Source organism: Macaca thibetana, chromosome X (assembly GCF_024542745.1).
Source record: "Macaca thibetana thibetana isolate TM-01 chromosome X, ASM2454274v1, whole genome shotgun sequence".
NCBI lineage: Eukaryota > Metazoa > Chordata > Mammalia > Primates > Cercopithecidae > Macaca > Macaca thibetana.
The window spans coordinates 15,798,654-15,870,742 of NC_065598.1; the positions used below are offsets into that span (position 1 = coordinate 15,798,654).

General features: G+C 38.4%; 1 pseudogene; it reads right to left on the reverse strand.

Moving 5' to 3' along the window:
* Positions 1–1,846: 1,846 nt before the first annotated feature.
* On the reverse strand, positions 1,847–28,742 carry LOC126946821 (60S ribosomal protein L6-like; annotated as a pseudogene).
* Between the last annotated feature and the right edge of the window lie 43,347 nt (positions 28,743–72,089).

The window sequence follows — 72,089 nt, forward strand, 5'->3', positions numbered from 1 at the left end:
CTTACTGTATTGGGTAATGTAAGGTCTAGTGATGAAATATTTATTTGGTAGGAACAATTCTTCCTCCATTTGATAAATATGTTCTTCTTTGACTTCTGAGAGTGAACCTATAGCACTTTTTTCCTGGGGATTCCTGACTGAGGAAGACAGTGCTGATATGACTGGCTGGGGTGCAAATTTAAAATGGCAAATTTTATTCCACAGGAATCACATCCATGTCCCAGGCTTTCCAGATGGGCTAGCCAGCCGTGCACAATAGGTCCCAATTTTGGTTACTCTGCTATGGACATGCTGAGTGAACCCTCACATATCTGGTGTAATGCATAAAAGTGAGGCTGCCGCAACTCAGCAGGAGAGAAAAATTGACTTGGTCAATCACTGATTTTAAACAGGTGGGTTAAATATTTATTTGCAAAAATGTCCAAAAGTGGGGTATTTACAGGGAACAAAAAACCTTGTATCACAGTACCTCAAAAGAAAAAAAATCCGGTATCACAGAACATCCCTCAAAGCTACAAAAAGAATGTGACAACTAATCGAGGGAAGGTTCCTCCCTAGGCAGGCCTTCACCATTTATTGTGAAATGATTAAGTTTGATTTTAGAACATGTTTTGCTTTTAGCAAATTTTTAAATTGCTTTAATTCTTTGCCTTGATTGTTTTGGTGACAGATTCTCAAGACATACTTGAAAGAACATTCATTGAGGACATTGTGGGACATTGGAGTATAGTGACATGTTACATATTGTCCAAAACCAAGTGGTTTTTAAAGTTTTTAATAATATTTTTTATACTATACATTGTTCAGCTTACAAATGGAGAAATTTGTATTAATTATCTGAGATGCCCAAAGGGAACATTTTGTTAGATGAAGCTATGATCTGGATATGGTTTGTTTGTCCCCACTAAATCTCATGTTGAAATTTAGCCTCCAGTTTGATGGTATTGGGAGGTAGTGCCTAGTGGGAGGCGTTTGGATCACGAGGGTATTTTCCTCATGCATAGATTAATGCCCTCCCTTGGGACTGAGTGATTTCTCACTCCATCAGCTCCTGAGAGACCTGGTTGTTAAAAGAGCCTGGCACCTTTCCCCTCTCTCTCTCTCTTGCTTCCTCTCTCACCATGTGGTCTCTGCACATGCTGGCTCCTCTTTGCCTTTTGCCATGAAAGGAAGCTCCCTGAAGCCCTCAACAGATGGAAATGCTCAATCATGAACTTTCCAACCAGCAGAATTGTGAGCTAGTAAACCTTTTTTCTTCCTAAATTTCCTAGCCTCAGGTATTCCTTGATAGTAATACAAAATGAACTAAGGCAGATGGGAATGTTACACTAAAGTACAAAGCAGAAATACACTTCCATCCATCCACAGTTTCATGGGTACACAGACTATCACTTTTATATTTTTTTGTACTTTAACTTAATTTCTGACTCCAAATACCCATTTCAACAGGCTAACGGATTACTAAGCCTCTGTACTTCCTGTGGTGCCCCACCTTCTCGTCAATGTTGTATCAAAATGTTGACTAGAGGCAGGGGTGAGGAGGGCTTAGAATGACCATCTGATTTTCAGTCATGGCCCATGAAGGCTTCTGCTGAGTCATCGCCTATTTCTAACAACATCTCCACTGGGACAAGGACATAGTTTGCTACTTTCAACTGTAAAATGAACCACTGAGCCAATCAGGTGTATGTGGCTTAATTTCCAAACTGACTCTGGTATAGCATTACATGACAGATAGCAGACCTGAGGGAAATAAAAATATTTTACCTATATATATATGTAACTATATATATATATATATGTATATATATATAGTTATCGATTATTTAAGTTCTCCTTAAGAAATTTAGAACACCAACTTGTGAGGATAAATTCCATTCATCAGGGCAAATACAGATTGCAGGTAGCCCTGGAGCTGAGGAATAGCTTTGATTTTTGGTAAACTTTGTGAGTCCACAGCTTTCTGATTGATCTTGCACTGCTCTGTTATCTTGTATTTCTCTTTTTCTGTGTCAAAGATCTCACTTTTCCTGATGTCAGGTGAACCCCACCCCCGATATTCAATGTGGGTTCTTTTCTATTTCCCTAAGTGTTGGCTGGTCTGAGAAATAAAGGGAAAGAGTACAAAAGAGAGAAATTTTAAAGCTGGGTGTCCGGGGGAGACATCACAAGTCAGCAGGTTCCGTGATACTCCCTGAGCCATAAAACCAGCAAGTTTTTATTAGTGATTTTCAAAAGGGGAGGGAGTGTATGAATAGGGTGGGGGCCACAGAGATCACATGCTTCACAAGGTAATAAAATATCACAAAGCAAATGGAGGCAGGGCGAGATCACAGGACCACAGGATGGGGCGAAATTAAAATTGCTAATGAAGTTTCAGGCACGCATTGTCACTGATAACATCTTATCAGGAAACAGGGTTTGAGAGCAGACAACTCATCTGACCAAAATTTATTAGGTGGAAATTTCCTCTTCCTAATAAGCCTGGGAGCGCTACGGGAGACCAGGGCTTATTTCATCCCTTTGTCTTTGACAGTAAAAGACAGCCATCCCCAAAGCAGCCATTTTAGAGGCCTCCCCTCAGGGACGCCTTCTCTTTCTCAGGGATATTCCTTGCTGAGAAAAAGAATTCAGCGATATTTCACCATTTGCTTTTGAAAGAAGAGAAATATGGCTCTGTTCCACCCGGCTCACAGGCAGTCAGAGTTTAAAGTTATCTCCCTTGCTCCCTGAACATTGCTGTCATCCTGTTCTTTTTTCAAGATGCCCGGATTTCATATTGTTCAAGCACACATGCTCTACAAACAATCTGTGCAGTTAATGCAATCATCACAGGGTCCTGAGGTGACATATATCCTCCTCAGCTTACGAAGATGACGGGATTAAGAGATTAAAGACAGGCATAGGAAATCACAAGGGTATTGATTGGGTAAGTGATAAGTGTCCATGAAATCTTCACAATTTATGTTCAGAGATTGCAGTAAAGACAGGCGTAAGAAATTATAAAAGTATTAATTTGGGGAACTAATAAATGTCCATGAAATTGTCACAATTTATGTTCTTCTGCCATGGCTTCAGCTGGTCCCTCCGTTCAGGGTCCCTGACTTCCCACAACAATCAGGGCAAATACAGATCACAGGTAGCCCTGGAGCTGAGGAATAGCTTTGATTTTTGGTAAACTTTGTGAGTCCCCAGCTTTCTGATTGATCTTGCGCTGCTCTGTTATCTAACATTTCTCTTTTTCTGTGTCAAAGATCTCACTTTCCTGCTCTCTGGGCCTCCACAGCTGTAAATGTCAGCAAGATGTTTAGGAATTTTTACATTGCTGATATGAATTTTGGTTGAGGTGGCAATGACAAATTTCTGGTGTGTTCTTCATAGAGGAATTCGATTGAGGACCAGAGGTCTAGTCACAAGTAACAAACCACTACCCAGCTGCTTCAGGAAAACCACTGTCTTGCCTCTATGGCATCCAGTGAAGATGATTAGAACAGTCCAGCGGGGAATGCTGGCTCGTAGTTTTCTCCCATGCTGACTGAAGCCATGGCTCAACAGCTTTTGAGGCACATCTTCAGTAGGATAATATCTAGTCATTTTGAGAAGTTTAAGCACCCGGGTACCACCATTCTTGTCACTACCAACTGATTTTGTAACACTTGCAAGAACCTTCTCCTTTTTCTTTTCAACCTTGGATTTAGCAGCTGAGTACTTCCGCTTGTACATGGCCTTTCTGGAATACATAGCAGATCGGGAATATCTGCCAATTCTTCTGTGAAGGACAGGATTGCAGCTGCAATGGCACTTCCCCTTCTTGGCATTTTAGCCTTGAGGTAACTACCCTTTTTACCTTGCCACCAGCATCAGCCTTCTTGGCTTCGGGTTTCTTGTCTTTAGTATCTGGCTTCTCAACTTTTTCACCTCTATCTTGCAAGATGAGAAATAGCCAAAATATATTTTTGACATATTTTGAAATGACCTTGCAAATCTGTCTTTTATGGGAGAAATTTGCTTCTGTAGAGAATCTCCATTAATACAACCAGGTCTTTCCTGGATCTAGGAGAGATGAACTGAGAGTCTGATGCCTTTAAGGACTGGAAAGAAACATTTACCATCTATTCTCTCTAAGGGCTGCTACCTATGAGGCTTCATTTACTTAAAAAGGGTCTTGCCCCCCAAACTCCCTCATCTTAACTCAAGCATTCCTTTCTACTGACTTCAAGTCTTTAGACAATAGCTTAACTCTCAACCAGCTGTCAACTAAAGAATACATAAAACCTACCTATGACTTATAAGCCCGCACTTAGAGATGTCCTGCCTTTTGGGGCCAAATTGATATATACCTTCCATGTATTGATTTATATATTTGCCTGTAACTTCTGCCTCCCTAAAATGTACAAAACTAAACTGTAACATGACTGCTGTAGGTGCACTTTCTCAGGACCTCTTGAGACTGTGTTCCCTGGGCCATGATCACTCATATTGGCTCAGAATAAACCTGTTTAAAATATTTTGCAGAGTTTGTTTTCTCTGTTAACAATACAAATTTATTAACATACACGTGGACACAGGAGTCCAGCAAATATGAGGCAAAAAGGGCCAGATGGTTGAGGCTTAATTATTCTCTTCATAGGGGAGAGTGAAGTGGGGTGCTGTAGGCAATTTTAGAAAGGTAGTTCATGACTTTTAGGGAAAATAAATGGGCCTGGGATACAGACATTATCTTTTAAATTATTTCCTTAGGAAACTAAATGGGAAGCTATGGGAAGGTGATGGGTGGAACTGTACTGTGAACAAAGACTGTCTTCTTATGTAGATAAAGTCTCCCAGGTAATCTCTCAAAACTGCCCTCAGAAGCACAGATGAAAAGTCTATCCAGGTGTGGTGATGACTTTTAGTCTCTTCTCTTCTCCAATGATTAATCATTCCTGGTTATTTGACAAGATTCCCAAGGAAGGGTTCCTAAGACATTTGCATTTCTTTTAAAAAATAAATATCCTTAGTCAGATAAGGAAATACCAGAGTTTCTCCCTGCACTTGGGAGAGGGAGGAGAGCCTTCCAATTTCTTTTAATTCTAAGTGCTCAGCATGTCTGTTGCGGGAAGTCAGGGACCTCGAACAGAGGGACCGGCTGAAGCCACAGCAGAAGAACACAAATTATGAAGATTTCATGGACATTTATTAGTTCCCCAAATTAATACTTTTATAATTTCTTATGCCTGTATTTACTGCAATCTCTGAACATAAATTGTGAAGATTTCATGGATGCTTATCACTTTCCCAATCAATACCCTTGTGATTTCCTATGCCTGTCTTTACTTTCATCTCTTAATTCTGTCATCTTCTTCGTAAGCTGAGGAGGATGAATGTCGCCTCAGGACCCTGTGATGATTGTGTCAACTGCACAGATTGTTTGTAGAACATGTGTGTTTGAACAATATGAAATCTGGGCATCTTGAAAAAAGAACAGGATAACAGCAATGTTCAGGGAACACCAGAGATAAGACTTCTGGCCGCCGGTGAGCCGGACGGAACAGAGCCATATTTCTCCTCTTTCAAAAGCAAATAGGAGAAATATCGCTGAATTCTTTTTCTCAGCAAGGAACATCCCTGAGAAAGAGAATGCGCCCTGAGGGTAGGCCTATAAATGGCCCCCTTAGAAGTGTGCGGTCTTTTATGGTTGAAGCCGAAAGGATGAAATAAGCCCCGGTCTCCTGTAGCGCTCCCAGGCTTATTAGGACAAGGAAAATACCCACCTAATAAATTTTGGTCAGATAGGTTGTCTATTCTCAAACCCTGTTTCCTCATAAGATGTTATCAATGACAATGCGTGCCTGAAACTTCATTAGCAATTTTAATTTCACCCCATCTGGTGGTCCTGTGATCCCACCCAGCCTCCACTTGCTTTGTGATATTTTACTACCCTGTGAAGTATGTGATCTCTGTGACCCACATCCTATTCATGCACTCCCTCCCCTTTTGAAAATCGCTAATAAAAACTTGCTGGTTTTATGGCTCGGGGAACATCATGGATCCTGCCGACATGTGATGTCTCCCTGGACGCCCAGCTTTAAATTTCTCTCTCTTGTCCTCTTTCCCTTTATTTCTCAAACCAGCCAAGACACCTGGGAAATAGAAAAGAACCCACTTAACCATCAGGAGAGGGTTCTCCTAGTAATGCCAAACCACCATACTTTTGGGGTATTATTCTTTGTGCCCCAACAGTAGTAAGAGGATATATTTGAATGTGGTTGAAGAATGGTAGTAGAACTTTGGACATTTGATCAATAGATACCCATGACTACCACAGTGGGAGATCTTGCTGTGAAATGTAAATCCCACATATTTGAGGACTACAAGTAGAACTTTTGGCAAGAAATGATTATTTCTAATTTCTCTTGATATATCTTAGCTCCATAACAGGTTCTAACTTACAATAGAGAAGAGAGGGGATACTCAATAATACTTTGTTAGTTGACTAATTAAGGTATAAAGGTCTTTAAATTTTATATTAAAACATGGACTCCAGTCATGGCTCTGCCACTAACTAGCTACATGATGTTGGGCAAGCCACTTAGTTTTACTTGGCCTTAGTTTTCTCAACTGTAAAATAAAGAGACTGGATTTAAAAATACTCAACCCTCTTTGGGCTCCCAAAGCATGTAATTGATTACAGCCCAACTAAGGAATCAAGTTGCAAAAGATTTTCTGGAAGAAATGAATCCTCAGGAGATGTTAAAAAGAAAATAAATATCAACAAGCAAGGATAACAAAAGAATCATTGAATCTTCATTTAATTACAAGGGTAGCACATCAATGAAATTACATTGTAAGCTAGAAATTCTGTTTTCAACAAAAGTAGGGAAATATAAAGCCAGATTGATTCCTAATTGGAGAGAAGACCTGTGTGTGTGTGTGTGTGTGTGTGTGTGTGCGCGCGCACGCGCATGTGTGTGTGTGTATCTAAAGGCACTCTCCATTCTCACTTCGGAACAAAGTAAGTATGTCCTCAATGACCTGGATTTTCTACTGTGACCTCTCCTCTAAACTGGGAAGTCAACAGAGACTTAGCAAAAGTTTTAATTTAGCTGAAATCATTCAGAACATTTGAAATCAATTGAAACCTTCTCCCTGGATGTAATTCAGATAATTCTCTGCCCACCATACTTCAGAGTAAGGTAAAGGTGAGGAGAGGTCAAAAAGTCATAGTTTCCAAATTCATCAATAGAACAAATCACTCAAGACATTTGAATTAATTTTTCTTGTTGTTTAGATTCCTGTCTTTATTATAGAGTCTAGAACACAGATCATAGACTTATACTCAACCCTAGATTTTTATCTTGTTGTACACTATTTTTTTTAATCAATAATAAAGAAGAAAAAGGCTATAAATGGAAATGGAAGAATTTTGAGCTCATCAGAAGTGGTCCTGGGATTTGTTCCTTCATGTGTAAGATATTCAAAACACTAGAGGATGGGTGTACAATAACTTACAGTGAGCCTGTATTCACCTTCCATATCTCCCAAAAAGCCTGACATGAAAAGATGACATAGAACATTAAGATTGTCTTTCTAAGTAATTTACCCTGGGAGATATGGAATACATTAGTTATTGAAAGGATGCATATGGGAAATGTCAGATTATAGGATTCAGGTCATGATGGACCATGGCAAATTAAAATAGCAAGAAAGTAGAAACTGAGTAAGTAAAAGACATGTGTTAAGGAGAAGTCAGACAGAAGGCAGAGGAGAATGGAGTAGATTTCCAGAGCAATGCAAAAATGCCATGAGAAAGGCCTCCTCAGATATAATGAAAGAAGTGAATTCCTAGAATCACCTTTTACCTGCCATTTCAGTTCAAACCACCTGGATCCTAACTATAGATGAGCACTTTCCTTGTGGTAACTTGAGAAAGACCTTATTCTTTGAGGCCAAAATGCTTAGCTAACATAATGAAAAATGTTTAATACCCTATGGCATTTATGTCCAACAATTCAATCCCAGAGATAGGACAAACTTATTAACATCTTGTGAACACCAATGGCAATTCAGTCCAACTCCCCATTTTGCAAATGGGAGAACTGAGGGCAAAACAGTAAAATAATATAACCAGTATCATGCTGGTAATCACTGTCACTTGACTGAAATATAAGTCTTCTTTGGTGGCTGTTTCTAAAATGGCTCCTAGTGATCTCTTCTTCCTACTATTCACGCCTTCATGTAATCCCCTCTCCTTAAGTGTGGGCTGGACCTAGTGACTTGCTCCTAATGAGTAGAACATGGCAAAAGTGATACAATGTCACTTCAGTGACTAGGTTGCCAAAGACTGTGACTTCCATCTTGCTTGCACTCTCTCTTTGGTTCTTCTTGCTTGCTCACTTTGATGAAGCCAGTTGCCATGTTGTGAGCTGCCCTATGGAAAAGCTCATGTGGCAAGAAACTGAGGGCTGCCTCTGGTCAACAGCCAGAGAGAAACTGAAGCCCTCAGTCCAACAGCCCATGAAGAACTGAATCCTGTCAACAACCATGTGAGTGAAATTATAAGCCATCAAGCCTTGAGATGACTACAGTCCCCGTCAGTACCTTGTTTGTGACCCACTGAGAAACCCTTAGTCAGAAGACTCAACTAAGCCTTGCCCGTGTTCCTGATCCATAGACTGTGAGATAATTAATATTTCTGTATAAAGCTGCTAAGATTTTGGGATAATTTGCTAGGCAGCAAAAGACAAATAATACACACCCAATGCCTAGACCAGTGCTTTTTGCTCAACAGCGGATTCCTGCAGATTCAGTAGTATCCATGTTCACCTCTATTTAGATGGAAACTGTGCCTGTGATTAACCTTTGATCCCAATACCAGGTGTTTTCACTGCTGACCTTGGCAAGGAAACAATATTAAAATGACATTGGAGCAAGTAAAGCTTGGGTGTGAGATTAAAACAAATAGAAACAAACAGTTGCTATCTCTAAAGTGAACGCCAGTTTCTGTGATCTGGAAGCACAGACACGAATTATCTACAGCTGCCCCTTAAACATTTCATCAGTAAATGCACAGCAACAATCTTGTTCCTGGTGATGTTCACAGTGAAAACAAACACTCTTGATTGATTTTTTTCCCTCCAATAGAATGAGTTACCCATGTTCTTTGTCAGTGTGGGCAAACATGCGTGCATATGTATATGAGGAAAGTGCATATCTTTCTCATTTGTTCACTATAAAGAGTTATGGAAATCTAAGATTTGCATTCAGTTTTTAAAGACTTTGATAGCTAGTCACAGAGTATAAATTAAGATAATGAAAATTTCTCATGGAGAATAATTTTATCATTTTTATTCATCCATTTACTCATTAATTTATTCACTTACTTATTCAGCAAATACTTACGATGAATCTACTATGTATCAGGTAATGTTCAAAGTCCAGGAGACCAAACAATGAATAAGATAAATTCCCTGACATCAGGGATCTTGTGGTCTAGAGGGGAAAGTAGACAAGAAACAGACTCTTTCTGCTACAAACCTGTAACACATGACCAAAGTAACCATTGAGTCTTTAGATTTCTATAACTTTCCTAAATTTAAACAATCTTACTGAAATTTTACAGACCGTTAGTTTTTATCTTTCTAGATGAAATTCTGGATCATACCACATAAGTCATTTTTGTAACCATGTAGCCATTCTATCAAAACTAACCTGAGGGGCCCATGTTTGTGGCAGCACTGTTCACAATAGCTAAGATTTGGAAGCAACCTTGCGTCCATCAGCAGATGAACACATAAAGAAAATGTGGTACATATACACAATGGAGTACTATTCAGCCATAAAAAAAGAATGAGATCCTGTTAATTGCAACAACATGGATGGAACAGGACATCATCATGTTAAGTGAAATAAGTCAGGCACAGAAAGACAAACATCACATATTATTACTTGTTTGTGAGATCTAAAAATCAAAACAATTGAACCCATGGAGATAGAGAGTAGAAGGCTGGCTACCAGAAGCTGGGCAGGGTAATGCGGGACTGGTGGCGGGAGGTGGGGTCAGTTAATGAGTAAAAAAAATAGAAAGAATGAATAAGACCTAATATTTGATAGCAAAACAGGGTAACTATAGTCAATAGTAACTTAATTGTACATTAAAAATAACTAAAAGAGTGTAACTGGGTTGTTTGTAATACAAAGGATAAATGCTTGAGAAAGATGGATACCCCATTCTTCATGATGTGATTATGTCACATTGTATGCTTGTATCAAAACATCTCATGTGCCCCATAAATATATACACTTACTACATACCCACAAAATTTAAAAATTAAAAAAAAAAAAAAACTGGCCGGGCGCAGTGGCTCACGCCTGTAATCCCAGCTCTCAGGGAGGCAGAGGCGGGAGGATAGCTTGAGCCCAGGAGTTCGAGACCTGCCTGGGTAATATAGCGAGACCCCGTCCTCCACAAAAAGGAAAAAAAAAAAAAAAAAACTAGACTGAAGGGTATGTGGTGCCACCCACTTGAATCTTAATCAGTCTTCTTGCTCCATTTCTGGATATTCTTAACAGAGGGCTGATCTCTAGGCTCCCTACCCTCAGACACTAGATCAAAGAGATCTTTCTTGGGCCCCAAGTGACTGTGCCATCTACTCACATGTTGGCTCTGCTTTAGTAAAGAACAAATTTGTTTCATCTGACTCTGCTTATTCCAAAAGATCTTTTGAAGTCATGAGTTCTGGCACAAGTTCAACCAAGGCCTATTCAGATCAAGATCAACACTTTTCTACATCTGCCATGCTCTTAGCATCTGCTCCAGTGAGGAGGAACAAAGCAGAAAAGTCCATGTGAGAGCAATTATAAGATGTAGGTTTCCACCTTATACTGAAGTACTGGTCCACACATAAGTAATTATAAAGTTCCTTTTAGTTCCAGAGAAACGTCATAAAAAGTAGCATTTAAATAGATGCAGTGAAAAACAAAAGTACTAGTGAGCAAGGCCATTCAAGTCAGCTCCTGGAAAGTTTAAACTTCTCATCAGCAACAGAATTATGTATTTGTGTCATAGAATTGCTCTTGTGTTTCTCTGTGTCTTTCCTTTAACATAATTGGTTTCCACAATGTGTAAACTTGCTATTGAATGTTAATATTCAACACTCCACAGGACACTGCTATTTTATTGTGGACCCTCAGTTTCTCTGGGTAGACTAAGTTCAGGTACCTTCTGGAGAGCCAAATTCTAGGTCATTAAGGACATCTGGGGTCTCATTGTTCTCAGCTTGATAAGGGTCATTGATGGGACTGATATCAATGCACAAAGAAGGTAGAGAAGGGACCAAATCCTCTCTGATTTCTGAGGCCAAACCCTGGTCCCAGCATCAGGTGAGAGCTGGTATGAAATGGTTTCTGAAAACAAAACAATCCATCACAAATACAAAATTCTTTGATCTACTTTGTTCTATCCCAAAATTTCATCAAAATTTTGCATGCTGCTCAATAACACCCATACCAGAAACTGCCCAAATCTTAAGTCTACAACACAATAAACAGTCACAAACTGGAAGAAACCACACGATCAGCTCCCAGAACATTACCAGCAGGCCCAAAAGCCCCGTTGTGTCCTCTTCCAGTCACTGTCTACTACTCCATCTCCACCCCAAGGGTAATCATTATCTTGACTTCTAAGAGCATGGATTTGTTTTGCCTATTTTTGAACCAAATGGAATCATACTCAACAAACTCTTGTATCTGGCTTCTGTCATTCTACATCATGTCTGTGAGTTTCATCCGTGTTATAGTATGTAACAGTAATAATAGTATCCTGTTGGATAAACATGTACCAATTTATTCTTTCCTCTGTTAATGAACATTTGAATTTCATTCAGTTTGTGCTTCTTACTAATATTGCAACTATGAACATTCTTCTGTGCCTTTTGCTGAGCCAATTTCTGTTGGAAATATATCAAGGATTGAAATTTCATAAGACAGGCAAATAATCAGGTTTTTAAATACTGCCAAACCATTTTCCAAAGTGGTTTTGTCAATTTGCATTTCCACCAGCAGCGTATGAGAGTTCCAGTTGCACTAAATCCTTGGCAACATTTGTTATGTTCTGTCTTTTAAAATTTTAGCCAATGTGATGTGCATATAGTAGTCTATGATTATTTTAATATGAAAGTAATGACTCTCCCCCAATCTTTGAATGACATTGAACCCTCCAGCAGCACGCCACTTTTAAACTCTTCATTTCTGTATTTCCTGACATGACACCCTATATGTCTCTTTCTCCCTGTGTGAGACTAAAGCATGTTGAGTGGCGAGCATAAGTTTTGGGGTCCAGCAGAGTTCTCAAACTCTGTCATTCATGCTGTAACACCAAGGTCAACTTACTTCCACTGTTTTAGCCTGAATTCCTGTCATCTAAAAATATAACAAAAATACATTGTTTGCAAGATTGTTAAAAGAGTTCAAGTGAGATAATGTAGATAAAACACCTGGTCTATAATAGTTGCACAATCAATGTCTTTCTTTTTTTCCATTTGAAGAGAATGAGAAACTCGCTGAACTTCAGATAAATCCCCAATTGTTCTCTGGAGCACCTTGATTCTAAGGAAATAGTATAATTTTTTGTTTCCAACATACCTTCTTCAGGAATGAGCTCCTGGCTTCTGCCTCTCCATTTTGGCACTTGTTATCTCAAAACACCTGATACAATTGGCCCTTGAACAACATGGGAGTTAGGGATCTCAACCCTGATGCAGCTGAAGATCCACGAACAACTTTTGACTCCCAAAACTTAACTGCTAACGAACAATGTGCAATTGCAAAATCCTGGAATCAACCCAAATGCCCATCAATCAATGAGTGGATAAAGAAACTGTGGTATATTTATATGATGGAATGCTACTCAGCCATAAAAAGGAATGAAATAATGGTATTTGCAGCAACCCAGATGAGATTGGAGACTATTATTCTAAGTGAAGTAACTCAGGAATGGAAAACCAAACATCGTATGTTCTTACTGATATGTGGGAGCTAAGCTATGGGAATGCAAAGGCATAAGACTGATACAATGAACTTTGGAGACTTGAGGGGAAGAGTGGGAAGGGGGCAAGAGATAAAAGACTAAAAATATGGTACAGTGTATACTGCTCTGGTGGTGGGTGCACTAAAATCTCACAAATCACCACTAAATAACTTACTCATGTAACCAAATACTACCTGTATGCCAACAACTTATGGAAAAAATTTAAAAAGTTAAAAAAAAAAAAAAACCTTAACTGCTAATGGCCTACTACTGCCTGGAAGCCTTACTGATAATATAAACAGTATTAACATGTATTTTATATGTTATACATATTATACACTGTATTCTTACAATAAAGTAAGCTAAAGAAAAGAAAATGTTAAGAAAATTGTAAGAAAGAGAAAATATGCGTTATTTACTATTCATTAAGTAGAAGTGGAGCATCATAAAGGTCTTTGTCCTCATGTTAATATGTCTTCATGTTAAGTAGGCTGAGGAGGAGGAGAAAAAGGAGTGGTTGGTCTTGCTGTCTCAGGAGTGGCAGAGGTGGAAGAGGTGGAGAAGGTGAAAGGGGAGGCAGGAGAGGCAGTGCACACTGGTAATTTTTATTGAAAAAAATCTTCTTATAAGTGGATTCATGAAGTTCAAACCTGTGTTGTTCAAGGATCAATTGTATTTGAACATCGCAGTACCATGATGCTTCACAGTGCATTTGTGCATGGTCCAAAGTGGAGGCAAAACTGGAAAGTGCCAGCAAACTGCGCCTTATAGCCTCTGATGGCCTTATAGCCTCTGTCTGGCTTCTTATCCTCTAAGACTTTGCCCTCCAAACTTTATCTGATTTACTGCTGCTTGACAACAACCAAACTAAAAGGTTAACTCCATAACTGTACTTGGCCTCCTGAGTCATCACAGGTATTTAAAAAAATCATCATAGGTAATTATCCATCCTCTAAATAGAAAATCAAGATAATTCATGTTTATGCCTCTGATCATCTTTCAGCAGACATTCAGATACCAGGTAAAAGTGGTCAATTTTGAGTTGTAAGTGTCAAAGTAACTTGACAATCTACTTAAGGGCTGGCTTTCTTCTCTGATAGATATTGCTATTCTCTGCTACTGAGAATTCGCCCTGGGTAGATTTTGTAATCATTATCGTTTCTTTTCTTCTTTTTTCTTCAGCAATTCTTTTATTCACTGAGTACATTCTATGTAATAGACATTGTGGGAAGAATTTGACAGTTAGAAGATCTGGATTTTTCCAGGCTTTGCCACTAATTAACACTGAATCTAAGATGTCATCAATTATAAGATGTACCATTATTTATGTAACACTAAAAAAGAAAAAGTACTTAAATTATAATACTTCCTAATTACTTATAAATTTTATTGTATAGTTTTTAAAAGAAATTTTTAGACTTATTTAAGCACATATTTTAATCATATTTCACTATTATGCATATATCTAAAAGGGAAATATGAATGGAATAAACTGATTTAATTCCTAAGGATTTTTCAAATTTATTGTCTAACTCTTTTGAATCATTATTCATTACAGAATTTCCATGCCCATGTTTTAGTTTTACATCTGTGTCATACCATAGAGTACATATGATCTTGTCATCTATGTTTTCGAGAGCTCTGGGAATACAGCATTTCTTAAGATGGTGCTCCACTATTGTTCCTGCAATTTCCTTGCAAGCTGCTGACACTCATTCTGCAAGTGCTGATATTGGCACATTCTTGCCTGATGAAGTGTAGGTAAAGCTTTTGGATGAACATGAATGGCAAAATTCAGCAGAGGTTCATCTACCTGTGGATATCTTCCTTTCCTAGATACCATAAAGCACTTGGTTGTTGCATTGAAAGAAAATGTAAAATTGTCATCATTCCTTCAATGACAGATACTTGTTTCACTCATACCAAATTTACACCCTGCTGCTCTGTTTCTCTGCTTCTCTGCATTCACATTATCTTAATGTTTTAATACCAAATCATGGAATAATCCATTAAAGATACTTCAAATGCTAGTTAAATTTAAACTTAAATACCAGTTGTATTTATTACTACATTGCTCTGTGAACAAATAAAAGTACATATACGTCTATTGAAATGGTAATATGAACACTGTGAATGATCAAGCTGGTGCTCATCCATGCGATAACTACGTGACAGTGCCCACCTGGCGGCCAATGATTGTAAGACACCACCAGCCATTAGAAACATCTTGATTTCAGAATGTTAATATAGGGAAGTGGGAATATATCTTGGAATTGAAGAAATATGTAGATTTTAAATAAAGTCAAGAATGTGTTTAGATTTGTTCACTTAAGCATCAGTTCCAATGTTTCCCCTTTTCTCTATGTGGGATCATTAGTAGTTGCAAAGTGAGCTTGAGAAGGAAATCCAGGGATTCTACCCACACTTTTGCATAATTTAAATAAAAATATTCAGTGTGATTGTGTTTCTTTCTGCTGATGTTAAGAACTCAGCCTATGTAAAGCAGCAAGGTTCTAAGTCTAGCTCAGTCCCAGGCATGGTTTAGGGAGCTTGATTTGAAGACAGACATCTCATTTCAGGACTCTTTTTTTCCTTCCTCTACTACAAAAGCACATCAAGGAAGCCTTTCTCTCAGAGAAAATCTGAATATTCACTAATAACATCTGAAACGACTCAAAATGATTCTCTTTCTAGGGTTATGTGCAATTTAATAGGGAACTCTGAAAGATCGAAAGAAGCCTTCAGAACCCAGAAGAGTTAGTTTTCCAAAGAGGATATGTGTGGGGTGATATTTTGGTTGAGAGAGATTTCCTAGTGCACCTCCTTTTTCTGCCTACTCATGAAGATGGCTCAGCTTCCTAACAGACACGTGGGTGTAAGCCACAGATTTCCTCAGTGAGTTGTCTCACCAGGGCCAGTCCCTGGGACTGGAGATTTGCTGAAAAGCTTCTTATTTTGAGATTAAAAAGAATGAAAGATGTTTTTTGGAAGGCCAAGAATATCATGATCATGCCAGATATCCAAATTTCCCTAGCATTACTTTCTTATCTTTCAAATAATATGTTTAGATAGAGTGATCTCTAACATCCCTTCCTGCTCTCCTATTTTATCATTCTGTGTCATGATCCAGTGAAAAGAAAACTGGGAGAGAAGAGAGGATGACTGATTCCTGGTCCCAAATATGCCATCACTTACTTATATAACCTAGTACAGGTCACTTAGCCTCTCTAAACCTCAATGGCAAAAGGAGAAAGTTGAAGAAAACTTTGTCTAAAATTCTACCAAGGTCTACATTCTGTTCATAGCTTCCATTTGTAAGGGATCATATCATTTCTACTCTTTGGAAACCCTCATTCAGAGATACATATCAAAAGTTATTTTAGCTCAGAAAAAGAGAACTTAGAAAGAGAGTAAACAAAATCAAATGGAAACCAATTTTGGATTCTTTAGATGAGTATTACAGTAAAGAAAGGGGAAACTTTAAAAGTATAAAATATAGAAAGGTTGTGGGCCTAAAAGAATACCAACATAATGTACTATTTTATTTTGAAAGCTTTTTTAATGAACATCCTTGGAAGGAAAATAACTATGCCACTAAGAAAGGTAGAGTTCATAGTGTGTTTAATCAGAAAAGCCTGCTACAAAAAGTTAAATCAAAACCCCTGCGTGACAGAGTGTTCATGACTTGCAAGGAGTGGCTACTGTTAGTAGCAGCAGCACCATGAAGTCCGAAGTGACAACAGATAAAGAGTAGCTCATTTGGAGTGTGGGGTGTTGGGGCAGAACATAGAAATGATAAGCTCTATAAACACAGCTCTGGTCAATAAATTAGGGGGAAGCTCTACTATATGCATCATGAAAACCAGTGAAAAGCTCTTGAGTATATTGTTAGCAGTGGCCAACATTTGTGACCAAACCAACAGTCATATTTAGGATACGATGCCAGAATTTCTGCCATGCATCTTTGAAAGGGAATGTGTTTCTAAATAAAATAATTTTAACTGACTGAAGAATGTGTTAATTCCTGCTGATGGTTCTTTGTGGTGTAATGCAAGTAATATCAGCATAATAATTAATGTAAGAAAGGACAGAACTCTTCACTGTTAGTCAATTATACGTGAGGGTGTGATGTGCTGTGATCTCAAACAGGAGAAAAAGATTGGAACATAAAATTAACGTGTGATAGTTGCAACCCTACAAGTAGAGGCCATGTTTGGATTATCTGTTTTCTCTCTTCACCCATAACTTCACCCTTTGAGCAATAAATAGCCAGCTCACATACAAGGCAATCTTCTGATTAGCTTTCACCTTGTTCTCCCAAAGCCACATAAAAAAGGTATCACTTTAGATGATGAAGCCAGACCTAATGGCCTAGCTGCATCATATAAAGGCTCCACACTGAATGAGCTGTGTGGATTCCAAAAGCTTAAAAAGCAATTCCTGGGTCTGAGTTTTCCATTAAAAGAGTTGTTCTTTTTTTTTTTTTCTTTAAAAGAGCCAATTTGAAATCTAATAAGATTGTTCATGATGTTATTCCTGTTCTGCTGTGTACCTGAAATGGTGACTCAATTTGTAGCCCATTAGACAACATGTGGGCTAAACCTTCAGACAAATCAGAAAATGGACCCGGAGTTTGTATAACAATTCAATTAAAACTATATATTAATCTCATCTTATAATCTAGACACTGGCACAAGGGATATGGAGGAAAACTGATGTATTAGTCATTTTTTTCTGTATGACAAATAGCTTCAAATATCTCAAGAATGTGCTACAATGAATATTTGTTTGATACTCATGAGTCATAAATAGGCTGTCATTTCAACGATCTCAGCCAGCCTAGGCCTAATACTACCTATGGTTCATGTCTGCTCCACATTGTAGAACTCAATCTGAAGATGCAGTGGCTCTTTGGGCCATGCTGTTTCATAGATGGTAGCAGCTCAAAAGAACTGGTGGAAACTTGCAATACATGTCAGTCGTGAATTTATTGCTCTCAACTCCAAATTCACCCTTCAGTACCTGCTCTGCAGCAATACCCTAGACTCTTTAATAATTTGTCCTTTATAGTAAACATGTCCTTTACAGTCAACTTTGTCAGTGGAGGGACATTACAGGAGGGAGGGGCCTTCTTTTCCTGGTTCCATTGTGCTGATTTTTGCTTTTTCTTGCTTCTGCTGCATGGTGCATGTGTATAGGGACATCTAGTGGTGCTCTGTCCCAGCTATGTGTTGAGAGTGTACCAAAACTCAGTAATCCCACAGCCTGGCCCAGATCCAGTGACCTCCATGACACGGCCCTCCTAAGGTGGACACTGGTGAACTCCAGGCCTCATGCTGGCAGTGATACCCCAGCTCTCTCTGCACACCCACCCAAGAGCCTTGGCTCACTGGTGCCCCAGTGATTAGTTTCTACAGCCCTCCCACAAAGGCACTGTGTATCAAGGGCTGTGTACCACTCTGCCAGAGAGTGGGCTGCAGATACCCTGACTCCCTCTATGCTCCTGCCTATCAGCCTCTGTGGCTGTGTGACTGTGGCCCAGCTCTGGTCAGGGCAACCCAATAAACTTCATTATCCAGTAGGCTGTGGCTACATCCTCTGCAATGAGGTCTAAACTTACCCTTGGGGAAAAGGCCCTCTTCCAAGTTTTTCCTCCTTGATTCCTCTCTTCCTCCCCACTCCCCTTTGTCTCTCTTAGAGAGAAGTTATCCCTTAGAGTTACTTTTATGTCTTTATATTAAACTTCTGCACCACAAACCTTACCCTGTTTACCATGCTTTTCCTGGCCACCTCCTTGTTACTGGCCTCCCAACACCCTTCTTTCTTGATTTCAGTTAAAGATGATATTTAAGTCTGAAATCAAAGCCATCTCTTAAAGAGTTACTCATTTCCCCTGGGTACCTCTCATGTATACATGAGGTATACATGCTATTCAACTTCTGTTTGATTTTCTTTTGTTAATCTGTCTTTTGTTGAAGACATCCATCTCAATTAAGAACTCAGAAGGACAGAGGAGAAAATTATATTTTTCTCCCCTCTGCCAACATATGGGAAGTGAACCTCCAGCAGTAGATTTTCAAAAATGAATAAGAAATTATCATATGCCTCAAAGAGCTTCAAATCTCATAGAGAAACCCTGCATATAAATGCATAATATATAGACCCAAAATTATAAAGTGAAACACTGGACATGTAAGTATAGAGTTAACAACAACAAAAAAGTATCAAGAAAGTTTTGGAGGAACATCTGATCTGATCAGGAGTCAAGAAGACCCACGGTGAATAGCAAGGTTGTGTGCAGGGTTAGACTGAAGGGGGAAGGAAAGAAAAAGGCAGAAGGAATACAAACCATGGAAAGGCCAGAGTCATACCATGACCTGACATTTGCATAGCATTTCTGACATTTCAAATTATAATCACACCCACTATCCCATTTGATTTTTAATGAACTTATTGAAGTTAAACTATAGTGCCAATGCACAGAAATGTTTCCCATTCTCTTGAAATGAATCCAAGTTTAGATTATTTCTGCTCAATGTAGAGCAAGAGTTGAAAACTGTTTTTATGTGAGAAAAAGACTATATATTAGCCCCAAGTGGGAGTTGAGAAGAAAAATGTTCTGTCCATTCAAATTGTTTCTAAACATAAATCAAATGTGACATTGGCCCCTGAGATATTATAAGCAGCATGGTATCATCCTTGTTTCTAACCAGAGAAATGTTATTGTTTTAAAATTCTGCCAAAATTCCCCAGGGAGCAATACTTCCTTCGTTTTGTGCTTTTATTTCTCCCTCTCTGGAGGAAGCTACAATAACATTGTCTTACAGTCTTGTTTCCACATACACACATGCATATATTCTCCTCGTTCTCCAAAAATGGAACCCATATTTCAAGGGTCAGTTCAAGGCCCATTCCTCTGCTTCATTTCATCCTTTTCCAGAACTCCCACTTCTTATACCCTGCTCCCATAGCTGGCTGTGAACCATACAAAATTTTTTTCTGGGCTCCACTTGAATTTCACAATCTCTGGGGCTGGGTCTGTATGTTAGTTTCCCACATGATTTTTAATGTGGGCCAGCATCCATCAGCTAGGAACCATCAATTAATAAACATCACATGATTAATACTGTACTTAAGTGTCTGATTTACAGATGTTACTCTATGTTCTATATCAGTGCTTCTCAACCTTTAAAGTCCATATAAATCAGGGAAACATCTTGTTAAAACGCATATTCTGGGTCAGCAGATCTGGGATGGGACCTTAGATTTTGCATTTCTTTTTCTTTTTTTTTTTGAGACAGGGTCTCACTCTTTTGCCTAGACTGGAGTGCAGTGGTGCGATCTTGGCTCACTGCAACCCCCACTTTCCAGGCTCAAGCCTTTCTCCAGTCTCAGCCTCCCAAATAGCTGGGATTACAGGCGTGCACCACCATGCCTGGCTAATTTTTGTATTTTTAGTAGAAAAGGAGTTTCACCATGTTGGCCAGGCTGGTCTCGAACTCCTGACCTCAAATGATTCACCTACTTCGGCCTCCTAAAGTGCTGGGATTACAGGCATGAGCCACCACACCTGGCCAGATTTTGCATTTCTAACAGGCTTCCAGGTGATGTTGATTTTGGTGATCATTGCACCACACTTTGAGTAGCCAGCTTATAGGTGTTGAACATCTACAAGCTGTTGACAGCTTGAGTACCTTGGTAACAGGGTATCTACTTTAAGGTTTCTTTCCTATTTCAAAAGATATGACCAATAAATATTATTCAATTCAAAGCCATCATCTAAAATTATGTGTATTTAAACCACTACCATATTCAATTCTTTCCCTTGATAAAACTTTATAATGTGGCCCACCCATTTTTTTTACTAAGGTTTCCTACTCTTTCTCTCAGGATTTCAATAATGAGAATTCTGTTATCATTTGAGGAAGCTGGACGCTTTTGCTATTCCTGCTGGGAATTTAAGGTAGAAGGAAAATACAGAGATGCTCATACTTGAAGACAATTTTTAAATCATCTAACACACTCCTCCTTAAAGCACAATGTGCAAGGACTATCTGAAGTACCTGTTAAGGCAGATATCTGTATCCCATCTAGCCCTCCATAATGAGAATATTTGGGATAGAGGCTTAGGAATGCATATTAAGCAAGCATCCCAAGGTCAAGCACATTAAAGTTTGAGTAACACTGATCTAACTAGTTTCCTTCTTCTGACAAGTGAGGAAACTGAGGTCCAGAGAGGAAGAAAGAAGAAGGAGGATGAGGAAGAGGAGGAGGAGGAGGAGGAGGAGAAAGAGATGAAGGAGGAGGAGAAGGAGAAGAAAGAAGAAGAAGAAGAAGAGGAGAAGGAGAAGAAAGAGAAGAAGAAGAAGAGGAGAAGGAGAAGAAAGAGAAGAAGAAGAGGAGGAGGAGGAGGAGAAGAAGGAGAGAAGGAGAGCAATAGGAGGAGGAAGGAGGAAAGTAAATACCACCAGCAAAAATTGACATTTATTTAGTACATACTGTCAGGGCTAAGAAAACAATACCCCAAAGTATGGAACCTTGGCATATTGAGTGCTGCGAACTGAAGGAGATTGAGAGGCCCTCAGAAGCAAGGTCTCTTTGACCTTCTCCTGCCCTCTTTTCTTTGGTTTCCTGTTCTCATCCAAGGCATGTTATAGAAACCAGAATTTTCTCCCTCCCAAAGCAGGTCATAGAAACTAGAACTCCTCTCCCTGAAAGCAAGCCTTAAAACCTAGGAAAGTCACTCTCTGACATACTTCCCCTAAAAGTAAGACATAAGACCCTCATTCCAGAAGAGTCCTGCTCTAAACCCAGAAGGAAGGAATGCTACACAGAGACCAAGAAGAATCTGGATAGGACTTGCTGGGTACCCCTCTAGTTTATTGCCATTAAATCATACTCTTTTTGTCCAATCATGTTTCTCCACAATTATCCTCTTCTCTCATCAGACTGAGTATAAAAACAGTTTTCCCTAGGTCTTTGGGTGCTCACTTTTGAAGGTTCATGTTATGTAAAACTTTGTTAAATAAATTTGTTATGGTGTTCTCTTGCTAACTTGTCTTTTGTTATAGGAGTGTCAATGACCTTTGTGATGGATAAGGAAAGGTATTACCTTTTCATCCCTACAAGCTGTTAGTCTGATTATTTTACATGAGAGTTTGATTTAATTTAAATTTTTTTTTTTTTTTGAGGTGGAGTCTCCTTCTGTCGCCCAGGCTGGAGTGCAGTGGCATGATATCAGCTCACTGCAAGCTCCACCTCCTGGGTTCACACCATTCTCCTGCCTCAGCCTCCCGAGTAGCTGGGACTACAGGCGCCCGCCACTACGCCCGGCTAATTTTTTATATTTTTAGTAGAGACAGGTTTTCACCATGTTAGCCAGGATGGTCTCCATCTCCTGACCTTGTGATCTGCCCACCTCGGCCTCCCAAAGTGCTGGGATTACAGGTGTGAGCCACCACACCCGGCCTAATTTTAATTCTTATAACAACCTTAGGAGATAGTATTATTATTTGAAGAAACTAAAGAGGTTAAAAAAGTTACACAAGGTCATACAGCTAGTAGTTGGCAGAATTGGGTCTAGAACCCAGATCTAAGAGGAAGAAGGAGAGTAAATACCACTCTCCCAGCACTTTTTCCATTGATTCACCTTCTAGTTCTCTTATCCTACCATAAATCATTTCACCAAAGAATTCTTTCTCCCTTTCTGTATTCCCTGCCCCTATCCCATTCTTGGATATACTTAAAAGAGAACCAAGAGTCACCAACATTGAGAATCACCTTAGCTCATCCCATGCTCCAGCTGCCTTTTTTATCTGTTAGTACAGCCAGCCCCACCCTGCAGTTTAGGCTGCTCTCACAGAGATGGCATAAGGATAATTTTGATTTGATAAGACAGATTAAAGGATAATGTTCAAAAAAGGTAAAATCATCACTCTTATGCAAGTATAAAATGATTACATCACATATTTTTATTTAACCGATCAATTAATAGGGACCTGGAAAAGATGTTACAACCAGTTCACAGAAGAAGGCAAAGAACCATAAATACAAGTACAGTTGAAGTAAGTTTGCAAAAAAATGGTCTAACCATTGGGCAACAATGAATTGCATTTCACTGGATACAGCTAATTTGCATTTCTATGTAACATAATAGGTATTTACATTGCCATCAGTTTTCCGCCAGTTAACATCTGTCTCTTCAGAGTCATATAATAGCCTAGTCAAAGGCAAAGGCACACACCCCTGTGGCATGAGATAATCCCCAGAGGCTCCAGCATTTCACTAAAAAATACTCAGTAGTTTCTTTTGTCCTATAGGAACCAAGAAAGGAAACATCCCCTTTGCCCTCTAAAGGTTCAACTGAATAGCAACTGACAAAAGGCAGATTAATAGCAGAAAAGACATGCAAATTTATTAACCTGTATGGGAGAGAATCACAGAGTGATTACTCCACCCCCCAATGGGATATAGAACCTTATATACCCTTTTTCTGTAGAGGAGGGAGGAGATAGGAAATGTAGACAATTATTTTGAGGGGCAGTAAGAGATTATTAGGAAGAATGAATGAACCAGAGATAAATTAACTTATATATGAATCTCTTTGGAATTTTAATGACCCCAAGAGGCAGGCATTATCTCATGGAAAAGTTCATCCAGGTGTGGTTACATTCTTCCGTCTTCTTTTCTGCAATAGATAATAAGGTAACTGGGAGGGGATAGAAGACAGCTGTGTTTCTTTTGATAATAAATTTTCTTGGTCAGATAAGGAACTTTTGGAGAGAGTTCTTCCCTACACTGGGTGGGAGAAGAACAAGGTTAGAGGGACCTTGATTCTGAGGCTTATTTCTGAGGCCTTTCAATTTTCAAAAGCATTTAGCATGCCCAAGTGCCGTGTCTTAGTCCATTTGTGTTGCTATAAAGGAAAACCTGAGGCTGAGTAATTTATAAAGACAAGAAGTTTATTTGGCTCATGGTTCTCCTGGCTGAAAGACTGGGCACCTGGTGAAAGCCTCAGGCTGCTTTCACCATGGCAGAAGGCAAAGGGGAGTCAGTGTGTGCAGAGATCACACAGTGAGTGAGGAAGCAAAAAGACATGGGGAGGGAGGGGTGCCTCACTCGTTTTAACAACAAGTTCTTGCAGGAACTAATAGAGTGAAAACTCATTCATTACTGTGAGGATGGCACCAAGACATTCATGACAGATATGACCCCATGACCCAGTAATCTCTCATTAGGTTCAACCTCCAACATTGGGAATCAAATTTTAACATGAGATTTTTGTAGGGTCTGTGAAATGAAATAATTCAAACTTAAAATAATTCAAACTTAAAGCTGTTAGTGTCACGCATGTCCATGTGAAGAGACCACCAAACAGGCTTTGTGTGAGCAACAAGGCTGTTTATTTCACCTGGGTGCAGGCGGGCTGAGTCCGAAAAAGGAGTCAGCAAAGGGTGGCAGGATTATCATTAGTTCTTATAGGTTTGGGATAGGTGTACAAAGTACATTCTCAAGGGCGGGCAGAATATTACAAAGTACCTTCTTAAGGGCAGGGGAGAAAATGTGTATCAGTTAGGGTGGGGCAGGAACAAATCACAACAGTGGAATGTCATCAGTTAAGGCTATTTTCAGTGATTTTGTGGATCTTCCATTGCTTCAGGCCATCTGGATGCATACCTGCGGGTCACAGGGGATATGATGGCTTCGCTTGGGCTCAGAGGCCTGACAGAATTTTACATTATTCTTAGCCTTAAGAGGAATGTGGCTATGCAGCCTGAGTCATGCAACATGCAGCTGCAACTTCTGCCTTTTTTTGCCCTGTAAATAATAAAACCAAATGGAGCCAGAGATAAGACCCACTCAGATCACTATCCCTCCTAATGGAGTAATAAAGTCATCTTCCTTGGAATGTAAATATAACGAATCAAATTGCTGTGAGGTATGCACCGGTATCTATGGAAAATGTTGTAATCCTGCTAAAATGTCTCTGTCTCTACCTTTATAAATGAAACTTTCACTTCTCCACTTTTTGGAATGCTGACCCCATTCATTTGGAGTCTGTTTCCAGGTGGCATTCCTCAAGTTTGGTGCTCAAACTCTACACCGAATCATATTTTCTGAATCACATTATTTAAGGTTGACATGTCAAACAGACCAAACTATAGCATTGTACCCCTACCCCCCCAAATCTCATGTCCTTCCCACATGCAAAATACAACCATCCCTTTCCAATAGTCTCCCAAAGTCTTAACTAGTTCCACCACCAACTTAAAAGTTCAAAGTCTCATCTGAGACCAGGGCAAGTTCCTTACAATTGTGAATCTGAAAAATAAAAAACAATGTGTTTGCTTCCAAGATAAAATGGTTGTACAGGTATTGAGTAAACATTCCCATTCCAAAAGCAAGTCCAAAACCTTGCAGGGCAGAAATTAAATCTTAAAACTTCAAAATAATCTCCTTTGACTTCATGACCTACATTCTGGACACACAAGGCCTTGGGCAGCTCCGCCCTCATGGCTTTGCTGGGCACAGCCTTTGTAGATACTTTCATGGGTTGGAGTTGAATGCTTAGTTTTTCCAGGCTGGAATTGCATGCTGCTGATGGCTCTATTAATGCTGGAGTCTCAAGGGTGGTGGTCCTACTCTCACCGCTCTACTAGGCAATACCCCAGTGGGAACTCTGCAGGGGCAACAATTCCACATTTCTTCTCAGCATTGGCCTGGTAAAGCCTTTCTGTGGGAGCTTTGCCCCTGTAGCAGGCTTCTGTCTGGGCACCAAGACTTTCCAATATACCCTCTGAAATCTAAGTGGAAACTGTTAAGCCTCCACCACTCTTGCATTCCGGGAGCTTGCAGAATTGAAACCACATGGAAGATGGCAAAGCTTATGGCTTGCACTCCCTGGAGTGGTGACCTGAGCAGTACTTGGGGCCCCTTGAGCTGTGGCTGGAGCCAGAGCAGCTGGTATGCAGGGAGCAGCATCCCAAGGTGGTGCAGTCTAGCAGTACCCTGGGTCTGTTCCCTAAAACCATTCTATGCTCCTAGGCCTCTGGTCCTGTGATGGGAGGGGATAATCTTTAAGATGGCTGAAATGCTTTGGGGTCTTTTTCCCATCATCTCGACTATTAGCACCTGGCTCCCTTTTATCAGTGCTAATCTCTCTAGCCAATGATTGCTCCATAGCATCCTTGGATTCCTCTCCTGAAAATGCTCTTTTTCTTCTCTACCACATGGCCAGGCTGCGAATTTCCCAAATTTGTATGTACCGCTTCCTTTTCAATTATAAATTCTACCTTTAGGTCATTGTTTGCTGCCATATCTGATGGTGAGCAATTAAAAGTAGCCACATTACTTTTTGAATGCTTTGCTACCAAGAAATTTCTTCCCCCAGTTATCCTAGATCGTTGCTCTTAAGTCCAGCCTTCCATAAAGCCCTAGGGCATGGACATAATGCAGTCAAATTATTTGCTGCAGTGTAACAAAGGTGATCTATGCTCCAGTCCCAAAGTTTCTCATTTTCATCTGATACCATAGCTCATGGCCTTTACTATCTATATTTCTATCAGCATTTTGATCACAATTATTTTACCAATCTCTAAGAAGTTCCAACTTTTCTCTTGTCTTTTTGAATTCTTCTGAGCCCTTCAAACTCTTCTAGCTTCTGCCCATTACCCAGTTCCAAAGCTGCTTCCACATTTTCAAGTTTCTTTATGGCAAACCCCACTCCTCAGTACCAATGTTCTGTCTTAGTCCATTTAGTGTTGCTATAAAGGAATACCTGAGGCTGACTAATTTATAAAGAAAAGATGTTTATTTGGCCCATGATTCTGCTGGCTGAAAGACTGAGCAGCGGCTGAAAGCCTCAGGCTGTTTCTACTCATGAGAGAAAGTGAAGGGGAGATGGCATATACAGAGATCACACAGTGACAGAGGAAGCGAAAATACAGAGGGAAGAGGTATCATGCTCTTTTTAACAACCAGTTCTCACAGGAGCTAATAGAGCAAGAACTCACTCGTTTCTGCAAGGACAGCACCATGCCATTCCTGCGTGATCCACTTCCATGACCAAGCACCTCCCACTAGGCCCCACCTCCAACACTGGGGATCAAATTTTAACATGAGGTTTAGAGGGTCCTACAAATCAAACTATAGCATGCCATATTTTGAGGAATTATCTTCCGTACCCTAATAGCCCATTTTAAGGTTTTATATTTTTCCTTAGACTCTCTCCCTATCTCTTAGAGATCAAAGTAATCTCTACAAATGATTATTTATGATCACAAAATAAAACTAGTCTCATTAGATTCGGCCTGATTATTTACATAGGTATAGGAAGTTTTAGTTTACCACATAGGCCTTCCTGAATTAGCTTTGCTGGAAGTTTACATCAAAAACTCAGATTTAACGACCTCTACTATTTGCAATCCTGAGGCTAGGAAACCAAGCCCAAGAAATGCTCTGCACAAAATTTTGTTTGCACTATTTATACCTTCTCCTCAAGGTCCCGCAAGTGTACTAAGGTTCCTGGCCTGCCAGGAGGCAATGTTTCTGAGCTCATGTAAGGCTGGACTCTCCAGGTATCATGTGAGTTTTCCTGGAAGGATTTTGTGGGCATTCGCTCCAAAAGTGAAGCCAATTTTAGTCCATAAAAATGTCTGGCTATATCTAATTCAATTAGCATAATTCTCAAATATGACACTTCAGGCACGATCTTGCTCATATAACTGTTTCTTCTAATTATATTCTAGTAAAAAGGATGGCAGGTTCTTAATTAAACTATGCAAATAACTATATTTCTAGGAAAAAGAAGGAAACAAAGTTTTGAAATTCAAGGGGCAGTGGTAGAGGGAGAGAAGGTGTCAGAGAGAATCAGATATAATTTTAAATGTTGTGGATTACAAAAATGTTTGTCATCTGATGAAAAAGTAAAATGTGCCAAATCCATACAATGAAATATTCCTTTTTATTCAGCAATCAAAAGGAATGAAGTACTGATATACCTACAATATGCATGTACCTTGAAAACACAATGCTAAGTGAAAGAAGCCAGCCACAAAAGATCACACTGCTGCATGATTCCATTTATACAAAATGCCCAGGATAGGCAAATCTATAGGAACAGAAAGTAGATTAGTTGTTGTCAGGGGCTGGAGGTGATGGGAGGAATGACTGCTAATGACTACAGAATTTCTTTTTAGGATGATGAAAATGTTCTAATTGTGTTGATGGTGTGGTGATGGCAATAATTCACTCTGTGAATATACTAAAAAGCATTGAATTTTATCTTTTGAATGGGTGAAATCTATGGTATATAAATTATATCTCAGTAAAGCTGTTTAAAAATGTTCCAGGTTACAGATAGCTTAAGTAGAAAAAGAAAAGTTTTTCTCATATAATACAGAAAAAAAAAAAAAAACACTAAAACAGCTCTATTCCAAACAAATTCAACTTTATTCCAAACAAGTAATCACAACAAATTTTCTCTTATCAGTTTATTCAGCCCTATGTAAAGTTATTATTCTGATGGAGTGCCAGTAGTGTTATGAAACTATTTACTTGTTGGCTAAAAAGAGTTCTGAAAATCCCAACTCAGTCCACTGATATGATCTCAAATATGTCTAAATGACACCATCAGAAGCCTGTACTCAAGATTTTTTTTTCATAGTGTCAATAATTACCTGTCACAGTCTTTCACAGCACTCTGAGATGGTTCTTCTTCTATTGAAGACAAAAACATGATTTATAGCTTCTAATGATAATTAGAGTCAAATAAAAGCTATCTGTAGAGCAAGGAGACTTTCACTGAAAATTCTCATATGTGAAATGTTTGATAAAAGTTTATAAGAATAATGCAACTGACAAGGAAATGAGATTTTTCCAGCACATGAAAAGCAAAGATAATAAAGTCATTCTAAAAATGTCCACAAAATGTCTTGAGAACAATGATTATGCCTATTTTCAACAAAGTTAGTGAATGTTACATTTGATGTATAAAAATGGAAGAAGACAAAAATGGATGAACATAATTTTTAAAAGGGAAAAATCTTGATATATATAATAATCTGAAACATAATTAATATACCAAGAAATATACCAAGCAAAAATCAAAGTATACCAAGCAAAAATCAAAGAAGTTGTCAGAGGAGTCTTGGACACTTGGTTAAAATACAATTGTGGGTGCCTGAGAAGTAACATTTGTCTCTATATTTCATCAAAGTGTCAATAAAACATTTTAAAATTAAAAAAAGAAGGCAACATGATTGTAAAGAATCTTTGTTCTTTTACAAGTGAGGAATGACAAACCTGTGTTCTTTTTTGTCCCCCACATAGTCAAAGATAAAATAAAATCAACATAAAGCCCAGGAAATTATTCTGGTTAGACAAAGAATTTCTATCTAGAAAGTATAAAACAACTGTCTCTAATGTAGGCAAAGCCAATAAGCACTAAGCCAAGGAAATAAAGCCATCAAAATTGAACACACTTTGCTAAGATTTTAATATATTTCATAACTTCTTTTCAAACTCAGGTATTATAAGCCAGGATCAATAATATTTACTTTCCAAGGTTTGTCCTTCATTAGCTCCTTCATATTCTGGAACAATCTGACACTTTAAGACACATCTTAGGGCACCCAAAAGGTGAGCACTAATTTCACTGTAATAGTAAGATGTTACTAACACGCAATGTATTCATCGTTGCTATTTTTAAACGAACCAATAAGTAAGTATTTTTAAATTGTCTCAGTTTTCATTTCTAATATAGTATGTATTGATAGTGAACCTACATATACAAAAGGTTTTTGGGCTCCTCAGTAAGCTCCAAGAGTATAAAGAGGTTCAGACACCAAAAAGGAAAAAGAAGCTGAATACTACTGCATTAAGGCATACATACTCTTTTTCCTCGAGAGAAAAAGGCACACGCACAGTTGTGTTTTTCTGCCCCTATTTCTTCTAGGGTATCTCAGCCACTCATTAATTATAACCTTTAACAAAAATAACTAACTTCTATTACATGAAGCAAACAGGGAGGGGATAATAATTGAGAACTTTTGGCCCTCCAGAAGTGTTTCAGCAAAGAGGCAAAGCTCTTCAGACAACTTTCTACAGTCACAAAACCCCTTTTTATGCTCTGTCAAAGTGGCAAAAATGACATTCACTGACATGGCCCAAAGATATAACCTCTCTTTGGTATACACAAATTAAGAGCAAAACTTTATAAAGACAAATTATACTTGGTAATTATATGACCTAAGTATCAAATGGTGATTCATTAATTAACTCAATTTACTATCATCCCCATCCCCAATTTTTTTTACATTTTTTTTCTCTTTCTTTTTCTTTCTTTCTTTCTTTTTTTTTTTTTTTTTGAGACGGTCTTGCTATATTACCCAGGTTGACCTCAAACTCCTGGGTTCAAGCAATCCTCCTGCCTCAGTCTCCACACACCACTGTGCCTGCCCCTATTATCCCCAAATTTTAAGCTACTTTAAAATTGTGGATATTATCTTTAAGCTGACATACTACAAAACATAATTGCTGCTGACATTCAAAGTTTTTTACAATATAATTTCTTGGCCTTTTTGGCTAAGATCAAATGTAGAATAATGACACAATTTAATTAACATAAATTTACATTTTCCATAATCCTAAACATTAAGTAGGAGTAATGTTACCTTATTTGATCTGTATACATTTAGGAAAAACATATGTAAAGAGAATAAAAATGTATTTGACGCTGGTAAGTCAGAGAAGACATAGTTGTTTTTATTAAACCAAAATTATTCAATTAGTCTTATTTGCCAAAATCACATGTACTTGGATTTTTAAAATATTTTTTAGTTAGTTTTTCTGAAAACTTTTTAGTACATATGAAATATTAGAAGTGTCCTTATTTTCTGAAATATGGGGAGTATTCAGTTTCTATATGCATTCATTTATATCTATAAACCAATGTAGATTGACAGCTCAAGGAGCTCAGAATAGACTTTCTTTAATTTGAGATGCTTTATAATCTAATTGGTTAACATACTCCAGAGACAGAAAAACTGCACACTCAAACAAAAGGGGGTAAAGATCTTTCTGAATTCCAGACACATAGACACACAGTGAGCTTATAGCTTCAATTCTAAAAACTGTAGCCATGGGTCAAGGGTACACAGAGAAACACAAAAGCTCACTGGTCCAGATATCAAAGAGCTCTTCTCTTTCTGGGCATAAAATTCTTCATTGATTTGATTTCAAAAAAAAAAGCAAATGGACAAACAAACAAAAACCTAACAGCCCAGATTCTCTGATATCACTTTTCAACATAGAACAGATCTGTACCATCCATTAATCTGTTTACAGAGATCACCAAAGGATGAGATCACAAAACAAAATTTCAAACAATTGCAGTATAGCATAGTGTTTAAGGATGTGGGCTCCAAATTCAGGTTGCCTAGGATGCAATCCCAGCTTTACCACTTATTAGCCATGTGACCTTGAGGAAGTCACATTTATTTGTTCCATAAAATAAGGATAATAATGGTACCTTCCTATTGAGTTGTTGTGAGTTTTGCTATGATAATAAGAGCAACTGGCATGTTGTTAGCCCTGTTCTTATGTTAATTCTTCTTATTAGACACTAAACTTCAAATATAAAGCCCTAGCTTATAAATCAATGACTTCAAATGCAGCGGGGCTCTCTGTGATAACTCAGAAAATGCCTTATTAGTCTCCATGTTTCTTCCCATCTCAGTTCCCTGAATGGGTGTTCCAAGGTTTCTCTACAGGCCCAATAACTTACTTTTTCCATCCTCCCTCTTATTAGCTGTCAGTTCCCCCTCCTACTTCATTGACAAAATGAAGAGCATCAAGTAGAAATTCTATCAGCTTTTAGTTTACACAAACTGCCTACCCCAACACTAACTCCCATTCTCTTTCTTACTGTGTCAGAAGAAATGAGTTACCTTTTCCTATAGAAAGACAATTCCATGTATTGGATCCCACAACATTTCCATCTCATCAAAGACTGTTACCCAATATTTACCCCTTTCTCTGTTTCTGTCAACTTATTCCTCCACACAATGTTTTTTAAAAATCAAGCATATGTGTTAAAATGACTCCAGACTATACAAAGCAAAAACTTCTTCAACCCATCCTCCCCAATGTCTTTCCTTTCTTAAAGAGCTATACTTCTTCAAAGAATACTATAGTGTGCTCCTTGTCTCCACTTTCAAATCACTCCTTTACCTTCTCAATCGATTTCTGTTTTATGTCCACATGCACCAGATCAATGGAGTGATCCCATTGTTACTACTGATGGCCTCAATAATGCCATATCCCACAGGCATGTGTCCATCCCCACGTCACTTGTCTTTATAGTGGTGTTTGACACTAATGACCATTGACTAGATAGGACGTTTTATTCAATCATGATATCCTTCAAGGGTGTTTGGCTGTTTTTGATCTTTTATGTTCCATGTAAATTTACAGTCAGTTTGACAAGTTCCCAGAAAAAAAAAAGTTGAGATTGTTTTGAGATTACATTGAATCTCTATATCAATTTAAGAAGAAATCACATTGTTATAATATTGAATTTTCTGCCATTTAAAGAAGACACATCTATCCATTTCTTTAAATATTTTTAACTATTTAAAATAAAGTTTTTTATTTTTATAAAGCAAAAATATAGTTTTTGCTATAAAGTTTTTATATATTTGTTTCTATGGAGTTCTTGAGCGTCTCTCACTTGTGATTTATTCCCAGGTACTTGATGTTTTTATCCTGTCATAAATGGCATCGCTTTGAAAACATTTATTTTCTAAGAGTTTGTTACTAGTATGTAGAAATTCAATGTATTTTATATGCTGATTTTGTATACAGAAATATTGCTAAATTCACTTATAAATTCTAATAATTTATTATAGATTCTTTTGGATTATCTATGCAAACAACTATAACATTTAAAAATGACTACATCATTACAAAATAGTTTCACTTCTCCCTTTAGAATCCTCACACCTTTTATTTCTTTATTTTGCCTCACTGCACTGCACAATGTTGAGTAGAAATCGTGACAGTTGGCACACTGGGTTTTTTGTCCAATCACAATGAAGAAGCTTTAATGTTTCACCATTAAGTATGGCTTGCTGTTGTCCTTCTTTTTTCCCTAGATAATCTCTAATCAACCTTCAAAAACATTTTTAAATGTCACCTCATTTGGGAATATTTCCTTGAGTCATTCAGTCTGAGTTATATTCCCTTTCTCTGCCTATGCATCCCACTAGCACACTACTTATTCACCCTGTATTCTAAGTGATAGTTTATTTGATTCTTCCTGTAGCTAAGGAACTTCTTGTGACTAACAAAGTGCCTAGCCCATAGAAGAAACTTGAAACTACCTTTTCAAAAAGTATAACAGTGAGAGAAACCTGACCTAACTGGCTCCATCTTGCTTCTAACTTCCAAGTTGCTTTTATTCATTCCCGGGCATAGGTCAAGCTAACTATGGGAGGAATTTAGTATATCGTTTAACTTTAAAACAAACATGATAACAGTTCCTTCCCAAAACTAATCCCATCCTTGCTCAGTGACTGAAACTGCCTTTGTAAAACTAACAAATTAACCGTAAGGTTAGAATTGTGGTTTAGGAGTCATATAGCCGGAGATTACAACATTTAAAAACTCCTTAATTGCTCCTATAGATAACATCCCTATTGTAAAACCTAAGATTGGTGTTTGAGGTACTTTCCAGACCCTATGATTTCATCCTTGACCCAACCAATTAACATTCTCCATTCTCTAGTCCCCTGACCACTAAACTATTCTTGAAAAACCCTAGCCTCCAAGCTTTCAGGGAGGCAGATTCGAGAAATGTCTCCCATCCTTCCACTTGGCTGGCCCTGCAATTATTAAACTCTTTCTCTACTGCTATACTTTGGTCTCAATGAATCGGCTTTACCTGTGTGGTGGGCAAGAAGAACCCATCAGGTTCTGCACAAATGTGAACTACAAAATGAATAAATATCCATTGAATGAATGATGAAAATGGTGCATTGTGGTTTTTCTAAATGTGGCTTTTAAATAATTGCTACACTCTATTTTTATTATGGGGAGGATAATCTATGAAACAGAATTGGGCCATGTTAGCCCTATTATAGTGTCATACACCAAGGAGAACAACATCTAACTATGGCCAAATGTATCTATCTGGTTTTCTTCCCTTCCATTGGGAGAGCCCAGTGGGAGGATTTATACATCCTCACTTTAGTAAACTTCAGAGAGGTCATAAGGTTTCTATTTGCCAACAAAATACAGATGGAGATTACATGAGTCACATCCAAACAGAAGCTTTAAAGGTAATCATATGAAGCACCATGGCTTTTCTTTTTGCCATGTCTAATGGCAATGTTTTAATGGCCATATCTAATGGCCAATGGTCATTTTGCTACTGTAAGGGGCAAGGGAAAACTTTCCTTTTGCCCTCTGAAGGTTCATGGAGAAATCAATTGAAAAAAGGCAGATTAATAGGAGAAAAGGCATACAAATTTATTAACATGTATGGGGAGAACCACAGTGATTACTCAACCCTCCCCTCAATGGGATATAGAAGCTTCTATATCTTCTTGAGGTTACAGGAAGAATGGGGGCTCAGAGCATGGCCCAAAACAGGTTATGGTGGCAAATCAGGTTATGGTAGTAAGACCAGTTATGAGAGAGAGAAGAGGAGGCCTGGCTAGCAAAGGTGGTCTTGTTATGTAGATGAAACCTCACAGGTAGCAACTCTCAGAGAGAACAGATAGTAAATGATTCTTTCAGATCTACAGATGTCAGACTCTCCGTTCATATTTTCTAAATCCATACAAAGGAAAGCCTCAGAGAAAGCCTGCCTGCATCAATGCAGATTTTCTCTATAGATGCAAATCTTCACAAAAGACAGCTTCTCAGGGCTGCTTCTGTTTGTAGGCCCTCTAAACAGCCATCTCAAAGAAATATATTTCGGTATGAAGTATTTTTATTTCCTTCACCACTGATGGCTTTTCTATCAGTCTGGGTTCCAGAATGAAGACAGAGCCAGCAATAACATATAACAGTTAGGTGACATGAGAGCTAATCTTTGTTGATGTAGGCCACTGCAATTTGAGGGTTCACTTACTACCACAACATGACATAACATAACCTGACTACCACACTAACATACTTGAAATTCAGCTTTTCAGCACATCTGTAGTACAGTATTATAGTTAATTCAGTTCATATAAGCATTTCTTAAAATAGCACATGCTCTTAAATTTTATGTAAAGATACTTTTATATATTCCTCTAATCAAAGAACCGAGCACTGTAACCACCTGATGAGTTCTTCCTGCCCACTGTACAGGCACAACCAATTCACTGAGACTGTGCTATTGTGGCAGAGAAAGTGTTTTATTAACACAAGGCCAGCCACTCGACAGATGGAGTTATTACTCAATTCAGTCTCCCTGAAGGTTCAGATGTTAAGGTTTTTGAAGAATAGTTTGGTGGACAGGGGGCTAGGGAATGGGGAATGTTGATTGGTTGGGCACAAAATCATGGGAGTGTTGAATGCAGTCCTCATGCACTGAGTCAGCCTCTGGGTGGGGGCCACAGAACTGGTTGAGTCACAAGTTATGGGAACAGGTGGAATCAGCCAGTCATTAGAAATGCAAGTCTTAAAAGACATTTCTTTTTTTCTTTTTTTTTTTTTTTGAGACGGAGTGTCTCTCTGTCACTAGGCTAGAGTGCAGTGGCGTGATCTTGGCTCACTGCAACCTCTGCCTCCAAGGCTTAAGTGATTCTCCTGCCTCAGCCTCCCAAGTAGCTGGGACTACAGGTGTGTGCCACCAAGCCCAGCTAATTTTTGTACTTTTAGTAGAGATGGTGTTTCACCATGTTGGCCAGGATGCTCTTGATCTCTTGACCTGCGATCTGCCCGCCTCAGCCTCCCAAAGTGCTAAGATTACAGGCGTGAGCCACCATGCCCAACCTTGAAAAGACATTTCTAAATGCTAATCTTAGGTTCTACAATAGTGATGTTATCTACAGGGGTAAATGGGAAGTTACAAATCTTGTGACCTCCAGAACAATGGCTGGTTATCATTTAACTATGCCTATATCTTAACACATTTCAGGCCCCTCTCATAGTCCTAATCTTGTGGCCTTTCATTAATCTTACAAAGGCAGTTTTAGCTCCCAACAAGGAGGGGATCTGTTTTAGGGAGGAATTATTATCATATTTGCTTTAAAGTTAAACTATAAAGTAAATTCCTCCCATGGTTAGATTGGCCTATGCCCGGGATGAGTGAAGACTGCCAGCCTGTGAGGCTAGAAGCAAGATGGAGTCAGCCATGTTAGATTTCTCTCACTGTCATCATCTTTGCAAAGGTGGTTTCAACACTTTTTAGCCTTCCAAAATTCATTTAAAAGTATATAGGTGAGGCAGATATTGCTAGTTGTCTACCCAATATATGCATGCTCACATTTATCCATATAAATAGCACCTTGATATTGTTTAAAGGGACAATATACCTAGCTCACAGTCCAACTTTCACAGACTCCCTTTCTCTTAAGGGTGGTTATGAAACTCCATTCTGTCTAATAAGAAAGAGAGAGAAAAGAGGAATGCTATCAAATAGGGATTCTGGAAAAGCTATTGTTTTTCTCACAAAAAGGGGCAGACATTGCTGGTTTGCATCATTTGCCCTTTGCTCTCCCTGATTATTCTTGTATATGATGGTTGAAGGTTCAGCAGCTTCCTTGTGTCCATGAGGATGTTTGGACTTAGAAACCAATACCCCAAAGTATGGCATTTTGACATGCTTAAGTGAAGAGGCCTCAAGGTCTCTCTGACCTCCCTGCCTCCATAACCATCTCTCCCAAGAAGCTGAAGTCTTTTTCTTCCCTTCTCTGTTATCTCATAGTCTACTGCAGAAAAGAAGACCAAGATGTGACCACACCTGAGCAGACCAGTTTACAAGTATAATGACTATCTCCAAGGATAATTTAAATTCCAAGGAGAAATATTTACAAATTAATCTCTGTTCCTGGATCCATTCATTTTCTGTCGTGATCCCCTCAATGGAATTCCTCTTCTCCCCCTCTCATAATCTGTTTTACCAGGATCCATGCCTCCATTCTTTCTGTAACCTCAAGATGGTATATTAGCTTTTGTATATCATTGGGAGTTTGGGTCTTCATTCTGAAGGTGCCCATGTATACATTAAATATATTTGTATGCCTTTTTTCTTATGAATCAATCTGTCTCATGTCAGTGATTTTTTAGCCACCCTTTAGGGGGCCAAGGGCCTTGGCCCACAGAGACACAATAGCTAAATATTACAGATGGAGAGCAGGAAGCTAGAAGATGTCTTGATATTTCATGACTGCCTTTAAAGCAATACCAGTACTGAACTAGTTACCTCTGGACTTCTTCTTTTTGTTACTAGAAAAAAAAAAATCCCATCATTGCCTTCTAAGTCTAAGTCACCCTTTCAGAAGTTTCTGTTATATGCCAGCAGAAAAATAATTATTACCTGATACAACAGACATACTTAGGTCAGGGTTTCTCAAAATCAGTACTATTGACCTTTTGGGCCAGATAATTTCTTTGTTGAGAGGAGGTTGTCTGTGCATTGTAGGATGTTGAGCAGTATCCCTGGTCTCTACCTACTAGATTCCAATAGCAAATTTCCCAATTATGACAATCAAAAATGTATCTGGACTTTGCTCCATGTCTCCTGGGGGACACTGCATTAAGCCCACTCAGTACCATGGCTTTGAATACCACTAAATGGCAATAAGGGCCAAATGTATTACTCAAGGCCTTCTTTCTCCCCTGAGTCCCTAGGGAGATAAGTGTGGATAGAAAAAAGGAGACCCAGGACCAAACTTAAAACTCGGGTGACTCATAACACTTTACTTTATTGCACCAGGCACTTAGGGGAAACTGCATAGTTAAAACATAATACCCTGTCACTTACAAGAGCATTTTGTGCTCATTTAAAAGACATTTCCTCACAATTGCTGCATTTATGCCTACGAAGTTTATGGAGATTTTGTGTCTAGGGAAGGAGTTGTTTTTGAATGGGGGAGAGGAAGTCTTTCTCAGACCCCCTCAAATAACATCACTGATTACATTATTGTCAGGTTGGTGCTGCTTCAAGGTAGGAGTCATTCCATGGAGATTTAGACAAGGAAGCTCATGTTTTCCAGGGGTGTGTGTGTGTGTGTGTGTGTGTGTGTGCATGTGCTTGTTTGTTAGAGAAACAGATAGAGAGGGAAAGAGGCAGAAGAGAGAGATCATGTCCTCTTTGCCTCGAGTAGTTGATAAACTTCCTTATCATCTATTTATAATGCCCGTAAGAGGCCTTCATATTCTATGTCTACTGAATAAATGGGATTGACATACTGATGAGATTTTAAAATTGATTCAGGCCATTGCATTTGATGTCAAACATCATCCAACCCACTGAGGGCCTTAACAAATACTAGGTTAAAATGACAACCAACAGAGGGAATGAGACTGAAAATATCTCACTGCCTGCCTGGATTACCTAAGATTTCAGGGGTTTTTTTCTGTCCCTTCTCCTACCAGATAGCTATTTCATTGTTCAGAAACACTTTCCTAAAACAGTTACGGTCTTAAGGTAAGAAAAAATTTCCACCTGGTACTTTGACACTGTGGCACTGTGGCGAAAGGGTTGGAGGCACTATATAAGATATCTGCATGCTAACTGTGAATTTCAACCATTTCTGTTACGGAACCAGACTAGGGTCTGCTCACCTGGCACAGTAAGGGCAAATATCCACACCAAGGTTTACAGAAGGAAAAAGAAGGATGTTTATTTGCAGGGCATCAAACCAGGCAGCTCCTGCTTAAGACCCGACCTCCCTGATGGCTTATAAGCAAGGGCTTTTAAAGGCAGGGAAAATTTTCAGGAGTGCAGAAGTTACAGGCAAATTTGTAAATTAATAAATGGAGATTCTGTATTGGTTTGACCTCAAGAGGTGGGCTAATTCGAAGCAGGGACTTACAGATCATAGGCAGATTCAAAGATTTTTCTGATTTGCAATTGGTTAAGAAAGATAATCTTTGTTTAAAAATTTTGGGTCAGCAGAAAAGAATGTTAACTCTGGCTTGTGGATCTAGCTTCCTCCAGGACCCCCCAAAATAACTTTAGAACAAAGAATGGTAGTCAGAGTTCAGTCGTCCATTCTCCCTTATCTGAGGTCTATGTGCCAGCAGATCTATTTGGTGGGGGTCCAGGGTTTCTGAAAAACAACTTAGGGACATATGTTAAGATGTTATCTTTCGTTTCTGTAGAGAACCAGACGTCCCATGACTGTAACATCCTTGCCTATTGTTTTAAGCTACTATTCCCTTTTCCCTTATCTAGTTGCTCATTTACTTCTCAGAGCTAGCTACATGGAATTTCCCTTGCCAGAACTCAAGATGAAACAGCCTTTGCAAAAATTATAACTGAGGAAATGATGACAGTGAAAGAGATCAGACCTAACTGACTCCATGTTGCTTCTAACCTTTAACCTGTCCTCGTTAATTCCTGAGTGTAGACCGAACGAACTTTGGGAAGGAATCCAGTTCATGGTTTCACTCTGAAACAAAATTGATAATAGGCCTTTCCCAAAAAGACCCCCTTCTTGCCTGGGAACCAGTCTGCCTTTGCAGGACTAACAAATTAGCTACAAGATTAGAAATTACGGTTTAGGGGTCATGCAGCCTCTGGCTCCAAGAGTTTGGATCTCCCCAAATTGCTCCTGGGGATAACATCACTATTGTCAAGCCTAAGATCAGTGCTTGAGAGATTTTGCAGACTCTGCACTGGATGGATCAGCTGACACCACCCAGATCAGTAATCTGGCTCAACCAGTTCTGTAATCCCACTGGGGAACGGAAGACAGCAAGAAAATCTCACTTCGACCCCCCCATGATTCCGTCTCCAACCTGACCAATCAGCACTCTCCACTTCCCAACCCCCACTACCCACCAAATTATCTTTAAAAATTCCTATTCCGAAATGCGTGGGGAGACTGATTTGAGTAATAATAAAACTCCAGTCTCCCACACAGCCGGCCCTGAGTGAATTACTCTTTCTCCATCGCATTTCCCCTGTCTTGATAAATTGGCTCTGTCTAGGCAGCGGGCAAGGTGAACCCATTGGGTGGTTACAAAGATTTTCCTTTATTTACATGCTTGGGGGGACCTACAAGCCTTTAAGAGGGTCCCCTGCTGTCTCATCTCTGCCCTCCAAATTTACCTTGATCTTGGAGAAGAAGTTATTGCTAACTTTTACTGAAGTGCCTATTTCCGATGTCAACTGATAGTCATATTTTTATTAATATTGTTGTTACTATTATTTTAATTATAAAAGTAATGCATGTCCATTGTGAAAAATTCAAATAGCACAGAGATTTAAACTGAGAAATAAAAGGCCACTTCCCTGGCAAGCCCACTTCTCAGAGGTATCTATTGTTAATAGTTTGAGTATGCTTCCAGAAATTTTCACTTAAAATTAATTATCAATGTAATACATGCACACAGTTTGTTTTTTTTTTTAAAGCCACATAGTATTAACAATGGCCCCCTGTCTGCTCTACCAATCTGCATTCTCCTTTATTCACCTCCCCAGAAGCAACCACTTTAGTTAGACTCTTTTAGTTGTTTCTTCTGGCACTTTTTTTTTTTCTGAGACCGGGTCTCACTCTGTCACCCAGGCTGGAGTGCAGTGGTGCGATCACAGCTCACTGCAGCCCTGACTTCCCTCATGGACTCCATCCATCCTCCTGCCCTAGGCTCCCCGAGTAGCTGGGACTACAGACGCGTGCCACTGAAATCACCTTTGCAAAAATTATTATTAGGGAGAAAAATTATAACAGTATTATTATTATTCGTGAGAAAAATTATATAGCAGTTACCAGAGCTAACTGTGCAACCCCCCTCCCCCAACAACCGCCTCGCTTTTGCCTTTCCCTTAATTATTCCTGGACAGTAGAGCCAGGCTATAGTTTAAATGAAATAGGTCTTGCCCCAAAACTCAATTGCTTTTGTAACGCTAATAGCAGGCCAGCAGGCTGTGGGGAGGAGAGGAGCCTGATTCCTGCTACGGTGCAGACATGAACAATTGCCAACCATTATTCCAGAGGTTATAAGATATGCAACTTTCCTAATTACTCTTGCAAATAACATCACTGTTGTAGAACCTAAGATTGGCCTTTTGAGAGATCCTTTCAGACTTCTGCATGTCTGACCACTCATGGCTCCACCCGGACCCCCACCTGGCGGGGCTCCTGTGGCCCCACCTAGAAGCGATTCAGCCCACAGAAGGACAGCTTTGACCCCCTATCATTTCATTTGCACCCCAACCAATCAGCAGCAAGCAACTGTTACCTGGCCACCCCCCCACCTCTTCCCTCAAACTGCCTTTGAAAACCCTCTAACCTTCACATCCCTTGTAAGTTGGATTCCTAGGTATTTTATTCTCTTTGAAGCAATTGTGAATGGGAGCTCATTCATGATTTGGCTCTCTGTCTGTTATTGGTGTATAAGAATGCTTGTGACTTTTGCACATTGATTTTGTATCCTGAGAGTTTGCTGAAGTTGCTTATCAGCTTAAGGAGATTTAAACAGGTCTTAATTTGACCTGCGGGCCTTAGTTTGCAAACCTCTGAAAAGCCTTTATATCAGAAACCTATATGCCTATAAATAACTATAATTCAAGGGAGATATGTTAATGCTATGTACGAAATAATGAAATATGTGGATATGTAGAATATGGTTCTTTTCCAGTGTTCCTTTACTCTGCAATGGTATCATTATCCATAAAGCTATGAAGCTGGAAACCTTTGAGTCATCCTCAACACGCTCTCTCCCTTTCTCTCATGCATTATATTGAATCTATCATCAAGTTCCGTCCATTTTACTTCCTAAACATTTCTCAACTTGATTCACTTCTATCTCACTGCCACAATCCTATAAAACTATCGTTATCCTTTACTTGGAATGCAAGATTCCTAGATTCCTAAATTGTGTCTCTAATCTACCCTCATCTATTTTTCTTCTCTACCAAAAGTCCAGTTTTTCTTCTTTTGATTTCTTTTATTTTTTCTTCTCTCACTTTCTCTCCTTTCCCATCCCTTCCTGAACAATTCAATCCTAAATCATCTTCGGTATGGGAGGTGCTACAGAGCTAACATAGCCCAGTATGGGTGTCAGAACCCGCACTGGGTAGAGACAGCATTCATGTGAGGAAGGAGTGTGTTCTGATGTGGAGTGTCAGAGCCCGAGCTGGTTAAGGAAGGCATCTTATAGGAGAATGGCTTGGAATGGGAATCAGAGTCAGAGCAGGGAGGGAGTGGCAGGGAAGATGGGAGATAAGCTACATATACTGGGATTGATCAAATAGGTAAATATATTTAAGGTTACTGAAAGCCAGGTTTTTCACTATCTGAGAAGGAAATTACAAGTGCAGAAAGAGAAGAAACTGGAATGATCCCTGTGATCTGTGGTACTAGATTGGGATTGAAAGTATCAGTAAATTTATGGTTTTTAATATGTAGGTAGACAGATACAGATAAATGTATGGATGTAAATGTAATTGGTGTGTGTATGTATGTTTGTACTGAAAAAAAAAGCAGCCAAACAAATAAGAAAATTATGGGAAAATGGCAAAAGGACACGAAACCAGCTCAAATGGCTTCTACTGATCAAATCTGCTTCATGGTGTAGCCCAGTGGTTTTTAAACATTCTGTATAATCATCAACTTAAAAATACAATGCCAGGAGTGTCTGTAGTTTGTGGTAGCACATAGATAGATATAGATATGGGTATAGATGCAAATATGATTGTATTTGATATTCTCCTCTTGTAGTTTTCATGGAATGTCTTGACTGGTGTAGAATAGAATTGAATAATTATCTTTTAGAGTGTAGATATGATAATTCTGCTAATATAGTCTAGGATCACATTAATTATTGGGTGGGAGAGACATTTTGGAGGTAAGAGGACATTTACTATTGGTGATATCAAGTCTTCTGTCTACTGAAATGTTCATATCTTTTCTTCATGTCCAGCTGCTAAGCCACATTGTTTTTAAACTACATGTATGAAGCTGAGATGTTTCACTGGGTCATGTGATGCCTCATTATTCTATTGATTTATTAAAAAAAATCATTGTGAACATGAAAAAAAAAAAAAGAAAGAAAGAAAAGAAAAGAAAAACCCCTAACCTACGAGCTTTGGATGAGGTGATTTGAGCACAAACTCCTTTTCCCATGGAGGTCATGGCCAGCCTCATGTATACTAAAGTCTTTCTCTACTACAATGTGGTAGTCTTTCTTTATGCAGTGGGCAGGAAGAACCTCTTGGGCGGTTATACCATAATGCCCAGCTAATTTTTGTATTTTCTGTAGAGATGGGGTTTCACCATGTTAGCAGGCTGGTCTTGAACTCCTAGGTTCAAGTAATCTACCCACCCTGGCCTCCCAAAGTGTTGGGATTAGAGGTGTGAGCCCCTGCACCCAGCCTCTTCCGGCACTTATATATAATTCACTTCTCCAAAATAACACGTGTATGATATTATATTTTATCAGTTTTAGACATTATTTACTTCCTATAATGATGGATCAGGAGTTAGTTCTTTTATACCATTCTTTTTGCTCCCCACTCCTATCTCCAAACATTGTTATATTACAATTTTTGGCTAAATCGATATTCAGCATTTACATGAATTTGCCTATGCAAACACAATTCATAGCTGGTAAATGTGGCATACTGATATTATTATTCCTTTCCTACTTTTGTTTTACCTAATGCTAATAATTGCCTTTGCTTTGATTTCTCTGTAAGTATCACTTATTGCTAGCTTTTCCCTATGGTGGCCAAGGGAACGGTTCCCTGAAAAATCACCGACATGAGGCACATTGGTTAACAGGAGAAAAGGCATGCACATTTTATTTAATATGTATACCCGAGAGCCTTCAGAATGAAGATCCAACCCCACAACAAAGTACAAAGCTTAGATACCATCTTGATATTATAGAAAGAATGTGGTCTCAGAGCATGACCAAACAAACACAAGTTATAGTGGTAAATCAGGTTATAGTGTCAGGACAGATTATGGAAGGGAGATAAGAGGAGGCTTGGCATATGAATGTGATCTTGTAATGCAGGTGAAATCTTACAGATAGCAGCCCTCAGACAGAATAAATGGGAAGTGATTTTTTTTTTTTTTTTAGATCTTTAGGTGTCAGACTCTCAGTTAATCTTTCCTAGATCCCAACAAGGGAAGATCTGACTATCAATGTAGATGGTCTACAGATGTGAATTTCTGCCACAAAAGACGGCTTTACAAGGCCACTTTTGTTTGCTGACTCTCTGATAGCCATCTCAAAATATGCCAAAGTAATATATCTTGGGGTAAAATATTTTAATTTCCTTCATGAGCTACTTGCCTTTCTGGAATGTTCTTCCCTCTCACCCTAGGAATTCCCTTTGCCTGTGTCCTGAGTTGGAGTCTTTGCGGACTGGAATACATAGCTGCCTCATCTTAGTTTGCTCCTCTGTTTTGCTGGTACACACACTTTTGTAGCTAGGTAAGGTTAAATATTAAAATCCTGAACTGCAACTTTTAAAACTGTTTAATTACTAGAAATAGAACAACTGCAAACTCATCCAAAATATCAATTCATCTACTTTTAGGATTATGAATCTTCCCCTTGTTCCCAGACAGAACAAGGTCAGGCTGCTTGTTCTCGTGGTCCAATAACAAGATGCAGACAGACTGGGAAACAAGGGAGTTTATTTCTACAACCAGTTACAGGGAGAAGGTCGGAGTAACTCATCAGACCAACTCATCATACCAACTCAAAGTTACAAGTTTTTTCTAGTGCTTATATACATTCATAAAGGAGTTTATTTCTGCAACCAGTTACAGGAAGAAGGTTGGAGTAACTCATCAGACCAACTCATCATACCAACTCAAAGTTACAAGTTTTTTCTAGTGCTTATATACATTCAGTGCACCTACAAGCTGAAAGCCAAAGTGTTTCACTCTACCTAATCTTAACTAGGGTCCAAGGTCTAGACAACTACTTCAGGGACTTGCAAAAGTTATTTAATCTAAAGTAGGTCCTGGTACAAGGTGTGCAAGAATGTCTCCATTATTTTTATTAAACTTTAAGGTCTAAGAAAGCCCAGGCAGGGTCTTAAGGGACCTGTTTGTACATTCTAGTCTTTGTACTAAGGCACCGGTTCTTTAATGTTTAACTTGTACATTCATTAGAGTTACACTAAGATATTGGTGAAGGCTGACTGCTCTGGTTGCTAATGGAGAACTGGTGTGTCACACCCTCTCAATATTTCACTGAAGTCATTTCCTCAAGGCTACCATTGGCATCCTTGTTGCTAATTCCAGTGAATATTTATTCAATTATATGTTATTGTATTCCTATTATGTGGCAGGTGCTATGCTAATTATACCTATTCTATGCAATAGAGATACACCTATGCTAAGCTAGGGCTCAACAATAAGCAACATATACATGATCCTCATGGAGTTTCTAGATATGATGTCTTTCATAGTTACCATAGGCTCTGGAGAGCCACAGCTAATTCTAGCATGACTCTAATTTCCAACCTAATGACTCACTATGGTTCCCTTTGCACTCTACTACATTGGCCTTCTTAAAATCTGTTATACTATTCGCCATTACTTGAACAGATATTTCTATTTCCAGCCTCTGAAACTTGTTCAATCAATTCCCTTCACTTGAAATTCCCTTAACCCATCCATCTGTCAAGAATTCACCCATTGTTTAGTGTTTACTTCCTTCATAAAGTCTTTTATGGTTTATCTATGTTCTTCCACCTCCTGCAGTAGAATTATCACCTTTCTCTATTCCTTAGCACTTTGTGCCTCTATAATAGAACTTTCCACATCCTGCTTTTAAGGTAGAAATCACATTTTGTCCTTCTTAGCACACTGTTGTCTGCACTCAAACTACTTGTGATCTTGTATACTACGATCCTTCCTGAAAAAAATACACTTTAGGCCGGGCGCGGTGGCTCAAGCCTGTAATCCCAGCACTTTGGGAGGCCAAGACGGGCGGATCACGAGGTCAGGAGATCGAGACCATCCTGGCTAACACGGTGAAACCCCATCTCTATTAAGAAATACAAAAAACTAGCCGGGCGAGGTGGCGGGCGCCTGTAGTCCCAGCTACTGGGGAGGCTGAGGCCGGAGAATGGCGTGAACCCGGGAGGCGGAGCTTGCAGTGAGCTGAGATCTGGCCACTGCACTCCAGCCTGTGCGACAGAGCGAGACTCCGTCTCAGAAAAAAAAAAAAAAAAAAAAATACACTTTAGTCATCCAATAATTCATTATTTAATTCAACCAACACCTATAAAATATACACAATGTGTGAGGCCCTTCATTAGGCTCTGAGGTGAGTCCATGTGATAGAATTATTTAAGATTACATCATTCAAGGTCAAGTCAGGAAAACAGAAACGACACTAGTTGTTTCAACAGGGATCATTTCATTTAGGACATAGGTTACAGGTATTAGAGTGCTGAAAAGCAAAAAGGAAAGACTGAGATGACACAGCAATAATAGGGAAACAAAAAAGTATCTTGGGCTACTGGGACTCACAGCTCAAAACACAGTCTCTGAGGAGCTACAGCTTAGGGCTCTGAGGTGTAGATATGACCCTCTGAAGGGGTGTGATGAGGTCCGTTCCAAAAGTTCCAAGAGAAGCTGAAGATTGGAACCAACTGCTGCTATAACAATGAAGGGTCGTTGCTAGGAGGAATAATAAACAAAATAATAAGAAAAGAAGTCTCTTCTTTTCCTGCTGTCAGAGGCATTTAAACCAGAGAGACTTCATCTTGAATAGGGGCTGGGTAAAATGAGGCTAAGACCTAACAGGCTGCATTTTCAGGAGGTTAAGGCATTCTTTGTCACAAGATGACATAGGAGGTCAGCACAAGATACAGGTCACAAAGACCATGCTGATAAAACAGGATGCAGTAAAGAAGCCAGCCAAAACCCACTAAAACCAAGACTGCGATGAAAGTGACTTCTGGTCATCCTCACTGCGTATTGTACACTAATTAGAATGCATGCTAAAAGACACTCCCACCAGCACCATGGCAGTTTACAAATGCCATGGCAACATGGGGAAGTTACCATATACAGTCTAAAGTAGGGAGGAATCCTCAGTTCTGGGAATTACTCACCTCTTTCCCAGAAAACTCATGAATAATCCACCCCTTGTTTAGCATATAATCAAGAAATAACTATAAGTATTCTCAGTTGAGCAGCCCATGCTGCTGCTTTGCCTATGGAGTAGTCATTCTTTTATTCCTTCGCTTTCTTAATAAACTTGCTTTCACTTTACCGACTCGCCTAGAATTCTTTCTTGCACGAAGTCCAAGAACTCTCTCTTGGGGTCTGGATCAGGACCCCTTTCTGGTAACACTGCCATCTAATCTTTCTCTAGTGCTTCCTATCAGCAGAACCTAAGAGGAAGCCAAATGACAAAGGAGAATTTTGCAGAGTCTCAGCATCATTGCAAAGAGTATAGAAGTATAGGCTTGGAGGTGAGAGACAATAGTTCACTCCACCCTTATGGCTATGTAGCATCCACACACACTCTTCTTTATATATTTCACCTTTTATACAACACTAATAACACTTTTCTGCTCTTATCCTCTCCCCACAAAATGAAGATATCTTATCAGTCACTATATCCATCTCTGGAAAACAATCATGGTTTCTATTTCTAGATGATGTTAATTACATCTCCCTTTCGGTCACGATTACACCTAAAGTTTAAATTGTAAAGTTAAAGAACGGTCCTTATACAAAACAATGAGAGGGAAGGAGAAAGGATTAAAAAAAGGAATAAGTGAACACTTGTGTTAGTTCTTGTTATTGCACAATAAGTTAGCACCAACTTAGTGGCTTAAAAGGTCATCCATTTATTAGCTCACAATTCTGTAGGTCGAAAGTCTAATACAGCATGGCTGGATTCTCTGCTCAAGACATCACAAGGCTGAAATCAAGAGTTCAGCTAGACTGAGTTCTATTCTAGAGGCTCTGAGGAAAATCATGCCTCCAAGCTCATTCTTGTTGGTAGAATTCAGTTCCTTGTTGTAATAGGACTGAGATTCCATTTTCTTTGCTGGATGCCAACTAGGAGCTGTTCTCAACTCCTAGAGGCTACCTGAGTTTCTTGCCACATAACCCCTCCATCCTCAAGCCGGGAAGGGCATGCTGCATCCTTCATATGCTTTGAATTGTTGACTTCCCCTCTGTGACTAGCTGGAGAAAAATCTCTGCTTTTAAAGCTCTCACGTAATTAGGTCAGGCCCACCCAGATAATCTTAGCGACTGACTTGGGGCCTTGATTAAATCTGAAAAGAATAATCTCTTCATAGCAGTATTTAGATTCCTGTTTGATTGAATAATTGGGAGAAGGTGTAAATACACTGGGAGTCAGAAATCTTAAGAGGCCATCTTAGAACTCTGCCTTCTACAATACTACATGTATATGTGCATAAGAAACAAGAAAGAATATGCTTGACTTCTAAGTCCCTATTTCTATAATTGGTCACAAATTTATAGTTGATCTTTATAAATTCCTTTTTTTTTTTACTACCTATTCCATGTTCCTTGTGTCCTCAGCCAGCATTTCAGCTGATGGAGTTTCCTTATCTGGTGAGGTTACTTGAAACTTCCTTCTTGAAGGAATCTAAATGGCCAGTGATGTCAACAGAAAGAATTATGATATAAAGCAAAGAAAAGGATATAAGAATAGTAATTCTATCAGTACGAAACAAGAAAGTAACACTGAAATGAGGAAATCAAGAACAGATGTAGCTGTCATATAAAAACATGTAAATAGGCTTAACTTACTCTTTAAAGAAAAAAAAACTCCTGAGATTTGGTGACAACTCTGTGTTCTGTTCAAGATAATCCATGATAGAGCAAGATGACCAAAATCAAAATTAAAGCTATAGAAGACCCAAACTATACAATATGGAAATATATTGAACAGTGTGCAATGAAAATAGAGATTACACCTTCCTTTGAGTATCCACAGAATTGTCGGGGAAATTGGCTACATATTAGGCCACTAGAAAAAATGTAATAACTTTCTTTTCTTTTTTTTTTTCAATTTAGAAAGTTTATTTTGCCAAAAAATGTAATGACTTTCAAAAGACAGAATTGGTACAGAAAACCTTTTCTGATCACAGTGCTATAACTTGAAGTTAATAACAATTTATTTTAAAAAGGTCTTTTCACCTGGAAATTAAAAAAAAAAATACCTTTCCCTTAAATATTCTTGAGTAAATTTCAAAGAATTTCTAGCCAAAAAAGAAATAAAGAAAATACTATATACCAGCACATATAGGCTAGAGCTAAATCAGTGATCAGAGTAAAATTTATTGCTGAAAATATATAAAAAATAATGAAATGTAATAAAGCATCCAACTAAAGGAGAAAAGAGGACTTAATAAAGAAAAATCTAAAAATAAAATCAGAACCAAAAAAAATTTTTAATAAATAAATAACCAAAAATGTTTTTGTTAAAAAAGAACAAAATGAGTAAGCAATAAGCTAATGTAATTTTTTTAAGTAGGAAATTATGAATGCATAAAATAACAGATGACAATTAGAAATAGCCACAGAAACCACAGATTAGGGAAAATAAATAAGTTAAGAGATTACCTTGCAAAACACCCTGAAAATAAATTTAAAAACCAAAAAAGACTAAGAACAAGACAATCAAGAACAAACTCCAGAAGAGATAGAAAACTTAAATAGTCTGACTTTCATAGGGGAACTAAAATTGGTGATGAGTTTCAAAGTCCAGTGAGCTTCACAGGGGAATTCTACAAAACCTTAGAAGCACAGACAATTCCACTGATGTTTATATTTTTCCAAAGCTTAGGAAAAGAAGAACATTCCCCAAAGTATTTTATGAAGAAAGTATAACATTGGTACTGAAAGCCTAAAAAAGATTGCAATATAAACAGACTACTTGAGTTTTAATTTCAGCTCTGCTACTTACTAGATTTGTTATTATGGATAAGTGATTAACGTTTCTGTGCCTTGTTGTCTTTATTTATAAGGAATTTTCTCTGTAAGTCATAGGTGACTGCATGGTACCATGGAGGTTCTAACAGAGCACTGGCCTGGACTGTCACCCAGCAATGCAGAAAGTGCCTAATGGGAGTGGGCATGTTCATGAGTAAATGTAACACACCCTCAGAGAGTCCAAACAATGCTTGAGACAGAAAGTTTTGTCTGGAAGTGAAGTGGTATATTACAAAGGGAGAAGCAATAAGCAAACAAAATTTGGGTTGCTGTGACTTCATTTGTGTGGGTACGGATTGGTGAAGCTTAAGGTTACTTGAGTTAAATTTGCAAAATATGCAAAAATATTCCCTTATATACTCTTGGGTGCAGAGAAAGGAATGGAGCTAGGTTGGTGGGGCCCTGAAAGGTTAGACACAATAGAGTAGAAAAGGTGTAGCTCATTTTGGTTACTTCTCTAGGTATCTCACCATATAAGTCACCTAATATCTCAAAGCCACAATTTCCTCATCTTCAAAGTTTGGCTGATTAAACTATTCGTCTGGAGGGTTGTTGTGAGCATCAGATGAGGGTGCTGTTTGTCCTATTTTCTTCCAGTCTGTCATCTCTCTCCTGGCCTCCCTTACTTCCCTATACAATCTGGACCTCTACTTTGAATGCCCTCATAGCCCCATCCTATAATTATTTCCATCCCCCACCTTCCCCCCCAAAAAAACAATCTCTGGATTATTGCCATCACTTACATTCTCTACTTTTACATCTAGAGACTGAACACTGCTGGCAGAAATCACACAACCACACAGCTAGGCACTACTACCTACTCACAAAGTCAATCTCAGTTGGACGCACAGTACCACTCCTTGATTATTTCACTTGTCCTGTCTCAGATTTCTCTCACGTTCTTCTCCACGAATGTTGTAAATCTTCACTATTCTCCTCAAGGCATCATTTACTCCATGACCTCCACCCTCTTAGCAGATGACAAAGCCTCTTTCTTTGTGGAGGATGATTTAACTTTCAGTCCCGCCTCCCTATGAATATATCTTTATTCATGCCCATCCTTAACTTCCGACCTCCAGGCTCCAAAAGTGCTAGTTCTCCCGTCTTGCTGGCAACTGACCAGGCCTTCCACTTTAGCCCTCTGGTTGCCCTCCATCTCCTCCTTCTCCTCAGGATCCTGCTCCCCCAATCATAACCTCTCTTGAAAGGCTTTGCCTTTCTGCTGACTCCTTCTCTTAGCCAATAAATATCATAAAGTCTCTCCCTTCCTAAAACACCTCTTTGCACATCTGTCCCTTTTCCTTACCATTCAGTCTCTCTCATCTCTGCTTCTCATCTTTCCCACTGTCTCAGTTTCCATTCGTGTCTCAACCCACAGCAATTTGGCTTCTGTCTCTATCAAACTGCATTATATAAAGTGACCAGGGATCTCCTAATTGCCAAATACAAAGGACACATTCTACCTTTTATCTTGCTAGAACACTCAGCTCCTTTGATATTCCATGGTTACAAGGCAAGACAATCAGCTGAAAGTGAGAAAGGAGGTAGTGACATCTCAAAGAAACAGGCTTCTGAATCCATTTTTCAAGAATGCATCACATCTAATAGTTCTTCCACTAAGTTAGAAATGTAAATAGCAATAGAAGCTATGCACTATGTATTAAATGGACTAAAATAATGCCATCAATATAATGGTGGATTCTTTGAGTGATTTAAGTATCAAAACTACCAGTTATCTACTTGTTTGTGACAATAAATAATAATTAAATGATGCAAATAATGCTATTTAAAAGTCCAAGTGTTTTTAATATCACTGAAACCCCAAAAATTGCTGCAAAAGTTTTTAAGCAATGGAAGCCTTTTTTAGAATGCTAGAATAGAAAATTGTTAATAATTGTTGAAGAAGCACAGGCAGCCTCATTTTCTGCTACTAACTTTATAGAATTCATTAAATATCATATAGACCTGGATAACACAAAATTCTAGCGTTGTAAGGAAAATTATAGAAAATTGGAAATGACACTAGAACTATGTGAAAGTGCAAACTAACAACACATCTGAGATTCTGTCCAAGTTGTGTAAAAAATGAAAGTCAACAATTACATCTACTTGGGGCAAAGTTAATAACAGAAATGTAATTAAGGTAGAATATAATTAATAAAAGAAAGGGTTGTTTGTGAAAAGTAAAAAATAAAAGTGTAATTCTTGGATGAGGAGTTTACATGTCCAGAGGAAGGGAACGTTTGGTTTCCATGTGCTTCCCTACCATGATGTTTGATGCAGAACTCCAGGGAATTATCACAAATGAAATCAAGATATTAGCAACTCATGGGGTTAAGGGAGACAGAGGTGATAGGAAATCATATTCTAAAAGGATAGTCAAGGCTGTAATCTGGATTGACTGATATTACATAGACAATTTACAATGTCAAGTAGATACAGACCAGATATGTAGGATGCCAAGACAACAAATGGACTATGCCACATCTCAGAATTGTTGTTGAGGATAAACTTTCAGGGAAAGCTGTCTGTAACCTCTGGAAATTTCTAGCAGGCAAGAGGGCAGCAAAAGAGAGTCTAGGGCAGTAAGGTACTCCATCAGGTATAGAGCATGAGGACACATCACAAAGGAAGTCAGAAGGGAGATGCCTGAGAAAAATCATCTTTAGGTTAGAGCCCTGGCAGGATCCAAACTCTTACTTCAAGGATTTTCAAGACCAAGTGTGGGTCTCACGATGGACATTATATTAATTTTTTATGGTTGCTGTAATAGATTACCATTAATTTAGCGGATTAAAACAACACGATTTATCATCTTACAGTTTCGGAAGTCAGAAGTCTGATGTGCGTCTCACAGGGCTAAAAGAAAGGTGTCCACAGGGCTACATTCCTTTCTGGAAACTCTAGGGAAAATCCTGTTCCCTTGCCTTGCCACCTTCAAAAGACTGCCCACATTCCTTGGCTCATGGCCCCATCTTCCATCTTCAAAGCCTGCAACAGTGGGTAGGGTCCTTCTCATATCACTTCACTCTGACCTGCTCTTCTACTCCTCCCTCCCCTTATAATTTTAAGAACCCTTATGGTAACATTGGGCTCATCTAGATAATTCAGGATACTCTCCCTATTTTGAGGGAAACTTCATTCCATTAACATAATATATTCATGGTTTCTGAGGATTAGAATATATACATCTTGGGCAGGGGGGATTATTCTACCTATCACAGAGGCAAAGACAAATTTGTGGAATGAAATTTGGAATTAAGACAAAGGCAGAAGTCCAGTTTGATTAAAATGGAACACACAGTGAGAAGCCTGGAGTTTGGACATTTGGGTAAGTACCATCGTCAAAACAGAAACAACATGGAGAAAATAACTGAGCGGTGGTTTAGGAAACAACTTGGGGACAGATAAGTCATCCTTGAATAACCTTGATGTTAAAGTTTCATTGCTCCAGTTGAGCAGTGTATCAGGGAGTTAGTGGAACTAAATCCTTGAAAGTACTTGCCAATACGAGACCAGAAATTGCAGGCTGGCCTGGGACCCCATTGGGAAGGGGACAGAATAATTGCATTAAGTTTGCAGATGAGAAGAGTGGGAAAGTGATTGTGATGCTGCTATTGAGATACTATCCGATGTTACTTTCCCCCAGCTATTTCATTCTTTTCTGCCTGCCCTTCCACCCCCATCTTCATTCACAGTTTATCTCTGTTCATTCTCAGGAAAGACGTGTGGCAAGGGAGAAATCCAAAAGCCAGCAAATTTTTTCTTAGATTTTGTATTTCAAAAGCATATACTCTGAAGACCTAGGAATAAAAGTGTTTGAGAATAGCATGAGTGAAAACTGGGGATTTGAGAGGAGCTTCCAGCAGAGGCTTTAAAAGATTCTCTGTATTACGGGAAAGGAGGCAGAAGAGAAGTTGATGAGAGCGTAGGCTGTAGCAGATCAGCCCTGCCAACCAGTCTGCTCGTGGTGCTGACAGGAGGTGGATGCATGGTGAGTCCAGGTAGGTGGTGTCCCAGCAGCCTTGAAGGGAGGTGCCATCTCCATGCCCTAGTGGGATGAGAATAGAGCAAACTAATTCCCATGTCCTCAACACTGAGCCACAAATAACAGATCTGCCAGGTGAGAAAAAGCCAGGACATAGAATCTTCAGGATCAGATTTTTCCCATTTCCAATTCCTTGGTAATATGTAAGAATCTTTGGTTTTAGAAAAAAATGTGCTCGGAGGAAACACTTGAATTGACTGAGATTAGATTTCTGTTACTTTCACAGAATAGGAGCTGGAAAACAAAAACAGATTCCTAGAGACAGCTATAATATTGTAAGTGAAATTAAGATAACAGCTCAATGAGGAGACTCTTGGATGGGGACTAGAAATAATACACATGCATCTGAATGTAGCCTCTTAAATATCAGCTTTCTTTACTAGAGGGATCCATGCAGACAAAATTTAGACATTAACGTACTATTGCATACTGCACATGGTTGATTAAATTGGGGTTAGAAATCTGTAGAAAATGCAGTTAAAAACAGAGGTAGATGATGTTTAAGGATCTTTAGAGAGGGATAATTTTTTCCTACTGCTTGGAGATGAATGGTGTTACTTCCTACTGCTTGCATTCAAGGAGATTTTGTTCATTTTCCCTTGATGATCATCAGAAGTGAGTAATTTTACACCAAATAAGCATCTAATAAGCATCTTCTCAAGTATCAATTATGCTGATACTTATGATTTAAAGAAAATAGTTTACATTCACACACGGTGATGCTAGATGACCCAATGAGGTTAGACATGTTTTCTCACATAGCTTTAAAAAATGTATGAGATGCCCATTAGCTGTGAGCCTTCTGTGTGCTGTGGGCCAGTCAGTCTGATATGGAGGGTGAAGCAAGCAAACACACCAGAGAGCGGTCAGGTAAGGAGCGTTTCTACTATGTTCCCCACTTCTGCATGCACCATTCAGGTTGAATACCTCCCAAGAGTTACCTGCGTTAGCTTCCAAACTTACTGATGCCACTTTTACTTGTGTTTCTAATTTTGTGATTTAACTAAATATTGCACAAGCCAAAGGAGTTTGTGCAAAAAGAAGAACATTGGTGTTACGAAAACGCTGAATCTCTTTGGAAAGACTAGATAAATGCAAATTGTTTTAAAAATTGCTGCCAAATTAGACATGGGTTGAAGAAACATAAAAGATGGAGTGGGTAGAGCAAAACAATCTTAAAGAGCGCTCTACTGAGATTGCTTCCCTGGAGTATAAGTCCTCGTTTAAGAAACACACACACACACACACACACACACACACACACACACAGGCTACCATAGACGACTTGATGGGAGTGGATTATTAAAGTATGGTTTTTATGTGAAAATTTCAACTCTTCCAGTATACATATCAGATAGCTTTCATTTTGGAGTAACTGCTACTAACTGTGCTCTAGCAACCCCCTCAGGAATCTTATTTTTATCGAAGAACCGTGTGATCCTTTTAGTCATTAGAACCATCTCATTCCAGTTTTTCCGGCAGTCTTCTTACGGCTTTTTCTTGTTTTAAAGCTCTCCTTATTCTCCCATGGCTCTCATATCCTCCTGCCTTTCTCCCTAGTTATCCCTCTGGTGTGAGGATGGGGAGAAGGGAGAGGAAAAACGGTCATTGTCTCTTTGCAAGTAATTGATTGTTATAATTAATGATGTAACTGAATATTTAAAGCCTGAGCATGGATAGATGTGGACATTGGGTCTCAACAGACATTGCTGAATAGGATCTCAATCCAAAACAGCTCCTATGGGAACAGGCACAATTCGTCTTCCATCATGCATGGGGAACTCAAGAGGGTGGCTCCCTGGTGCTCTTTCCCCCACCTGGGTATCAGCAGGGCAGATCAGTAACCTGAACATTCAGCTCAGGAATGCAATGTCAACCTTATTTCCTGCCGATGCTCCCCAGTTATTCAGGATGTAGCCTCCCCTCCCTGGGAGAAAGGGGATCATTTCTCTTATTGAACACTACTTTTCCCAAAATGTTTGGCTCTCTCTTCTTTCCAGCCTTCCACTTGCACAGGGTAGGGCAGAGGGATAAGTGGACAAAAGCTGGTTTTGCCCGCCTCTTCTCTACAGTCCTAGAGGCAGAGGGTTGGCCCCAGTCATAGCCACTTTTGTAAATTTTAAGAGGCAGTTTACTAAGTCTTTTTTGTTTTCAGCTATGAGACTTAATTTTCAAGGCCTGAAAAACAAAACAAACAAGCAAAAACAGAGAAAATCCCACTCAATACCTAACATCATCCATTTTCATAAGTAAGACAACTTGGAACTCCAATAATTCTACACTAAAAGAAGAAGGCTTGTCCACTACAGCAAAGCACTGGTGAGTGTCACATTTACGATACATGGTTTTAGGATCCCTAACTGGCTTTTCCAGTTTACTGGTCTTTTCAGATCACTTCAAATAAGAGGATTTATACATAACGCAAGCACCAAAATGTGAGATATCTTCAAAAATCCTCTCTTCCTATTTGCTATAAATAGTTAATCATCTACAGTGTCCTGGAGGTAAGATGAACAAAAGGCATTTGCCCTTTTGCTTCTTGAGGTTTTTTTTTTTTTTTTTTTTTTTTTTTTTTGAGATGGAGTTTCACTCTTGTTGCCCAGGCTGCAGTGCAATGGCACGATCTCTGCTCACTGCAACCTCTGCCTCCCGGGTTCAAGCGATTCTCCTGCCTCAGCTTCCTGAGTGGCTGGGATTACAGGCACGCACCACCATGCCCAGCTAAATTTTTGTATTTTTAGTAGAGACGGGGTTTCACCATGGCCAGGCTGGTCTTGAACTCCTGACCTCAGGTGATCTGCCTGCCTCGGCCTCCCACAGTGCTGGGATTACAGGCGTGAGCCACTGCGCCCGGCCCTGCTTCTTGAGGTTCTAAGCTTGCAATTTACCTTGCTACTGTCATGTTTTTAAAACAACTATTCCTGAACGACCTCCTTAAATTATTCTTTTACATAATTTGCCTCAAAGTAGTCATTTTATTTCTTACCACTTACCTTCTAAAACACTCAATACAAAAACTATTTTAAACTATAAAAGATTCTAGAACAGAGATTACAAGTAGCTTCTCATGCCAACATTACCCATTCTTTCAAGGTGTTCTAACCTGTTGCTTTCACTGAATCTGTGCTGTGTCAAATAAAACAGATCCTTTTCAATGCAAAGATCTAAGACAGTGAGCACAGAGGCAAATCACCAGTTGATATTGTTTTCTGAGTTTTTAAAATATGTAAATGCTACTTCATTTTATTTTATGTTTTTTTTAAGCTTTTATTTTAGGTTTGGGGGTGTTTTCTGAGTTTTTAACAGATTTATTATTCACTGCATGTTAGTCCTACTTGTAAAATGCGTTTACAAGTATAGATACGCAATATATGGGCATACTTCATTTTATTGCCCTTTGCTTTAGTGAGATTCACAGATACTGTATTGTTTACAAATTGAAGGTTTGTGGCAATCATGTATGGAGCAAGTCTCTTGGCACCATTTTCCCCGCAGTACGTGCTCAGTTCATGTCTCTGTTTCACATTTTGGCAATTCTCACAATATTTCAAGCTTTTTCATTATTATTGTCTGTTGTAGTGATGTATGACCAGTGATATTTGATGTTACTATTGTAGTTGTTTTGAAGTGCACAGAACTGTACCTATATAAGATCGGTAAACTTAACGAATCAATGCTGTGTGTGTTCTGGCTGCTCCACCAGATGAGAGCCACAGGAGAATAAGAAGGAGAGCTTTAAAACAAGTAAAAGTTCTCGAAGGAAATTAAAAGTACTACTCCAGTGAACACACAAATGATAATAAAGCGAAACAGCATTATTGCTGATATGGAGAAAGTTTGAGTGGTCTGGATAGAAGATCAAACCAGCCACAACATTCCCTTAAGCCAAACCTAATCCAGAGCAAGACTCTAACTCTCTTCCATTCTGTGAAGGCTGAGAGAAGTAAGGAAGCTACAGAAGAAAAGTTGGAAGTTTGCAGAGATTGGTTCAGAAGTTTAAGGAAAGAAGCCGTCTCCATAACATAAAAGTGCAAGGTGAAGCAGCAAGTGCTGACGTAGAAGCTGCAGCAAGCTATCCAGAATATCTAGCTAAGATCATTGATGAAGATGGCTACACTAAACAGATTTTCAGTGGAGATGGAACACCCTTCTACAGGAAGAAGATGCCATCAAGGACTTTCATATATCAAGAGAAGTTGATGCCTGGCCTCAAAACTTCAAAGGACAGGCTGACTCTCTTGTTAGGGGCTAATGCAGCTGGTGACTTTAAGTTGAAGTCAATGCTCGTTTACCATCCCAAAACTGTTAAGGCCCTTAAGAACTATGCTAAATTAACTCTGCCCATCCTCTAGAAATGGAACAACAAAGTCTGGATGACAGCACATCTGTTTAGAGCATGGTTTACTGAATATCTTAAGCCCACTCTTGAGACCTACTGCTCAGAAAAGAAGATTCCTTTCAAAATGTTACTGCTCATTGATAATGCACCTGGTCCCCCCAAGAGACCTGAGGTAGATGTACAGGGAAATTAATGCTGTTTTCATGCCTGCTAACACAACATCCATTCTGTATCCCATGGATCAAGGAATAATTTTGACTTTCAAGTCTTATTATTTTAAAAATACATTTTATAAGGCTATACTTGCCATAAATAGTGATTCCTCTGATGGATCTGGGCAAAATAAATTGAAAACCTACTGGAGAGGATTCACCATTCTTGATGCCATTAAGAACATTCATGATTCATGGGAGGAGGTCAAAATATCAACATTAACAGAAGTTTGGAAGAAGTTGATTTCACTTCTCATGGATGACTTTGAGGGGTTTAAGACTTCAATGGGAGAAGTCACTGCAGATGTGGTAGAAATAGCAAAAGAACTAGAATTAGAAATGAAGCCTGAAGATGTTACTGGATTATAATTGATTGTTTTATCAATTTCATGTTAAAACTTGGACAGATGAGGAGTTGCTTCTTATGGATGAGCAAAGAAAGTGATTTTTTTTGAGATGGAATCTATTCCTGGTGAAGATGCTGTGAAGACTGTGGAAATGACAACAAAGGGTTTAGAATATTACATAAACTTAGTTGATAAAGCAGCAGCAGGGTTTGAAAGGATTGATTCCAATTTTGAAAGATGTTCTACTGTGGGTAAAATGTTGTGAAACAGCATTGAATGAAACATATAAATCTTTTGTGAAAGGAAAACTCAATTCATGTCGCAAAAGTCATTGTTGTCTTATTTTTTAAGAAATTGACACAGTCACCCTAACTTTCAGCAACCACCACCCTGATCAGTCAGTAGCCATCAACATCAATGGAAGACTCTCATTTTTTGCTGGTCAAAAAGATTATGACTCACTGAAGGCTAAGATGATTGCTAGCATTTTTTAGCAATAAAATATTTTTAATTAAGGTATTATGTTGTTTTTTAAGACACAATGCTATTGCACACTTAATAGACTACAGTATTGTATAAAAATGACTTTTATATGCACTGAAAAACCAAAAAAAAAATTCCTGTGATTGGCTTTATTGTGATATTCACTTTATTGTGGTAGTCTGGAACTGAATCTCCAATATTTCTCAGGTATGCCTGCATGAACAACTTGAAAAGCTTCATGTTCACTTTTGAGTTATAAATTGTTGCTGTCGAGATCACTGGTATCACACTGACCCAATAAAGTCACTCTAGAAAAAAACTGTTCTTGAATAAACACTTCTCTTGAGTTTTTTCAAAGCTGGCCCTGTTTTAGCTTCTTTTCACATACACACTTGCCTAAAAATTTAAAGACTCACTTCATCTTTATTGATCTAGGAACCATAAATCATATGGTAACTCAGTAACAACGCCGGACTAGCTATTACAACTGACCTATTGATTCAAGCCTTGCATAAATCTTTCTTAATCAATGGTAATCTTGGGCGACCTCACATATTACAGTAGCCCTGCTAATCATATTTTCTGATAACTGCAAAGCCACTTTGTATATATGACTTGTGCTTTTGAAATCTTAATTTCTATTTTTAAAATTATTCTCAAGCCAATAGTATGAATTTTTAGACGGTTTTAGTTATAAAGTCTGGTGAGATCCTAAAGATCAATGTGCCTATCTGTACTCAATAATAGTGTTTCTAAAAATGTGGTCTGCAGGAACTTGCATCAGAATCACCTGGAATGCTTCTGCACAATTCAAACCCCTGAAAGTGAATCTGGGGGAATGGAGATCTGAGAATCTGCATGAATAATTCTTATGCATACCAACTTTAAAATATCAGAAAAGCATCATTGTCTGTCTTAGTCCATTTTGTGCTGCTATAACAGAATACCTGAAACTGAGTAATTTGTAAAAAATAGAAATTCATTTCCTCACAGTTCTGGAGGCTGGGAATATCAAGGTGCTGGAATCTTGTGACAGCTTTCTTGATGTCCTCACACAGTAGAAGGCAGAAGGACAAGAGAGAACAAACCCACTCCTGCAAGCCCTTTCTACAGCAGCATTAATCTATTCATGAGGGCAGAGCCCTCATGACCTCAATAGTTCCTGAAAAGCCCCACCTCCCAACAGTGTTACATTGGGGATTAAATTTCCAACACATGAATTTTGAAGGGGACACATTCAAACCATAGCACTTTCCAAAGACAATCCTGAAATAATGAAAACTACCTAGTCAATTAGGTGTAACAAGATGTCTCTAGGACTCATATGGAAAGCATTTTCTACCATTGAAGACAGGTATATAAAGAGCCTATTTCTCCCAGTATATATTACTGCCTGGGATTAGTTAGAAGCCACTTTAAGCCATTTAGTTTCTGCAGCATTCATTCATATATTCACTTATTCAACAAATATTCATTGAATGCATACTATATGCTAGGCACTAGGCAATAAAATATGCTTCTGGGGCCCTAAGGACATGCTCACATTTCCCCGGTGGACGGTGCACTGTGAGGAACTTGACTAGTATCCTGTAAACATTTCAGGATGGGATAAAGGTTTAACAGCCAGGTGCAAGGTGACATATCTGCATGATAGTTGGCAGAAATGGACTGGAGTCTCATTTCTATTGATTAGGTTAAACTCTTTGTAAGGGAAATAAATGTTTATCATGCATCTTTGTCATCCCCCATGGTGCCTCACACAGTTTTTCTTGCATATGACAAATGTCTTAGCCAGTTTTCTGTTGCTATAACAGAATACCTGAGACTGGGTAATTTATAAAGAAAAGGGGTTTATTTTGTCTCACAATTCTGGAGACTTGGAAGGTCAGGCAGCTGCATCTAGCCTGCTTCTGATGAGAGCCTCGTGGTGCATCATAACATGGCGGAGAAGTGGTGGAAAAGGAAGTGTGCATATGCAAAAAAGACAAACCATGAGAGGCAACCTCTCTTTATAACAATCTGCTCTTGTGGTAACTAATCCAGTCCAATGAGAGGAAGAATTCACTCTCACACGATGGCATTAATCTATTTATGAGAGCAGTGCCCCTATGACCCAAATACCTCCCATTAGGCCTCATCTCCCAACAGTGCTACAGTAGCAATCAAATTTCAACATGAATTGACATGGAGAGGACAAATCATATTCAACCCATAGTAACAAATAATCAATAAAATAGTTTTAAGTGAGTATAACTGAATATTATATAAGCCATTCTATTTTAATAAATTTTGAAATATGCCATGCATTTTACTGGGGCAAGATAAAGATCAATAGTATTTGATAGCACAACAGGGTGATAATAGTCAATAATAATTTAATTGTATATTTAAAAATAACTAAAAGAGTGTAATTGGATTGTTTGTAACACAAAAAATAAATGTTTGAGGAGATGGATACCCCATTTTCCATGATGTGATTGTTGCTGTATCAAAGTAAGCAGTAAGCCTTAAGCCACCCCTTTGGAATTCTAGCTTTCATTATCTCTCATGACTCCCCAAAAATCTACAAATATTCAAGGTCTGCTTCGTCTTCTGGAACAAAGCTATTGCCTTAAGTTATTGTGGATATGAGAAAATTCAAGATCAAAAATAGAGGTGAGAATAGGATTTCTATGGTGTACTACAAAGTATTGTTTGCTTCAGCCAATTCCAGATCCTGATGGTAGATCCCGAAAAGCACAGTAAAATTAATGCTCTGTGAACAATAAGTAAAGGCCTTTAAATTTTTACTAGCTTTGTTATTCTTTTTTTAAACAAAAGATACAGAAACTGATACTTCTAAAGTAGAACTTGAATCCTTCCATGTGAATTTGTGGACTCTTTTCTCCTTTGACTCTTTCTCCTACATGTAGACTAAAACTAGACAGACTGGGAATTCTGGCTTATTTGTTCTAGTTAAGTAAGATTTTATTGAAGTTTGAAAACTGAATGGGTCAATTTTGCTTAGATAGCACAAGTTAACAGACATCTAGTCAACGAAGTACTCTACCTTGGAGATTTACATTTTTTATATTTCTTGGTCTATAATATTTATTTTATGCTGATGGGGAGAAAACAGACAAGGAGTTTTGCGAGTAGTGTATATAGCAATGAATGAAACAGCATCACTTTCACTCCATCAGCCATCAGCCTTCTCTTGTTTTTCAATATCATGTTATGTCTTTCCTTGGCAAGTTTACTTCTTTATACTATGTTCCACAGATAATGTTTAGAAATAAAACATCAAAACAAGGACTTCCTTTTTCCTTGAAGGTCTTAAACCAGATCAGGTAGAACTATCAAGAAAGGAGAGATCTTTAACGTATCTATATAACCATTGACACCCTGGCCTCATAGTTTCATCACAGTGAAAACAAGTTCTAATATTAGAGTTTAAATATTATTATTTTTAAAACACAAAGAAAATTTTACTCATTTGATCATCATAATTGTAGGAGGAAAATACGTCTACTTTTTCTTATAAAAATACAAAAGATAATTAAATAACCGTCAGTTAATGAGAATATTTAATTAATATTTAATTAAACAGAACCTATTTTTTGAACATATAAATAAGACGAAGATTCCATATTTACTTCTTGCAAAATAAATATTTGAAGAATACAATTAATAAAATTTTTATTTTGGTAAAATAAATACACATGCAAAAATATTCAGTATTTTTGTCTTGAAGACACTGCAGTGGTAGCTTACATTGCCTCCCTCAGCAATGCTCTTTGCTTACTCAGGCCCCATTCAGCAGGATGGCAAACACAGTTTAAGAAGTTTGGACCTACTGGCCACACACACCATGATGTTTTCACTGGACCCACATCCAACTAAAATAGTCTCCAACGAACTGGAACTTGGGTTGGGGTAGAAGGAAATAGAAGAAATTTTGCAACCTGCTTCACAACCCAGAGAAGCTACTTTGATTTTGAGGCCAGAATGCCAGAGAAAGATGAGAGGAAATGGAGACTAAGGAACAGATCAATCATTTTGCCCAGAGCCCTAGCAGTAGTCAACAGGTGATGGAAAACTCTCTCTGCAGTATCTTTACACATTTTTAGTATGTCATTTTTAAGTTATTGATGCATAATTTTATCTTGGCTTCCATCATGCTCACTGCCCTGGTTTTCCTCCTATGTTAGTAGCTTCCCCTGCTCAGTCTCCTTTGCCAGCTCCTTCTCTAGACTAAATATTGGGATATCCCATGGTTCACTCCTGGGGCTTCTTTCCTTCTCCTTCTACTCTTTCCTTAGTCATGTTCGTGAAAGATCCTGGTTTTAAATGCCATCTATATGCCAATGCCCCTCAAAAGTTTGTGTTTAGTCCCAGATTCCCATCATAAATCCTAACTCCTGTTCCAAATGCCCACCTGATATCCTCACATGCATATCTGAAAAGTACCTCAAACTTAACATGTCCAAAACGGAACCATTGATTTTCTACCTTCCTCAATTCTACATCTCTCCTAGTCTTCCTCATCTCAGTTAATGGCCCCACCATCCACTCAGGTACGCAAGACACAAACATCCAATTCACTGGTATTCCCTATTGGCTCTGTCTCCAAATATGTCTCGAGGCCATCTCCTTCACTATGCCTTAGTCTATACCATTGTCTGCCCCCTAGATTACTGCAATAGTCTCCTGAGTGGATTGATGTCTTCCTTCCTTTTCCCTTTCCAACCCTTTATTCACACAATAGTGAGAGGGTTCTGAAAAATGTACATCAGGTCAAATCACCTCCTTAGCTCACTTTCTTCAGTGACTCCCCAGTGACTCGCTAATGCACTTAGAAGTGTGAACTTCTTTCCTGACATGGCCTCCTTCGTCTTACTCTTGCCTCAATCTCCAATCCCATTTTGTTCCACAATTACTCTGTTAACAGATTCCAACTACACTGACCTCATACACATCAATCTATTCCCCCTTTTAAGGCCCTTGATTGCCTGCTCTCTCTTCCTAGAATGTTTTTTTCCTAGCTCTTTGCATGGTTAACTCATTCTCATTCTTCAGTCTTAGTTCAAACATCACCGTAAAGACGTTTCCCTGATCTTTTTCACCCTGTAATAGCAGCTCTTGCCACACCTCATGGTTATTCTTGATGCATTACTCTGTTTTCTGCATACAACATGCAAAATTTGGAACCACCTTTATTTGTTTTACTTTTTGTTTTCTGGGTTCTTCACAAAATGTGAGGTACATACTGCATAAAGTAACACTTTGCAAACTGAATTTCCCCCATTGAAGTATTTCAATAAATAATTTGTTCATAGTGGAAAGTGTTTTATATTGCTCACTGTAGCCAGTATACCTATCACAGTTTCTAGCATAAGTTGGGCATTCAGTGAATATTTTTTCAATAAATAAATTACTGAAAGGATGGAAAAATGAAAGGATGGAAAGACTGGAAGGAAGAAAACAGTCTTCAGTCCTCAGACGTTTAGCCCAAGAAAGTCTAGCCTCCTACATTTCAGCCCAGTGTCCCTTCCTTTGACCCTTCCCCCATCCCTCCAACCTTGGGAGGAGGAAGGGAACAACGAGGGAAAAGAGCAAGGTGGAGGAATTAGTATTATCATCCTCCTTGGAGGAACAGTCAGCCTTTTACTCTGTTCACAGAATCACCTGCCCTCGTCTCCTTCCTCTGCATCTTAAAAGGGCCTCCTAGAATCTATCAGTAGAACCTCTAGAACTTGCCCTGCTGGAAAGCTGAGGGTCTTCTCTAGTAAGTATATATTTTTTGAGAACATAGAAATAGTACAACGTAGTTTCAGTTGCTTATTATTTTGCAACAATGTTTCTAAGTAATTCGACAAAGCCATTTATTTTACAAAGAAAAATATCACTCACGACACTTATCATCTACTTTGATGAAAAATTTTAAATAGAAATAGATAAATTATCTAGTTCATCTCTAATTAAGTAGGATAACAAGGCCCCTAAAGGATCATTTGTTACAAAGTCCCATATTCAAGATCTGAAACTATTGCATCATTATAATATCCACCAGAGAAATAAGTTATCAGTTTGTTGACAGCATTCTCAGATGAATTTCATTGTTATCATTCCTCAAAAGCATATCTGTATCTCAAAACTAAAACCAGACATGGTGATATAGCCTCTATAAGTTAATTTGAAAAACAAAGAGAAAAGGGGAAACATATTTAAGAAAGAAATGTATAATTAATCTGGTAATTTCAAGGTACTATAATAGCAAAAAATATATATTTTATTTTTCACATGAATTTATCACATTTCTTTAGAATGGGATTGCTTATTTCCCTGTATAACTTGCTATATAAAGGATTTAAGTTCAGTACTAATACTCCTGTCTTAAAATTTTAAAAAGTTCCTTCAGTTAAGTAATTAGCTAACTCAACACCTAATATATGTAGATGGTGGGAATCTAATGGATATATATTAATGACTTCAGCTCAGCAAATATCTATTAAGCACATCCTATGTGCAAGGCAACATGCCAAGTGCTTGGGAATACAATGGTAACTAAGAGGGAACGAATAAAACTCAGTGGCTGAGAGGATGGACTTTGCAAATATGGCACTAGGTTCAAATCCTGATTTTACCACTTGATAGCTGAGTGATATTGACAAGTTATCTAACCTCTCTAAGCTTCTCTTATTTAATCTATGAAACTAAAAGTATTATTTGCCTCATGGGGTGGTTTTAAAGAATAAATAAGATCAGACGTGTAAAGAGATTAACACAGTGCCTAACACATCATAAATGCTCAAAAAGTTTCTCGTTGCCGTTGTAATAAGTGGTATCACACAGTCCTTGTCTTCAAGAGCCTAGAATTTAATGAGGGAAATAAACATCCATGCAATTATTAAATAACAGAGCAAAAAGCATGCTACCTATATTTGTCCATAGATGAATCAACATAAGCTCCAAGTTTAAAACCTACTTTTTAAGTTACTAGGTGACTTTTTGCCACACACTAAAATGTTGGCTTTCTCTGCAAACAGAAATCAGTTTGTTGTCTTAGATTAGTCTGAACAACCTGAATTTCTAAGTATGGAATTAATTTTCTCCACTTATAAATTAAAATATTATTATTCTTCCACCTTCCAAAAAAACTAAGGTATAGAATACTCCTTTGCTGGCAATCTTCTACATGTTCTCATAGGATTTTAATCAAAATTATGAAAAGATATCATGTAATTCTTAAATTAGAAATAGTATTCATAAAGTCCAACTTCAGTTGATGTCCTCGACATCCACGAGGGTATTTCTAAACCTCGGTGATATGGTTTGGCTATGTCCCCACTCAAATCTCATCTTGAATTGTACTTCCAACAATTCCCAGGTGTTGTGGGAGGAACCTGGTGGAAGGTAATTGAATCATGGGGGCAGGTCTTTCCCATGCTATTCTCATGATAGTGAATAAGTCTCACAATATCTGATGGTTTTATAAAGAGTTTCCCTGCACAGGCTCTCTTCTCTTGTCTGCTGCCATGTGAGAGGTGCCATTCACCTTCTGCCATGATTGTGAGGCCATCCCAGCCACGTGGAACTGTAAGTCCATTAAACCTCTTTCTTTTGCAAATTGCCCAGTCTTGGGCATGTCTTTATTAGCAGCATGAAAATGGACTAATACACTCAGTACCAGAAGAACAAATGAAATGAGTGGCATTGTTATATTAAAAAGAACATAGACTGGAACTTTTAAAAGGAGCATTTAAGGTATGAGTCATACCAGCTAAACCCTGACAACGAGCAAATTCTTATTCTCAAGATTTGCCTCTAGCTAGGTCTTTTTGTCCAGTGGTAAATAGCAAACACCTATAAAGCATTTCTTATGCATTGAGCACCATGGACACTCAGAGCTGAATAAAACACAGTTCTTTCATTTAAGGAGTTATCATGCTAATGGGGACAACAGACAAGTAAACTACTCGACTTCTCCATCTATTCTAAAAGATAGATTATTTATCCACATTTATCATTGCTAAAATTGAGATGCATCCTGCAATCAACGACAATTTATAACTGCTATCAGCCAGATGACATTCATGATGTAGTTGCTATTGCCTGCATTCATTATCTATAGCTGCATAACAAATTACCCCACGACTTGGTGGCTGAAGACATTTATCTTATAAAAGTTTTTGTAGCTCAGAAATTCAAGCATGGATTAGCTGGGTCCTCTGACTCAAGAACTCTCACAGGCTGCAGTCAAGGTGCTTTCCGAGGTTGTGATTATCTTAAGGTTCAACTGGGGATGGATCTGCTTCCAAGCTCAGTCAAGTGGATCAAGTGGTTATTGACTGAATTCAATTTCTCACGGCCTACTGGAGTGAGGCCTTGGTTGCCAGAGATCTCCCTTAGTTCCTTGCCTAGTGATCTCTCTGTAGGGTAGCTTATGACATGACCACTGGGTTTATTAGAGTGAGGAAACAAGAGAGGGAGAGAGGGAAAGAGGGAGGGAGAAGGAGGGGAGAGAGAGAGAAAGAGAGACAGAGAGAGTCAGATAGCCAAAAAGAAGTCACAGTATTTTGTAACTTAATCTCATTAGTGTCACACATCACTTTTGCCAAATTCTATTCATTAGAAGCAAGTCACAGGTTCCATCCATACTCAAGGGGAGAGGATTATACAAGGGTTTGAATACGAGGAGGTGAAGATCCTTGGGAGCCATTTTAAAAGCTGTCTAAAAATGGTTGCCTATAAATTATGGAACACAGTTTATTCCTAGGGCCATGACTGGGCCACAGCAACTTTTTGTCATTTCAGACAACAAATTATTTAAGAATAATTTGAGGAAGGAAGATGAATCACAGTTGTCTGAAAATGTTTCTTCAGTACCTTCAGGTGGCAGAATGGATGCCAGGGGCTTGGGAGAAAATCCAGACACTAGTATAGCACACTTTAAAGCAATGCTTCAGCACCAACACTAGTAATGGGACAATACCACGTCAGGGAAGATGGACATAGATGCTTTTGAAAAGCAACTAATGTAGAAAAGCTGGACCATGAATGGAAAAAGGTTTTAGCAATACCTAAACCAATTGAGTTAATGTATATTTTTCATTTTATGAATGCACAATGGTGATATATAGTGAAAATCTATGTCTAAATAAATGTAAAACATCTCTTTTAATAAGCATAAAATTTAAAAATCAAATAACATCAAAAGCATTGTGTCAGAGTTTAATTGGAAACATTTTTCTTTGTAAGTGCTACACAAAATAATCTCCTACAATCAAAGGCATCTTAAATTCAATGAATTAGGAAATGATTACAATGAATATGATGAATGCAAAAACAGAGGCAAGTTATCCCTGTTTATGGCATATCCAACTATGCCTGAGAGTCTGCAGTCTAGACAAGATATGTCTTCAGTGAATTGTCCCATTAAGAAAAAAACTCGTTTACTGTCTAATAAAGGTAAACAACTAAACTTTTGAAACATTAGGGAAAAAGATTTAAGGAATGACTAACGTGTCCTATCATGTATATTAGAAGTAATTTTCATAAAAATGAGATAACTTTTTATAAGTCCCAATTGTGGTTTCCAGCCTACAATCACAGACTCCAAAAGTTAGGAATTATTGCAAAGGGTTCATAAATCCACCTGCACATGAAATATTTTATGTTGAATGTCTAAATAAGATCTCAAACATTTTTGAACCATTATTTTTCAAATGTGTTAAAGACACTTTGTTATTAATTAAACATATATCATTTTCAAGTAGTGTTTGACATCATATTCACCTTTTTATTGTGATTAATTAACAGACATTAGAAATATTATTATCCATCATTAGGGAAGAGTCCATGGAATTTTTACTATAAAAATATGCCCTCTATGACAAGAAGTATGAGAACTACTGTCCTCAGTCTTCCTGAGTTGCAAACCTAAGCATTTTCAATAATGATTCATTTTCTACATCTCCATACCCTTAGCAAAATCATTTATGTCTGTGTTACTGGATAAAGGCCCATCCCTTGCTATTACTCTTCCTATTTAAAATTTCATACCCATAGGTAAAACTTGTCATGATTTTAGAAAGAACTCCATTTTTATTCCAACATGTTGAAAGGAAATCTATCTTGTTTCTGAAAATATTGAATAGGATTCTAAAAGGATTTCTTTTTCTCTATTCATTCCTTAAAGTCAGATCTTTTCTAACTAATAGCAAGCCATTTTTCATTCTTTAATAGAATTACTCTAAGAATGTTGGTTTAATTTTTTTCAATTTAAATGGCTGAGTCACAGTGTAATGATTTTATTATACAATTAAGAATTCAGCATCCTGGCTAACACGGTGAAACCCCGTCTCTACTAAAAAATACAAAAAACTAGCCGAGCGAGGTGGCGGGCGTCTGTAGTCCCAGCTACTAGGGAGGCTGAGGCAGGAGAATGGCGTGAACCCGGGAGGCGGAGCTTGCAGTGAGCTGAGATCCGGCCGCTGCACTCCAGCCTGGGCGACAGAGCGAGACTCCGTCTCAAAAAAAATAAATAAATAAAAATTAAAATTAAAAAAAAAAAGAATTCAGAATACCAAAAATTAGGCAAGATGGTAAGACTATTAGTGCTCTGTCATGGTCAAAATGATTTATTTGCTTACCACCAGAGATTAAATTAGTCATACTTCAGCCATATATTCGATAAAATGGAAAGAGAAAATTTTAGTAAGTATACACTTATTAACATGTTTTCTATTTATAAAAGCCTTCAACTGTCTCTACTATCGGATCTAGGGTTTTCACAAAATTCAAGTAGATGCTTATATTGGTCTGCACATAACTTGAGTACAGTTTCCACTTGTAGGTTCAAGATCAAGAGAGCCATCCAATATGAGTATATGTTGTTTTGAATGAAGCATGCTTTGGAGGACCATTGCCATACTAACACAAGGCAAACTGAAAGACATCTTCCTGTGTCACTGATAAATGTCTCAAATAGTCACTTGATGAGAAAAATGGAAGTAAGAGGTGTATTTTCAATTGGCAATTTAGCAATAGGTATAAGAAATAGGTATGGATAGCTGGCCAATGCATTATTTAAGTCTTCATTCAATAAATATTTATTGAGGGACTTGTATGCACCCAACATGAGACTAGGGTTGGGCAGACAGCAGTGAATGAGAGAGATTTAATGCCCTCACCCTCAAGAAACTTGAAATCTATTGGGGAGACAGAAAGGAAATAAATTATTACAAATTAGCATCAAAGGCACTACAAAAAGGATTAATCCAGGATGTTTTGGAATCGTAAAAGGGGTTTCTAATGCAGTGATGAAGAATCAAAAAAGACTTCTCAGGGAAAGTTAGGCCAGCAACTAATGGGGTAATGGAGTGGGGATGAGGTAAGGAATGTTCCAAGCAGAGAGAAGAAAATATATGAAGATCCTCATGAGACAGAGCAAGGGTGGGATTAAGGACCTGAAAGTAAAGGTTTAGCCTATTACTACTAAGTGAAATAAAAAATAAAATCTCTAGAAGGCTTTTATTAGTTTGTGGTCACCCTTATTAGAAAAAGTGGCATAGTCACTTTTTCAGTGTGATATTTTACATGTTCCACAGACTTTAAAGTGAGTGATAAAGAAAATGTGATATATATATTCCACACCATGGAATACTATGCATCCATAAAAAAGAATGAAATCATGTCCTTTGCAGCAACATGGATGGAGCTGAAGGCCATAATCCTAAGTGAAATAACTTAGAAAGAGAAAGTCAAATATCACATGTTCTCACTTATAAGTGGGAGCTAATCAATGGATACACAAGTTTATATAAATGGAAGTAACAATGGAGACTATAAAATGGGAGAGGGCTGGGAGAGTGAGGATTGAAAACTGCCTATGGGTACAATGTTCAATATTTGGGCGATGGATATGCACATGTACCTACTGAATCTAAATATTTTTTAAAGTGAGTAATTACAACCAGTAATAAAGAAATGAAAACCGTGGCAAACTTGCAATACATGAATACTTTTAAAGGCCAGCACACATACTATGTGAGCTGCTACACACCGGATTATCAGTTTGAGAGATGGACATACCCCTCTACCAGCTAAAGGAAAAATATTCTTCATTGGAATACTGAGCTGTCTCTGTGGATTTTTCTTCTTACATTTTGGGGATAAATTGTTTTGTGTATATATGCTTAAGTCAGTAATAAAATATAATCCAGACTACAAATGTTTTTTGACACAACAAATTTCAGGAAGACATTTAGGGCCTAAAATGAGATTAGACTGTGGTTAGGGAACTCAATCCAATGTTAGAATATCCATCAACTACGCTTCCATTCAAGATAACATGTCAATCTGTCAAGATATCTAGCTGACTGACATTCTTGTGGTGAGTCTAAATTTCTTCTTTTCCCACTCTTAAATTCGCACTTCTATCATGGTATAGGTCTTAAATTGAAGACTGAGCCAGAAATATGACACCTATCAACAGTCTCCTCGCATGTTATTTCAATTTCAATTTGTCAACTTCAACTGAAATGTAGGCAAAG